The 72,089-nt window shown below is 32.6% G+C and overlaps 4 protein-coding genes across 5 annotated transcripts; 3 read left to right on the top strand and 1 right to left on the bottom strand.

Annotated features, from left to right (window-relative positions):
- Positions 1–32,528: 32,528 nt before the first annotated feature.
- Positions 32,529–32,975, bottom strand: LOC121214508 (uncharacterized). Its single transcript, XM_041088274.1, has one exon. The coding sequence runs from the start codon at positions 32,973–32,975 to the stop codon at positions 32,529–32,531; it is 447 nt and encodes a 148-aa protein (XP_040944208.1).
- A 50-nt stretch (positions 32,976–33,025) lies between these two features.
- On the top strand, positions 33,026–37,903 carry LOC107908503 (uncharacterized). Of its 2 annotated transcripts, none has more exons than XM_041088212.1 (4): positions 33,026–33,198; positions 33,319–33,642; positions 33,746–33,858; positions 37,672–37,903. In XM_041088212.1, the coding sequence occupies exons 2-4, from the start codon at positions 33,555–33,557 to the stop codon at positions 37,852–37,854; spliced, it is 384 nt and encodes a 127-aa protein (XP_040944146.1). In that variant the 5' UTR covers positions 33,026–33,198; positions 33,319–33,554; the 3' UTR covers positions 37,855–37,903. The 2 variants fall into 2 exon arrangements, with proteins under 2 accessions (XP_040944146.1, XP_016691168.2); XM_016835679.2 differs by having other exon boundaries at positions 33,281–33,642.
- A 10,647-nt stretch (positions 37,904–48,550) lies between these two features.
- LOC121214488 (acetate/butyrate--CoA ligase AAE7, peroxisomal) lies at positions 48,551–51,500 on the top strand. The gene is made up of 3 exons (XM_041088211.1): positions 48,551–48,931; positions 49,635–50,225; positions 50,491–51,500. Exons 1-3 carry the CDS (start codon positions 48,719–48,721, stop codon positions 51,385–51,387), a joined length of 1,701 nt encoding a protein of 566 aa, XP_040944145.1. The 5' UTR covers positions 48,551–48,718; the 3' UTR covers positions 51,388–51,500.
- A 5,987-nt stretch (positions 51,501–57,487) lies between these two features.
- Positions 57,488–59,537, top strand: LOC107908127 (acetate/butyrate--CoA ligase AAE7, peroxisomal). The gene is made up of 3 exons (XM_016835386.2): positions 57,488–57,719; positions 57,880–58,470; positions 58,547–59,537. The coding sequence occupies exons 1-3, from the start codon at positions 57,507–57,509 to the stop codon at positions 59,441–59,443; spliced, it is 1,701 nt and encodes a 566-aa protein (XP_016690875.2). The 5' UTR covers positions 57,488–57,506; the 3' UTR covers positions 59,444–59,537.
- The last annotated feature ends 12,552 nt before the right edge of the window (positions 59,538–72,089 follow it).

Below are 72,089 nucleotides of genomic sequence, written 5' to 3'. Positions count from 1 at the left end.
AATTAAAAATATAAAAAATCATATATAATCTATAAAAAAATTTAATTTTTTTATAAATTTTACAATGTCAAAATAATATATAAAAATTAAAATTTGTTATAAAAATTAAAAATATATTTAAATTTCAAGTAATTGAAAAAAAAACCTTTAAATTTAAATACCTTTTTAGAATTTTATAAAAAATAATTTACATTTTTTGTCATGATATTATTAATTTCAACTAATTTCTTTTCAATAATCTTTTTTTAAATATTTATTTTTATTTTTTCTAGATTTCATCTATATTTGAATTTTTTATATATTTATTTCCATTTTCATATTTTTTATTGTGCATATGTATTTAATAAAAGAAAATATTATTTTTTTATGTAAAATCATCATGTGACACTTTGTAATTGACTAACAGAATTTTTTTAACGTGTGTGAAAAATATAACAGATGCATTGATAAATTTTAAAATAAACATTTATCCAAAACATTATTTAAATTTATTAACATTATGAATTGATAAATTTTAAAATATTCAAAATTTTAATTTTTTTTATCTAATCATATTCTAAAATTTCAATTTTATGTTTATTATTATTATTTAAATATTGTCGTTATCTAACATAACATAAAAAAACATGCACACGTCAAAATATGAAAACACAAAAACGGTATCGTGTGCTGCCTCCGAAGTGGTTACAACTTCCTATTCATCGAATGATAACATAATATTGAAAACGACAGGTACAAAATGAAAATATAAATATATCAAAATTATATATTACAAATGGTTTAATTCTATCAAAGACCCTGTATACTTTTGAATTTTAAAATTTAATCCATGTACTGTAATTTGAGACATTGAGTCTTTATATTTTTTGAATTAAAGTATATGATTTTAAATTAAAAGAGTACAAGGACTCAATGTCTCAAAATTAAAGTATATGGATTAATTTAAATTTCAAAGGAGTATAAGAACCTTTGACATGTTTAATCCATATAAAATTGTCTATTAAAAAAGCCTTAGTCGTAGATAGGATGATCGATTGAACTTTAGCTCAGGTTGCATCATTGTTGCTATAACATGCAAGAGGACATGCGTTTTAGTGCCCTTAAGTGTATGTTATTTTCCAATTTAAGAGTTCGAGGGTTATGAGTAGTAATAGAAATTGTATAAAAATAATAATAAACAAGATGCTAAAAGTATTATACCAGTTCATGTACTATAATTTAGATAGCATTTTGGTCCCTTTATGAAAAATTGGCAAATTTATCCTTCCATGTTAGATGGATGAGCAAAATGACCCATTCGTTAAAATTGACTACCAATTTTTTATTATTTACATGACATTATTTTGTCTTATATTACATGACAACAAAAATTAAAAAAATTTTAAAAATTTTAAAAATGTAAAGAATTTAAAATTTTAATTTTTTTTCTTCATATTTTGAATTGCTTAAATTCTCATGCATATTATTATTGTAATTTTAGCTATTTTGCTTAACTTAAAGTTGCACCTTTTTGAGAGGGAAATAGACAATTTAGTGGCAACTTTGAGATTTAGTTTATGTATTCAATTAAATACTATCATTTTTTCTATTTAAAAAATTCAATTTAATCATTAACATTGTTAATATTTTCTGTAAAAGTTTATCAACTTCACATGTAGATTAGGCCGTCTTTACATAATGTGATATATGATTAATGAAAAATAAGCATGTTAACTTAACAAATTTTGATGAAAGCTACCGACGACAACGACAATGATTAGATTAAAATTTGTAAATAAAAAAAGTAAGAGGACTTAATTTTTAACTTTTTATGTATAAAGACTAACATCATATGTTAACCTAATACAAATTCTAATTTTTATCGTAAAAACATGTTCGATCCTTAGACCACTTGCAGCGTTATTGTTGAACTTTATATAATATATATAGGAGGGATTCACATACACCGATGTAAAATTAAGACAAATTTACCCGCTTTCATAATTTTTTATATGATTAATATTTTAACAATTTTACCATCATATTTCATATTTTATTCACGTAGATCATACATATCAAAATCAGAGTAAATTATTGTGATGTTATTTCTAATCGAATATAAAATTAAATACTAAATAAAATGGTTTTTTGATAATTGAATTTTAAAAATTATATGAATTCTCGTGATTGTCCAAGCTAAGAAATGTTCATTTGTAGAATTTATTCGAGTTTGAGTCTTTTGGGGAATAAGTGATAGGCCTTTATTTTAGGTACATGTGTATTACAATGGTTAGAATAAAATAAAATATAGTTAGTGGATATTTAAACTTGAAATCAGAAAGATGAGTAACACTCTTGAAAAAAATAAAATTTCTTCAAAATAAGCGGAAAAAAATTCTTCTCTTTACTGAAAATAAGTAATAAAGTAATTAAATATTACAAATTAAATTATTTTATTACTAATTTATATAATAAAATATGTGTAAAAAATAATAATCTTATGGAACATAGTATCGATGTATGCATGTATTGCATTTATATGTGATGGTATAAGTACTAATAAAATAATAATTAAAACTTTTGAAGGTTATGAAAATGGCGTGGGATACAGTAGATTCTGACGAGTGATCTATTAAAGCTGGACAAGTTTCAGTTAAATATTCCTTGTGGTCCCAACCCCACCAACCATTGCTATTTTTTTTTTCGAAAATTACTCAAAAGGAATGATTATTTATAAAAAGCGATTCAAATGAAAAATCATGCATAATAATGGGCCGAAATTTATAATGTTAGCCGGTGTGGCCGAATTCATCCGTCCCATCATGGCTTAATCATTGTTTTAAAAAATAATAATTATTCTTGATGTAGCAACCGCAGCGCGACGGACAACACTAGTATGTATTTTTTAAAATATTCACAAAAATACAAGTATTCAGGAAGGGAAAAAGAAAAACAAATTAATAGGGGTCGCCTTTCTCTTAGGCGATATCGAAGAAATAAAAAAAAATTGACAGGAATCTTTTTGGTGTCGCGAGGTTATTTGGGGACATCGAAGTCAAATAGTTAAAAAATATTTTTTTAGGTGCCGCCCGACTGTCTGGCGGCATCAAAAGCTTGTATATACCTCAACCCCGGTGATAATTTTGTATATGTTGATGTTATTGATTATTTTTTAGAATTTTTGTTGTTGCTGAAGACAAGAAACATAGGGAGAAGTTATTGTGATTAAAAATAAGAGGAAAAAGGGGGAACAATTCAGAGTTCAAAACAAGGGCAATTTTTTTTGAATTTTTCAGTTTTACTAAGATAAGTGATAAATTTAAGATATGTTTGATTTAATAGTGATCTAATGGCGCTTGGACATCGACAAATTTCATTTGCATTTTGGGAAGTGCGCAATCACCTTAGAAGATGTTGCATTACAACTCGAGTTCCCAGTAAACAATTATGCAGTAACGGGTTCAAGTATAAATAGAGCTTCCAATTGGCCGTGGTTATGTGGTAGCGAGTTCAAATTGGTTATGCTATCAAAGGAACCCAATTTCATGCCACAAGAAGAGGATGCTTTGTAAACCTCATACCCATTTTAATTGTCCAAAACATGCATTAGTGGTTGGTGTAGGAGCACTCTTTAGGGGAGGTGCCGGTTACGATGGACAAAATTTGAAACTCTGTCGGTGCCGATTACGGAAGATCGATAGACTCTTGTCTCACTAAAAGCACCTTTATCTCATAGGATTCTTGATGGACCCAAATCAAGTAAAGTTGAACATCACAAGATTCTTGATTCAAATAGAAGATGATAGACCTGATTCAAGCAAAGTTGAATATCACAAGATTCTTGATTCAAGCAGAAGATGATAGACCTGATTTAAACAAAGTTGAATATCACGGGATTACTACATTAGCAATTGTGTAATGTGATTGTAGTGAGTATTATTATCATACAATATAAAATGATAATCAGGATTAATAAGAGGTCGTTCCATTATTCATATAACTAGAAGTACGATAAATAAAACGAAAAGTTGTTGAGTTGACTTCAAAAAGAATGGATGTTGTGAAACTCCCAAAAATTATCTGTATACACACCAATATGAAATAATAGTGCCGACAATGTTTTCTTTTAAAAAGTTGTCGTAAGAAAATAAATTCTAAATATCTTTGACATGTACTAAGTGATCAATCTTACTATAATAACTGCATATGTCACTTCGAGCATGAATGTGGGAAAAAAAATTGAAAACGGGAAGGAAAAAATGGAACAGGGATAAAAAATGGAAAAAGAAAGAAGAAAAAGATTGGTGAGCTTGTAAAAATATCGAGAAAAAAATGGGTACTTGGTGGGGACAGTCCTATAAGGAAAAATGAATCCTTAAAAGAGGAGAGAAAAAAGAAACGGGGAAGAAATATAGAATCGAGATCAGTAAAACAAATCGAAAAAAGAAAGAAATAGAAAGCAAAAGGTTAAAACAAACGGGGGAAAAAAGGAAATAAAAAGCCACCATTGCCTCACCATTCCCTCGCTCTATATTTATTGGCCAAAATTCTCTATATATTTTCAAATCTCATTTTTCACAAATATTTTTGTTCAACCATTTATAAATAATACGAATCCCATATTTGGTTGGCTTCTCCTCATGCCTAAAAAGGGTAGAACAAGTTAATGTTTTGATATGTCGGCGAGAAGCTTGAGCTTGGTTTTATTGCTAGGAGTGAAAAGTATTGCCCATGGATAAAGTTAGAAATCTTTTTAAGGAGAAGGGATCGAAATAAAAGTTTAAAATTTTGAGGGGATTAAAGCTAAATGTTTTATTCTTAAAAAGGTTTAAATAGTATATTTTTTTATTTATTTGAATGATTAAAGGATTTAAAATGAATAATGAATATTTGAGAAGGATTAATAATGATCAAGTTTCATTGGTTTTGATTTCATTTATCATGACTTTTTTTTTTAAAAAATGATATCATACATTATTAATATATATAGACAACAAGTAATCTAAGAAATTTTAATTTTTTGATAGAATTTTATCTCAACCTAATTTGAACATTTAATAGTCGATATACATCCTAACATTATAATACCAATCTCATCCATACAGTTTATTGAATTGCTTTTGAGTCCTTTATCCTTGCAAAAGCTTGAATGCACTTGAATTGCCTATGCTCTCTTTTTGTTTATTATTTACATTATTATGTTATTTGTTTTAGGCGAAATGCGTTAATCTTGGTAGTTCTTTATGAAACTATACTACTTAGGAGAATGTCATATGTAGGTTGATGCAACATATGCACTTTGCTTGTATATTGCATTTGGTAGTTGTTTAGGATCTTGCACGGGCTTGTGTTTTAATTAGTTTGACGATTGTGAGTACCTTCACTATCTGTGGGATGAGTGAAGATGTTACAGTAGTAAGGTTAATGATGTTGAAGGTTTAAGGAAAAGTGTTGTCTGGAACTACATGGGAACCAGAGTTGCACAACGGAAGCATGGTGGTCAATTTGAGAAAAAGGATAATGGATTTTTTTTTTTGGCTAAGTGATTAGAGTGTGAGAAGGGAAATTTCGGGGATGAAATTTCTTTTTAGGATGGGAGAATTGTCACATCCCAAAAATGGGGTAAGTAAAATCAGGGTTTGTGAAACCAAGAGTGATCACACCCTGATTTATAAAGGTTATCTTTTTGTGTTTCAAAATAAATGAGTTATTGGGCAAATGGTTAAGTGTTAGTGAATTTGTCCTGGAAATCCAAGATTGAATCCCTTCCCTCTCATCAATTTTATTTAGTGCAATTTTACTCTAAACCCCTAGCCAATGTCATGCCTCATTTTATGAATAAATGTTGTAAGAGTTTAAATAAAATTGAGTATTTGGCTTAGTGGTTAAGTAATGTAGCTATACTTAGAGATCTTAAGTTCAAGCTCCCTTCCTCTTATTTTATTATTTCTGGCAACCTAGGGTAAAGTTACACCCAAAATATATATATACGGTTAAGAGTCTAGATTAAACAATAAAAGAATATTAGGCTTGATGGTTTCTAGTTGTCACATCCCAAAATATATATACGGTTAGGTGTTTAAATTAAGCAAGAAATGAGCTAAACGGTCAATGGTTAAACGTTAGTACTCATTCCTAAAAGTCCTAGGATTGAGCCCTTCCTTTTCCTTTTAATTTTGTGATTTCAACAAATACGCCCCAAAATATATACGATTAAGTGTCTAAAATAAACAATAAATGAATAATAGGCTTAACAACTAAGCACTAGTACCCCTCCCTCAAGGTCCAAGGTTCAAATCTTTCCCTCTCATTATTTTTAATTTTTTTGGCAAAACCCCTAAGTGCCGCCCCTTGCTCCTAATTTGGATAAATTGCATGTGTTGTCCCTAGGGTTTACAAATCTTAGAAATTTAATCAATTCTTTCCTAATTAGAAAATTAAAATATAATTTTAAAAGGATCAAAGCATAATTTTATCAAAATTTATGTAATAATATAATGTATATATAAAAAAACATGAAAGAATAGAAGGGATGGACAATAATAAATACAATAAATAATGAAACTATGACTTTAAACTAAATAATCATAATAAATGAAATATGTACATATTAAAATAAGAAGATTATATTAAATTGTAAGTAAAATAAAATTTAAACACATAAATACATCAAATTAACAATATTAAATGCACTATAATTGTTTATCTTGGTGCTGTCATTAATTCTAAGTTCGTGTAAAGTTGAATTGTGACACCAACTCAATTAATAACATACTAATTAATATATAAAATTAAAATGTATAGATGAATTAAAATAAAGTTTTGGTTGAGTGATAAATTTAAAATTTTTCTAATATAGTTGGCATGGGTTTAAATCCCACTACATGCATATTGTTATTATTTTTTGAACAATCTCATTATAAGTTCTGATTATATATTCTTTTTTTTGACATAATGCCTAAAATTACTCATAACCTCTCCCCAACCCTTAAATGTGTTTTAGCGCACTCAAACTCACGTCCTCTTATACTAGCAATAATATCTATGCCAGTCGAGCTAAGACTCAGTCGACTAGTGTTATTTTTTTAAAATAAAAAGACTAAAGTACCCTCAAATAATATAACTTCTTTTAAATATGGAACGTCATATTTGTAATTTCTTAATCGAGTTGGTGCTCGATTGACTTATGACACCAACTCAGGGATTTTGTTAATAGTATAGATATACAATTAAAATGTGCATACTAAAAATTAAAATGTATAAATAAATTAAAATAAAGTATTGGTTGAGTGATAAATTTAAAAATTTTTCAATGTAATTAGCATGGGTTCAAATCCCATCATAAGTATATTATTATTAAATTAAAATGTGTAACGCCCCAAAACTCGACCTAGGAGTTTAAACCAAATTTCGGAAGTCACATTGTCCAAAAATGCTAAAAAATAAGAGTAGAGGAGAGATGACCGTGTGGAGAGCTCACACGCCCGTGTGGGGACACATGCCCATGTGACCAGGCCGTGTGGTACCAAAATTGGCCCTAAAGCCCTAATTTCCAATTCTATACGGCCGTGTGAACCACCCACATTGGGGCACACACCCATGTGGCCACTCGTGTGGTCAAGAAACCATACTAGAACTAGTGCAAAACGTGCTTTTGCTCTCGAAACTCTACCTAACCACTATTAACCTAATAACACACCAAAAACCCACAGTATTTCAAGCAAAACCGCAACAATTGACACTTCAAAGGATAATTTTTCAAAGATACACCAAATATGTCGAATTTCGCTGAACTAAATCAAAATTCTGACAATGAAAAGAAAGAGTTACAGAACCCACACCTGAATTTGCGATTCCAAACACCAACGAAAATTGAAACACCTCCCAAACACAATTTCCCCTCGCTCGAATCCTTGAATCACCCGAACACCCAAAAGAAATGAAGAGGAAAAAGTCGAAGGGAAGACGAAGTGTGCAGAGGGAAGGGAAGCACAACTGACGTCAATTTTTTTTGAAAGAGAGAGAAAACAATTTCTTTTAAAAAAATCAAATAAAAACAATTAATATCGCCCCAAATCAATGCATGATTTCCTACTAACCTGATCTCAACTACCCACTCTCTCATCCACTTACACAGGCTTCCAAACCCATTTGAACTCTCTTCTAGACAGCCGTGACAAAAATAAGCATCTACGCCCACACGAGGATTCAAACACCAAACCCCAAGGTAAACTAACACACAACCAACCATCAGACTAGCAGGCACATTCTGACACTAGAACGCGAAACTAAATACAATTGTTCAATCTAGCCATTGACCTTACCTACAAATCACAGAACTTCTAACCCCAAAATCTGGGGTGTTATAACTCACCCCTCCTACAAGAAATTTCGTCTCCGAAATTTCCAACTAACAAATAGCTGACTAAACACAAAACTCACCACTAAGCTCCCACTGTGCACTCTAATCTCGAACACTAACATACTATACTTCCACACCTCATACACCTAACCCAAACATCTATCCCATAAACTAGATCGACATACTTACCTACACGGACACTCGAACCCAAAACTCAAACACACATCCAGAACACTTGGCCATTGAAGTAGATACATATTTATCCTATTACACCCAAAAATGTTATCCAACATATAACCATCAATGTCATACAAATAAATAACACATAGAATCACAACAATCTACAACCATACTTGTCTCAATGTCGTCGCGGACACTCTCTAATTCGATGTCTCATGGACCCGCATCTAAGACACGCTCCCAACTTTTTTCCAACAGTCCCCCGAATAGCGCTTTTTTATAGTGCCCACAAATCGATACGCTCGCCCCATTACCAGAACCATCTGCATAACCTTCACTAATACCCGACTACGTTCTTATACGCTTTGTAGACCAATGCTCCAACCTCAAATGACTACAATCTCTTTTCTTCCCACAGTCCACACACCTACCTTGAACTAACTCTCTATTCCTCTCTAAACTAGCCTCGAAGACTTTCTCTAACACCTCTCTCACCACCCGACTCAAAGCTTCGGTACCAACCTCCGGGTTATCGCTACCCAAAGCTGGCAGAACCGCATCGACTTCTGACTCCTGAACAAACTCACGTTCCGGAGAAGTAAACGACTCTTCGAGAGTCTCACCAGCTTGACCTTTACGATCATGCTTACCACCAGAATCCATATCGGTATTGTGACTAACTTAGAGTATCTACATTTTCAAAAAAAGAACAAAATATAAATACGAAAATCTACATTTCTAATCTTACAGTTTCGAATTTCAACCCTAGACCAACATCGGAGTCTCAGACATTTTATCTCTTCAAAATTAATGAAACATACATAATTTCAAAATACTGTGGTACGATTCATCAAAATATTTTTTTAAAACAAAAAAAACACGCGTGCACACGGATATGTAAAAACACAAGCCGAGTTTTTTGTAAACTTGGCTCTAATACCACTAGATATAACGCCTCAAAACCTGGCCTAGGAGTTTAGACCGAATTTCGAAAGTCACATTGATCACCGAAGTGATCTGAAGCAATTTTACAAAACAAGTTGTTAAAATCTTATTCGAACATAGTTATTAAAATCGAACTAAACCATTTAGCCCTTTTAGGATTCAAAACAGAGAATTCGAGTCACGTTGAAAGCATTTTGAAATAAAGTTCCAAAGTTTATAGAATTCAAAACATAACTATTCGTGAAAATCCCAAATTAGATTGTACCACAATCTTTATAGATGTTTACAATTTAAAACAGTTCACAAATTTATAAATCTGAAAAGTCGTTTTATTAGTCTGGCTTAAAACATATCACCCCGAGACCTTCGATATGCCAAGTCCAGCTACAGAAAACGAGGGTACTTGCAAAGGGATAAACTAATGGGGGTAAGCTACACGAGCTCAGTATGAGTTCGAAAATAATAGATAAATGAACACTAGATTGTCACAATAAAATAAAATAAATAGCAATCCAATATATGAATAGTCTTCACAAACAAATCAAACGTATCAGTACTGAAACACCTCGATCTATAAACAATTAGTCTCGCAATTAGACAGACAAACAAAATGCAGAATGAATGCAACAAGTAATAAAACCCCACCCAACCAACCAAACACCTCTCTATCCCCCAATCACACCAAAAAAATATCTAATTAAGCTCATCCAACCATGCACACCACAAAGGACCTCGAAAGACCCATCCAACCCCACACACCAAGTTTGTGGACTAAGCCACTCAGATAATAATACGCAGCAAGGCTGGCGTATATGCAGTATAGTGCAATACGGTAAACCGCTGTACAGACATATTGTAGTTGAAACTACCAAAACAGATCATATGCCCTTCTCTTCGCGACCAAACCCAAAAAGATTAATGTAAATGCAAAATGCACACCATTTGAAGACAAACTTATAGAAGTAAAGTACGGAATCAGATATACACACATTCAAATGCCCAGAATCAAAATCAGAAATAACATAACATCAATTAACACTCAATTGAATTGCTTAATTAGAGTTATAATTGCGAATAACGTACAAGTCTAGGCCAAAAAAATGTTCCGACCACCCTTACAAAGACCTAGTCGAGGGTCGAAACACACAAAATGATAATCAGATCAAAAACAGACACAGTACAAAATTTGGTGACATAAGGCCACATGGCCATGTAGCCCGACCGTGTGGAAGTACCCAGGCCGTTTAGGGGTCTACACGCCCATGTGAAGGCCACACACGCCTATATGAGTAGCCCGTGTAACTCACTATGCAAAAGTGCTAAAAATTAAGAGCAAATGAGACACGGCCGTGTGGAGAGCTCACACGCTCGTGTGGGGACACATGCCCATGTGGTCAAGTCGTGTGGCACAAAAATTGGCCCTAAAACCCTAATTCCCAATTCTACACAGCCGTAGGAACCACTCACGTTAGGGCACACGCCTGTGTGGCCACCTATGTGGTCACGAAACCACACAAGAACTAGCTGCAGAATGTGCCTTTGCTCTCAAAATGCTACGCAACCATTGTTACCCCAATAACACACCAAAACCCATAGTATTTCAAGCAAAACCGCAACAATTAACACTTCGAATGATATATTTTCAGTGAGACACCAAATATGTCGAATTTCACTAAACTAAATCAAAATTTCGACAATGAAAAGAAAGAGTTACCAAAACCACACTTGAATTTGCAATTCCAAATACCAACGAAAATCGAAACACCTCCCCAACACAATTTCCCCTCGCTTGAATCCTTGAATCACCCGAACATCCAAAAAAATAAAGAGGAAAAAGTCGAAGGGAAGACGAAAACTGTAGAGGGAAGGGAAACACAACATATGTCAATTTTTTTTTGAAATAGAGAAAACAATTTCTTTTAAAAGAAAAAAATCAAATAAAAACAAATAGTATCCCCCCAAATCAAGGCATTATTTCCTACTAACCCGATCTCAACTACCCACTCTCTCATCCACTTATACAAACTTCCAAACCCATTCGAACTCTCTTTCAGACAGCCGTGACAAAAACAAGCATCCACGCCCGCACGAGGATTCGAACACCAAATCCTAAGCTAAACTAACACACAACCAACCACCAGACCAAAAGGCCCATTCTAACACTAGAACGCGGAACTAAATACAATTGTTCATTCTAGCCACTGACCTTACCTACAAATCACAGAACTTCTAACCCTAAAACTCGGGATGTTACAAAAAGACTGAAGTGTCCTCGAATAATATAATTTATTATAAATATGGAAGGTCATTTTTGTAATTTCCTAATTGAGTTGGTGCTCAATTGACTCGTGACACCAACTCAGTCATGGATTTTATTAATAATATAGATATACAATTTATGGAGATAATAGAGTCTACATTAGAATATACAAGTGTATAAAAATATCAAAATAAAGTTTTAGTTAAATAGTAAACTAAAGGTTTCACTAATGTAACCAACGTGGGTGTGAATCCTACTATTTGCATTTGTTGTTGGTTCTTTTAAAGTGAAAAAACTAAAATATCCTTAAATAATATTAATTATTTTAATTATGAATGACATTCTCATAATTTCTTAACTGAATTAGTGCCTGATTAACTCGTGACACCAACACAGTAAAAAATTTAAATAACATTATAGATAATTAGTTCTTTACTTTATTTAATTTTAATTATGAAATATTTATAAAAATAATTTTTCAATCACGCTTTTAAAATTTCACGAGTACAATTACAAACAATACATACCAAAATTAATTATAATCAACATAAAGTGTCACAAAAGTACAATCAAATTAGTAATCATAATATATTCAAAATCAAATAGAATAATTCTAAAATTGTCCCACTTATGTGTAAAATATAAATTAGAAAATATCTAAAACAATTCACTCATAATTTATGAATGAAGTTAAATATGAGACATCAAAATTTAAATTAAATTATAATAACATTTTAATATATTTAAAAATAATAATTATTTAGAATATTCAGAATGAAAAGTTTTAACTCCATAAACTGGGTTGGGCCGTCTTATTTTGACTTAACACATTTTACATACACAGGCATGTCTTGGCTAGACCTATTCATTTAGCTGTCGGCCCAAATATTTTTATTTTATTTGCCTAAAGATTCTTTTTTACTCCATTTGCCTGTCAGTTTGAATTTAATTAATAGAAATTCTACCATACCCTTAAAAACGAAAAAAAGAGAGAGCATCATATGTTAAAAATTTTGGTATTGATGTAGCATTAGAAATTTATGTACATAATGACTAGTTTTCACAATACCTTTTAGTGCCGTTTAATATATTGATGGCATCATTCCCCAATGATAATTCAGTCATTGACTTTTTTTAAAATAAAAATTTTTTGGTTGTCGTGTCTGTGTCAGACAACACAAATATGCATTTTTCAGAATATCCGTGAAAAACACAGATATTTATAGTGGAGAAAAAAAAAGAAAATTTTAATGGGTACCGTCGGTCTTTCAGGTGGCATCGAGAAATTAAAAGAAAAATTTAAATGCCGCCGATATGTCAAGTGACACCGTTAAAGATTTTTAAAAAATTGTCATCCATTCTCTAAAACGAAAACCTAGATCCGATGCAACAACAAAGTTGATTCAGATAAGAAAGCATTAAGGAAGATGATCTTGGAAATCAAAGGGTGGAAAGCAACTTATTAGCTTATATCCTTAAAGATTTCAATTCTCAAAGACATTGTATCAAGCTTATAAGTAGCATTATTGACTAAAATTTCCAAGAACGTTAACAAACAAATAAACGAAAATCTCCAGAGCTACATTTACTTGCTAAATCACTCGAAGAAGGAAAAAAAATGGTAGCTTTGTCGTCAAGTGAAGAAGCATGAGGACAAGAAAAAGAAACATTATCACAATTACTAAAATCCGATAATAAAAATAAAGCTCCTCCCTTTTTCTTTTTTATCTTCCCCAGCAATACCCTTTCTTCCATTTCTCAAAACTCACCAAAAGAAAGAATAGGCTTTTACTAGGGTGACCATGAAATGCACAAGAAACTATAAAGGATCAATTTAATTTAAAAGAAAAAGTGATTATTATAATAATAATAAAAGCTAATAGAAAGCATAAAAAGAGGTGTCAAAAAAATAAATAAAAATATCAGTTGAATTGATTGATGTACAAGGTCTAGAAAATTAAATAAATTTAAAATTTTTTTAGTTGTAATTAAGGCATTACCAGAATTAAACCTGCTTGTCGAAACCACTTTTTTGAAAAATAAAAAATTTTGTTGTTGACTTAAAAAAACAAAAACTTGAGTCGCCATCAATTCTTTATTGAGGTGTGATCAGCTCACCTTAAAACGTGTCTTGGTCTACGAAATTTGAGAAAACGGGTTCGGGAGTCAGTTACACACGAGGAAGGGTTAGCTCCCTCGTAACGCCCAAAACCGGTACCAAATTGATTATTTAATGTCTTAGTGTCGAGGGCTAAATTTTAAAAAAAAAACAACTCAAATGATGAAATCTGAAAAGGATAATCAATTGTTCAAGTCATGTAAAGAAATCGAGTCCCAATACGTTAGGTTACAATTTCTCAAAATCCCCAAACTTTGAATATCACTTTTATTTTATGTGAAAATCTTCATTTCGAGCAAGAAATATGTCACACCCAATGCATTAAGACACAACAAGTTAAGTTCCCGAAAATGATTTTTATTCTCATGCATTTTGAATAAAGAATCTTCTCGGTTATTTAGGATTAGCAAAGAAAATCGGAACCCAATACGTTAGGGCTCAATTTCCTCGAAAATCTCAAACTTTGAATATTGCTTTTATTCAAAAAAAACTTTGAATCAAGAGAAAATGATTTTGATATACTGATGCAACCAAAATATAAATTAAAAGGTATGTTAAAAATGTTGATGTAATATGAAACAAATATTTTAATCTAAAATATATATGTATATGTGTTTACAAAATATAAATACAAGTACAATATACAAGTAAATTTAAAAAGATGTGTATGCATATATTTAACACATATATATAAGTACACATATGTAAAAAAAGAAACATGTAAAGCAAAAACTTATAATAATCTCTAAAAATATGTATGTATATAAATATATAAAAAAATAGAATATATACAATACTGAAAATGTATATGCATTATAAAAAATAAAAATGTATTAGTATAATATATTAGTAAATTAGGAAAATATGGATATATATATATAATGTGAAAAATATATTTATAATAGTTTTGAATAATGTATGTATATGTATATATCTATAAAATATAAAATATATAAAAGCTAAAAAGATAAATATATATATATATATATATATAAAACGTATGTAAAATATATGCATGCGTTTAAAAAGTTTAAGAATATATATGTATTATATAAAGAAAATATGTATATGTATACTATATAAAAAGATGCGTGTATAAATATAGAAGTGATAACAATAATTACAACAATAATAATAGTATTAATAAAAATAAAAATAAATAAAAAATATTGGAAGAACACAATTACGACAATAGCATTAAAAAATAAAATAAATAAAATAGTTTAAAAACGGACTAAATTGAACTTAAAAACAAAAAATGGGGAAATTCGAAATAAATAAAAAGGAGGACCAACTTGAATGCGCAAGCAATAATGGAGGACCAAAAGGGAAATTATTTCCGCCTTCCAAAACGCTGCGCAGCGATGGGCCAAATTGAAACAAAAATAAAATATGCTTGCAAAATTTAAAAGAAATAAAAATTTAATTTAAAAAAATGTAAAACAGGAGGACCAATTGCGCAAATGGCCCAATTTAACAAAACTTGCGGATCCCACGGGTCGGATCGGGTCAACGCGCGGATCCTTTCCCCCCAAAATGACGACGTTTTACTAATGCTATTTAAATGAAAATTCTTTGAAAAAACAACAACCCACATTTAAAAAAACAAAAAAAAAAGAAAAGAGCAAATGCTCTGCTAGGGTTTCTTCTTAACCCCTTTTGCGCCGCCTTTCGCCTGTGTCAACGCTCCGATCGCGACGGAGATGACCACAATCCGGCGTCTTCGACGAAAGAGGTAAGATCCCCCTTTCCCTTTTGTATTATTTATTTAAAGAACAAAATAAAAAAATAAAATATATAAAAAAACGATTCACCTTAAAAAAAACTGATATTTACTCTCTGTTTTTCGATCTTTTTGCCTCCCCCTTTTTTACAAAATAAAATGGCTTTATATAGCCCCAAAAACTGATTTCATTTTTTGTTTTACACTATATTTTCTCTGTTGGACTCTTTGAGTCCGTGTTTGCAGGTGTACGTGAGGGAACGACGCACGTGGAGGAGGCCGGCTCCGAGTCTTGCGGTGGCTGGAGTCTGCTGGAGGCTGTATGCTGCTAGGGCTGCTGTTGGATTTAGTTAGTGGACTGTTGGGTTTGGGCTTAGGGTTTGTTCTGTTTTATGGTATTGGGTTGTTGTAATTGGGTTTTAAAAAATGTAGATGGTTTATTTATTTTGGGTTTTAGATTGGGCCTGGAGCAAAATTGGTTACTACACTGCTAATGGACCAGGCCACTCGGCCCGACTCAAAGGCCTACCCGAAAAGTAGGAGGGTTTTGGTAAAAATATAGGCCCGAAAAATGAGTTTGGACAAAAAAAATACCCGTTTAGAAAATGGGTCAGGCCTCGAGTAAGACTTTTTCGGCCTAGCCTGGCCCGACCCAAACCTGAATATGTAAAAAAAACTGCATTTTTTTAACTATTTTCTTGTTTTTTTAAAACTATTTTGCTACCATTTCACTATTATATTGCTGCTATTTTATTGTTATTATATAACTCTTGTTTTGTTGTTAATATTATTACTATTTTAGAGGCATTTACTTGTTAAATTGCACATATTTTAGTGTTATTTAAGTATACATATTTTTTAAAAATAGGTATACATAATTTTTTAAAATTTATTATCAATTTTTTGGGAAACATTTATTTTAATGTTTTTAGTATTTTTTATGTATTATATTTTTAAAAAAATTATATATAAAAAAATTAATACGGGTCGGGTCAGGTTTTAACATTTTTATCTGGACTAGGCTTAGGCAAAATTTTAGGCCCATTATTTGGGTCGGGCCCGAGCTTAGCAAAGGGACCTAAAATTTTGGTTGAGCTCGACCCAGCCCATGAGAACCTCTACTTGGAATAAAGTTGTAATAACCACTCTAAAAACGGAGGTATTTAAAATTAAAGTGGTGTCGTCATCCTGTTAGGCGACACCCATAAAAAAGTATTTTTAGGTATTTTTTATGTACATTCGAAAATAGGAAAAAAGAAATTAAAAAAAATCGGTGTCGCCTAACAAACCGAAACCACCCATTAAAAAATATTTTTTTCTTTCTTTTTTCTCCACTGTGAATACCCATATTTTTCACGGGTATTTTGAAAATACATACTAGTGTCGCCTTACATAGTGGCGACATCCAAAACATTATTTTTTAAAAAGTTAATGATTGGGGGACGGTGCCACCAATATGTTAGGCCTCACTGGCGAGCATTGTGGAGAATGAGTCATTTATGTACATAAGTTTTGACTTGGGTCATTTTTGTAAATAATTAATTATTTTGGATAAATGAGTAAAAAAGCCCCCAAAAGTCTTATTTTTACAAAGGTTCAAATTTTATTTTGAAGATAATTTTATTATTTAATATAAAATCTAAAAAAATGTTACTATTGATGAGATTCGAACCGAAAATATTATGATTATTACCACTTCAAGTTAACTATTCTACCCAAATCAATATTTTATTATTATTCCAATTTTTATAAATTTGTTACATATATTATTTCACTCATATCGTGAGTGTTAAGAAATAAAAAGTGTTACAACAGACTGGTGGTTAAAGTTGTCATAGTCTATTAGCAGTTAAGGTTTCTGTTACAATGTCAGTTGATAGTTACAATAAGTGTATAAATATCATATCTTTGTCTTCAGTATAATATAAAGAAATGAGATTCTTTTCTACTATCATGTTATACTTGGTTTGATTGTTTTGCTATTTGTTGATATCTCATCATGGTATCTGAGCCAATGTCTTTTTTGGTTTAGTGAGTGTGTTTGTGTTTCTTTCATGGCGCCCGAAGTTATCTCCTGCAACGATGAAAATCATCATCAGTCATTCAATACGGTTGCACTGGTGGATGGTTATTCTCTTGATCCTGGATGTGTTTTTTTTGCCGTTAATAGAAAGATCCAACAATTTCCAAAACATGACACTTTGAAATTAGGTGAGCAAAATTTTCTTCTATGGAAACATTAGGTTCTGCTAATTCTTGAAGGTTATGGGCTGCATTAATTTGTTCTAGGGATGGTTAGTGTTCCTTCTCAATATATAGTTGATAAGGATGAGAAGCTTGTTGATAATCCTGATTTCTTGCTACATAAGCAATAAGATAAGTTGTTAGCTTCTTGGTTTTTTATTTACCATATGTGATGAGATCTTGGTATATATCACAAAGGCCCACTCTAGTTTTGATGTTTGGACAAGTGTTGCAAGGCGTTTTGCTACTAAGTCGGGTATGTCAATCTTTAGTCTGAGACATTCGTCGTACTTTTAGAAAAAAAGGGTAGTTGATTATTGAGGAGTATTTAGCAAAAATTAAAGGTATGTGTGACACCCTAATAGTTACAGGCAATGTTATTTCTGAGCAAGAACAAGTTAGTACCATTCTTGTTAGTCTATCAATGGAATATGAACTAATTATAATAGTAGCTTCAACAACATGTGTCTCTCTTGATATTCTTGCTGAGATGCTTGCTGACTGTGAAGCAAGGCAACATGAGCTTGTTTCTAGTGTACCATTACAGGCTAATGTTGCTCAGCAACGTGGTAATGGAAACAGACAATCTAGGCAAGTAGGTATGACTGGTTCCAGTTGAGGGACTAAGCCACCATACAGAGGTGATGGCTCTTGGTCGTTTCGAGGCAGAGGCTATCGAAGAAGGGTTTTTCATAACCTTCGTGCCAACTATGTGGTAGATTTGGTCATACAGTTCATAAATGTTACTATAGATTTAATGAGACCTTTGAAGGTTTCACTAACCAGGTAATGCATGTAATTTGCCATCAGTTTAAGGATCAGACTTCTTCAACTTGTGGTGGTTTTCGTTGTTGTTCTCAATGGAGTAGTGTGCAAAGTTTATCTCCAGCTACTTAAGTTTGGTAGTCTCAGAGTAATGTTTTACAAACTAATTTTGCTTCAACAAGAGGGCAGTTTCTATCAAGCTCCATGAATGCTAAGGTATGGTATCCGAACTCAGGAGCCTCCAACTATATCACTAACGACATGTCAACACTACATGATGCAACTAAGTATACAGGTAAAAACAAGCTTTTCATGGGCAACAGTGAGTCTATACCAGTGGCTCATATTGGTTCCTCTTTATTTTCAACCGGTAGTAGGATTTTTCATTTGAAATTGTTCTTCATGTTCTATGAATTTGTAAGAATTTGATGTCTGTTGCATAGTTTGCTAAAGATAACCAGGTTTATTTTGAGTTTCATTCATTGTATTTTTTTGTGAAGGATATCAAGACAGTGAACATTTTGTTAGTGGATCTCATTCATGAATAACTGTATTGGTTTGACCTCTCGGCAACTTCGTCACTACTAGCTTCTCCTACTGCTAATACTACTCAGTTGTGTTCTACTTCTTCTTCTTGTGATTCTATTTTTTATTTGTGGCACAAGTGTCTTGACCACCCTTGTAATAAAATGTTACTTCAGTTATTAAAAAGTGATGTTTCCAATAATCTCAAGTTGAGTTCGATTTGTTCAACATGTCAACTTGGGAAGTTCCATAAACTTCCCTTTCCTACTTCCATTACTATTTATTCATTTCCATTTGAACTTGTTATTTTTTATCTGTGGGGGCCTACTTCTGTGTCCTCAGAGGGAAATTTGTATTATGTTTCATTTTTCTATGCATATACTCGGTATACATGAACTACCATTAAAGTGCAAGTCAGAAGCTCTTGATAAGTTTCTTCACTTCCAAAAGCATGTTGTAGTTCAATTTGGCTATCATATTAAAGTTCTTCTGAGTGACTGGGTTGGTGAGTTTCGATCATTTCCCAAGGTTCTTTCTTAGTTGGGTATTCATCATCGATTTTCTTGCCATCATACTTCAGAGCAAAATGGCTTATTTGAAAGAAAAGATAGGTATGTCGCTGATACTAGATTGACATTATTGGTACAAGTTGCTTTGCGTATGCATCTCTAGGCTCATGCATTTGTTAGTGCAATCTATATCATTAATAGGCTTCCTACTCCTATGCTCAATGGCAAGTTTCCCCATGAAATGTTGTACAAGGCTTCACTAGATTACATGCAATTGAAGGTGTTTGGGTGTAGGTGTTATTCGCATCTCAAGCCATTCAATGATCATAAGCTTTAATATCGGTCTAAACCTTGTGGTTTTTGCTACAATCTAGTCTATAAAGGATACAACTACTTCGATGAAACTGGGCAAGATTTTTATCTCCAGACATGTGGTCTTTGATGATGGTTTATTTCCTTTTGTTTCAGTTGAGGTTTTTGTATCAGCAGTCTAGTATTCCTATTGTGGTTCCTTCTTATGGTCGGTCTATTGGTCATGTTGCTCCTATTGATTCTTTTTCTCACTTGGGATTACTTACTGTGCCAAGTTAAACTACTAGAGTTTGTGTTGCTTATTCTTCTATTTCTACTTATGTGTGTTTGGGTCAGGCTGCAAATGTTTCACCTAATGGTGTTGCTAATATTTCTCTCTCCTTGTTTTGCAGCTTCATATGATGAGATTGCTAGCTCATCTAGATGTCCAATTTTGTTCTCAGAAGTTGTTTCATCTATTGGGATTTCTCAAGATCATCCAACATTTTTACCTGTCTATGACAATTCTTATTCCATGCAAACTAGGTCCAAAAGTGGTATATTTAAACCAAATGTGTTTTCAGCTGAGCTCGGTGGAAAAGAACCTGTTACGATTGAAAAAGCTTTTACTAGCAAGAAGCGGACAATGACAGCTTAATAGGAATATGATGATCTTCTCAAGAATAAGACATGGGACTTGGTTATTTTACCTGCAAATATAAAGGCTGTAGGTTGCAAATGAGTGTTCAAACTCAAGCTTCATGCATATGGCTTAGTAGCTCATTACAAGGTTCGACTGGTGGTCAAATGGTATCTTTAGGAGGTAGGTGTGGACTTCCAAGAGAGTTTCAGTCCAATTGTTAAACCTTCCAGAAAACTTTCAGTCCAATTGTTAAGCCAATAATAATTCAGGTTGTTTTGGCTTTGGATATGAAGTTTGGCTAGTAACTGTGACAAGCAGACATCAACAATGTATTTCTTAATGGTGATTTGTCTGAAGATATTTATATGACTCAACTTTCTAGTTCTGAATAGCAACATGGGCATCAACCGTTAGTGTGCAGGCTAAAGAATGTATTATATGGCCTCAAGTAGGCTCCCTGAGCCTGGTTTTCTAAGCTAAAGGAATTTTTGCTTGCTTCTAATTTTGTTCTGTCCAAATCCAATGCTTCTCTCTTTGTTAAGAAGGTAGGAGGTATGTGTTAGAAATCAAACCCACTCCAAGCATAATCTAGAAGCATGAGACGTGGAGCAATTTTGTGCCATGCAAAGTGCTGAAATTTTAGCCATACAAAGTGCTCCATTATTGAGATGTTTTGTGGCTGGAAATTAAGTGAATTAATAGCCACATTTGTTGTCACTTTATCAGCCTATAAATAGAGGCTTGAACTTGTGTTGTAATGAAGAAAAATGAGAAGAAAAAAGAAATAAGAGAAGCAACGTGAGTGAGAGTGAGAAGGTTAGCAAACCTTGAGTGAGTTAAAATCTAGCAGCAGCTAGACTATCTAGTCATTGAGAAAATATTTGTAATCTTCGTATTGTAATATATTGAGTGTGTAATAAAAAAGTAAATTTTCGGCCCATCACGTTTCCAACAAGTGGCATCAGAGCTACGGTTCGGAGCTTGGTTCGGAGTTCGGTTCTTGTCCGGTTCGTGTCCAGTTCGGAGTACCTTTGGTGTTCATCTAACAAGTCGATATGGGCGACGTAATTCAGCTACAAGTTCCACAATTGACGAAGACAAATTATGGAAATTGGAGCATTCGAATGAAGGCTTTGCTCGGTTCGCAAGATTGTTGGGAGATCGTTGAAAAAGGATACATCGAGCCCGGAGATGCCGCTACAGAAGCAGCTTTATCAAATGACGCTAAGAAGGTGTTACGAGAAGCACGAAAGAAGGATCAAAAGGCCTTGAATAGTATCTTTCAAGGTATGGATGAATCAACCTTCGAGAAAATATCAGATGTGAAGAACGCGAAGAATGCATGGGAGATTTTGCAAAAATCATTTCAAGGTGTAGAAAAAGCTAAAAAGGTACGCCTTCAGTCACTTAGAGCTGAATTTGAAATGTTAAAAATGAAGAGCTCCGAGAATATCGATGACTATGCCAATCGTGTAAAATCGGTGGTAAATGAAATGAAACGAAATGGAGAAACTCTTAACGAGGTAAGAGTGATGGAGAAAATTCTACGGTCACTCACACGCAAATTCGAGTACGTAGTCGTTGCCATCGAAGAATCAAAAGATTTGTCAAAGATGTCGCTCGAAGAACTTGTGGGTTCTCTGCAAGCCCATGAGCAAAAGATGAAGCTAAATGAAGATAGTGAAAATCTTGATCAAGCCTTGCATAGCAAGTTGTCCGTCGACGACGGAGAAACAAGTAATAACTTTAACCAAGGAAGAGGAAACCGCAGAGGATACCGTGGAGGCTACCGTGGTAGAAACAGAGGAGGAAGAGGATCACGAGGACGTGGAAATCAATCATATGGGAGATATCAAGAAAATAAAGATTATCAAACATCCAACCGTGGACGTGGATCTAGAGGTCGTGGCCGAGGCAGATTTCAAGAAAATAAATCTCAGGTACAATGCTACAACTGTAACAAGTATGGACATTTCAGTTACGAGTGCAGATCAACACACAAAGTGGATGAAAGAAACCATGTAGCAGTCGCAGCAGAAGGCAACGAAAAAGTGGAATCAAGTGTCTTTCTCACTTACGGAGAAAATGAAGATCGCAAGAGAAGTGTGTGGTATCTCGACAACGGTGCAAGCAACCACATGTGTGGAAGAAAGGAGCTGTTCACAGAATTAGATGAAACAGTTCATGGACAAATAACTTTTGGAGACAACTCACATGCAGAAATCAAAGGAAAGGGCAAGGTTGTTATAACACAAAGGAATGGAGAGAAGAAGTACATCTCAGACGTTTACTACGTACCAGCTTTGAAGAGCAACCTGATCAGTCTTGGTCAACTCCTAGAAAAAGGATATGAAGTTCATATGAAAGACCGCTCACTCGCCATCAGGAACAAAAGTGGAGAATTAGTTGTTCGAGTTGATATGACGCGAAATCGTCTTTTCACCCTCGACATCGAGTCTGGAGAAGTAAAATGCATGAAGACGGATCTGAAGAATGAATCATGGTTGTGGCACTTAAGGTACGGACATCTCGGATTTTCTGGCTTGAAGCTGTTGTCGAAAACAAATATGGTGAATGGATTACCAAGTATTAATCATCCAGATCAACTGTGTGAAGCCTGTGTCAAAGGAAAGCAGCATAGGCAGAAATTTGAAGTAGGAAAATCTCGAAGAGCTAGAAGACCATTGGAAATTGTACACACCGACATATCTGGTCCGTACGACATTGAATCACTCGGTGGAAACAGGTACTACCTAACTTTTATTGATGATTATAGCAGAAAATGTTGGGTTTATTTTCTCAAAGCAAAATCGGAAGCCCTAGAAAAATTCAAGGAGTTCAAAGCAATGGTGGAAAAACAGAGTGGTCGATATTTGAAGATACTCAGATCCGATAGAGGAGGCGAGTATACTGCAAAGCTTTATGAAAGTTTCTGCAAGGATCATGGAATCATTCATCAGTTAACAGCCAGACGCACTCCACAACAAAACGGAGTTGCAGAAAGGAAGAATCGGACAATTCTGGATATGGCAAGAAGCATGATAAAAGGTAAACACCTTCCGAGAACTTTCTGGGCTGAAGCCGTTGAATGCGCAGTTTATCTGTTGAATCAATGTCCAACAAAAAGTGTAAGACACAAGACACCAGAAGAAGCATGGAGCGGTCACAAGCCAAGAGTTGGACACCTAAAAATTTTTGGATGCATTGCATATGCACACGTTCCTGAGCAACAGAGGAAAAAGCTTGACGATAGAGGAGAGAAGTGTATCTTTATAGGCTATGACAAAAGAAGTAAGGCCTACAGACTTTATAATCCTCTTACTAAGAAATTGATTATCTCAAGAGATGTTGAGTTCGATGAAGCGGATTACTGGAGATGGAGTGAAGAAGAAAAGAAAGTGGAAGGATTATTTTTCAACGAAGACGACAATGATGTCATCAACCAAGAAGAACAAGGCGATGATCAAAGTCCTGGTACAACAGCCCCTTCGTCACCAACCAGCAGTAGCGGAAGCAGCAGCTCAGATGAAGCACCCACAAAAACACGGAGTCTCAACGACATCTACAATTCTACGGAACCTGTAGAGACGCAGTTCGATTATTCACTATTCTGTCTAATGACAGAATGTGATCCAGTGACATACGAAGAAGCAATTGAAAACAATAAATGGAAGAAGGCCATGGACGAGGAGATTGCTGCAATAAGAAGGAATGACACGTGGGAGCTAACAAGTCTGCCAGAAGGACATAGCCCGATTGGTGTCAAGTGGGTGTACAAGACGAAGACCAACAAAGAAGGAAAAGTAGAGAAATACAAGGCAAGACTAGTCGCCAAAGGCTACAAGCAAAGACAATGAGTGGACTATGATGAAATATTTGCTCCAGTCGCAAGAATAGACACAATTAGGCTTCTCATAGCAGTCGCAGCACAATACAAATGGAAAATCTATCAGATGGACGTCAAGTCTGCATTCCTGAATGGCTACTTGGAGGAGGAAGTCTACATAGAACAACCACCTGGATATAGCATACAAGGAAAGGAGGACAAAGTCTACCGATTGAAGAAAGCTTTGTATGGATTGAAGCAAGCCCCAAGAGCATGGAACACAAGGATCGACGAGTACTTCCGAAGAAATGGATTCATCAAAAGCCCGCACGAGCACACCCTGTACACAAAGAAGAATGGATATGGAGATATCATGATCGTATGCCTATATGTGGATGACATGATCTTCACCGGAAATAATTCAGGTATGTCTGATGATTTCAAGAAAGCTATGACTAAAGAATTTGAAATGACAGATATCGGTGAGATGTCATACTTTCTTGGAGTCGAGGTGAAACAAATGCAAGATGGAATTTTTGTCTCTCAAAAGAAGTATGCGGAGCAGATTTTGAACAAGTTCAAAATGAAGGATTGCAAGCCAGTAGTCACGCCAGCTGATCCAGGGATGAAGCTAAGTGTTGATTCGACAAGGGAGTCGATAAATCCGACGTTGTTTAAAAGTCTCGTTGGAAGTTTAAGGTATTTGACAATCACACGACCAGATATTACATATGCAGTAGGATTGGTGAGCAGATTCATGGAGAAGCCGAAGCAAGACCACTTAATTGCCGCAAAAAGAATTTTGAGATATATCAAAGGTACGATGAACCATGGTTTATTCTATACCCACTCACAAGATTCAAAATTAGTTGGCTACTCAGATAGCGATTATGGGGGAGACTTGGATGATCGGAAAAGCACTTCCGGATATGCATTCCACATCAGTTCCGCAGTTTTTTTCATGGTCGTCAAAGAAGCAACAAACAATTGCTCTCTCAACATGTGAAGCAGAGTATATGGCCGCAGCAACTTGTACATGCCAAGCAATGTGGTTGAAGAATATTTTGGGAGAAATAGGTGTTTCAAATGAAGGTCCAATTACCATCTACGTTGACAACAAATCCGCTATATCACTTGCCAAGAATCCGGTGTCGCACAGCCGAAGCAAGCACATCGATACGAAGTATCATTTTATCCGAGAGCAAGTGAAAAACAAAAACGTGGAGTTGGTCCATTGCAGGACAGAAGATCAACTGGCAGATATTTTCACAAAGCCGTTGAAAGTGGAGACATTCAACAAATTCAAAGAGAAGCTCGGTATGAAGTTGGGTTTGAGGGGGAGTGTTAGAAATCAAACCCACTCCAAGCATAATCTAGAAGCATGAGACGTGGAGCAATTTTGTGCCATGCAAAGTGCTGAAATTTTAGCCATACAAAGTGCTCCATTATTGAGATGTTTTGTGGCTGGAAATTAAGTGAATTAATAGCCACATTTGTTGTCACTTTATCAGCCTATAAATAGAGGCTTGAACTTGTGTTGTAATGAAGAAAAATGAGAAGAAAAAGAAATAAGAGAAGCAACGTGAGTGAGAGTGAGAAGGTTAGCAAACCTTGAGTGAGTTAAAATCTAGCAGCAGCTAGACTATCTAGTCATTGAGAAAATATTTGTAATCTTCGTATTGTAATATATTGAGTGTGTAATAAAAAAGTAAATTTTCGGCCCATCACGTTTCCAACAGTATGATCCTTTATGTTTTGGTATATGTGGACGATATTATTGTCACTGGGAACCATCAAGGTAGTGTAGATACGTTTGTTAAAACTTTGGATACTCAGTTCTCGTTGAAAGACTTGGGACAACTAAGTTGTTTTTTAGGTATTGAAGTTTCTTCTACTACTGACGAACTATTTTTAAGTCAGCGTAAGTATATTCTTGATCTACTCAAGAAAGCTTGTATGGATTAAGCTAAAGGCTCTTTTACACATATGGCCACATCAACAAATTTGTCTCAACATGTTGGAAGTGCTATAGAGAATGACTCTAAGTATAGGAGTATTGTGGGAGATTTACAGTATGTTGTCATCACCAAGCCTAACATTACGTTTGCTGTCAACAAAATTTGTCAGTTCATGCATAAGCCTCTTGATAAACACTTCAAGGCTATCAAGCGCATCTTGTGATGTCTCTAAAACATTGTGGACTATGGTCTTCACTTCACAACTGCATCCAATTTAGATTTGGTTGGTTATTTTGAAGCTAATTGGGGAACTGATTTGGACGATAGGAGATCTACAATGGGGTTTTGTGTCTTACTTGGTGGTAATCTCGTGTCTTAGGGCTGCAAGAAACAACATGTTGTGTCCAGGTCCACAGCAAAAGCGGAGTACAGGGGGTTGGCTCATACTACTACGAAGATTGTCTGGCTGGAGTCATTGCTGTCCAAGTTGCATGTCTCTTTTTTGAGGAAGGCAATAGTGTGGTGTGATAACTCAGGGCCTGTTGTTGTGTCTGCCAATCTAGTTTTGCATTCAAAGTTCGAACATATTGAGCTAGATTTATTTTTTGTTAAAGAAAAGGTGGTTGCTGAAAATCTAGTTGTGGGACGTGTTTACAAAACCCTTATTTGCTCATTTGTTTACAAAGTTTTGATCCTGCCTTAAGGTTGGTACAAAGTTGGATCAGTCAACAATTGTTAGAAGCAATTCCAAGATGGGGGAATGTTAAGAAATAAAAAGTGTTGCAGCAGACTAGTGGTTAAAGTTATTATAGTCTGTTAGCAGTCAAGGTTTCTATTTCAATGTCAGTTGATAATTACATTAATGTGTATAAATATCATATCTTGGTATTCGGTATAATATAAAGAAGTAAGATTCTTTTCTACTATCTTGTTATACTTTCTTTGATTGATTTGTTATCTGCTGATATCTCATTAGTGAGTGTGACATAATCTAGTAAGACTTTAATAGTATTGATAAAATCGTAAAGAGGCTCCGAAGTTTTGATATTCTAATTTTGACTTTCATTACATGTAAGTTTAAATATGAACTTGTATGAAATATGAACTTGTATGGAACCTCTTCAGAGCTATTCTAATTTGGTTCCAAATATATTCTTATTGTACTATATAATAATTGATTATATTTATTTTTTTGTCGAAATATTTGATTTAGATCTATATTATTTGTAACTTTAATTGTACTTGTAAATTTTTTTAAAAAAATATTAAAAATATTTATTAATACTTCATAATTAAAATTAGATAAGTTTTAAAAAGACATTTACAAATAATAATGCGAATAGATATTATAACATTTACCATTAAAATAGTTCTTATTAACATTTTTATTATTAAAATTAAATAAAATAATGTTTTAATTATAAACAATGATATGAATAGAGAATAAAATTATTAAAAATATACTTGTCATTAACATTTTATAATAATGTTAATTATAAATAATAATTATTTTTATCCCATGCGTTTAATTGTATATATAAATTAAAATATATTATATTTATTTGTTAAAATGATTACAAAACCTGTTAAATTTTTAAAAAATATTATGATTCCAAATGTATAAATAAGATAATATATATTTTAGAATTTTGGTATTTTGTATTATGATAAATTTGTATTTATTTTAATTTAATTTAGAAGTGTCTTGTCAACCCTATTAATACAAAAAATATTCTAAATTAAAATCAAGTGTTTCGAAAGTTTTTTCTTTTAAAGTTTTTATTTCATAAGTAGAATTGAGATTTTATCACATGACTTATTTATTTTTTTAATTTTTTAAATACAACTTAAGGACACGGGACAAAATCCTAACTTCACTTGTGAAATTAAAACTTTCCATCGCTAATGTACCAAATAATTATCATTCTTTTAAAAATATATTGACGTGGCAGCTCATGTGGTATTTTACGTATACTTCACTACTAATATGAATGAATTTTCTAAAAGATTTTATGATTTTTTTTAATTTGTTGATTTTAATTTTTCTTTTTTGAAATTTTATGAATTATACGTAAACTGTCATGTGAGTGGTCATATAAATATCATTAGAATTTTAACAATTCAATTAGTTTTCTATCTAAAAGCAAGCAATTTGATTAATTTTAAAGGTTGAGGACCAAAATGACAAAATTAGTAAACATTAAGGGCTAAATATATCATTATGCCCCAAATTTATTTATGTTAATTAGTTATTATTTTGAATAATGATATTTTGCATTAATTACATAAAGTAAAATTATATTATATGTTAAATATGTTAAAAATTCTTTAATTATTATTTAAAACTTTTGAACCGACTAGAATACCTTTATGTTTTAGATCATACATTTAAATAGTTAGGTATATACAACCAAGTAACATCTAAGAAAGATCATTAATTTGGTGTAAATATCTTTTGTATTGTTTTTTATATAATTCTAAATTTGTATATTATTTTATTAATTTTATATATTAATTCTTTTTTTTTACTTTTTTTTCATTTTTAAAGCGTTATTTTATTCTCTCAATTATCTTTTCAAAACTAATTGAGTTTTAGTATAAATTAAACTTATCCTCGTACAAATATTTTAAATTATAAAAATATATATAAAATTATGTGTAATGCACGTGACATTAGATGTTAGTTAATAAGTAAGTATGCATAATAAGTCAACAAAATTAATAAGTTAAAAATAGTGTAAAATAATAACGTAGATTAATTTTAAAAATATTATTTTGTATGAAATTTAGTAAAAAACAATTATTATTAAAAGTTTTAATATTAAGGGAGGGATCCACTTACACTAATGTAAAATTAAAATAATTTTATACCATTTCATATCTCTCTGTACCATTATAATTTTAAAATTCAACTGCCATATTTTATATTTAATTCATATTGTTTTCAAATTTAAAGTTATTTATTGTGTACCTACTATTAAATTGATTTAAATTATTTATATATTTTTTATTTTGCAACTATCAATAAATTATTTTAAATAAATATATAATTTTTAAGTAAGATTATATTCATTGTAATACCAACTGTATTTAAAAAAAACCCCAAATGCACCCAAAAAAAATCAACATTAATCTCATTATAGTTTTTTATTTTATCCATTTTTTTGATACAATGTCTAGAACTACTCATAGTTCCTCCTCAACGCTTAAATAGAAGGATAATGTGCTTCAACAAACTCGAACCTACATCTTACTACACTGACAACAATGTTGATACCAATTAAACTAAGACTCAATCAAAAAATATATATCCAATGGTGTTCCTTGTTAAAGGTGAGAAAATCGTTTATCAAAGTATTAATGATGCAAACAGCCGCTAAAAGAATTAAATTTTAATTTATTGATAAACTTTGATTAAATAAGAAAAAAGCCATTTGTTTCTTTGATCCGGGCTCTGGCTGCGTCAACATGATATTTGAAGAGGTGGCTCAAAGAATTAAAAATGATATTTAATTAGCTAAAAAAATTTAAATCAAAATTCTATATAAATTTATAATTAATTCATATAATTTAAATACTAATTATTACAGATTTATTCGTCAGATTTATGATCCCAAAACTACTGAAAAATGGGTTGTTACACTCTCCTCAACGATCATTGTGCATCTAATTGAACTCTTAAGTAGCAAAACTCCCCTTGTACTTCCAATCTAATTACTCCCCCAAATATGGAGTGCTCAATTGCATGCATAAGGTCTTTCTTGTCACACTCTGGCGGACACTGGCCTATCTTAAGCCAAAACGGAGAAAGAACAAGTCGAACCTTACCCCTTTCAATAGGATTTGTCAACCGATCGAAAATAATTAGTTGCCTTTGGAATATCCATGGACGTCCTTCCATAATCATCTCCAAATCCTCTTCATCCTCAAACGAGATCAAGAATAAGTTTTGTCTTGCCACTTGAATCTCAAACTTCTTTTTGGTTTTTCATATGCTTTTAAGTTGTGCATGAAAACTATCAGGATTATAGGATTTCCTACTCTAGACAGAACATATTAGCGACGGATTATCACTTAGAACTACCGGCGAGCTTTTTACCAATAGTTGAACAAGTTCTCCAAGAAGGGAAATCTCATCCCTCCCCATTCTCCAAGAAGGGAAACTTCTTCGTCTCCTCATTCTTCTTCTTCGTTAGGGCTATGAGGATGTTTAAATGACAACTATCCCACTGTTAAATGCCATGTCACTTTTCCGTTACGTCTGTAATGGAAAATGGTTAAAAGGACTATTTTGTTATTTTTTGAAAGTTGAGTAACTGAACTGAAATCAAAGTGATTGTTTTGTCAATTGCATCAAAGTTGGATGACTGTTGGTGTAATTTACCCAAGTTTTTATTCTACAAGCAGGATTGAGATCTTGTCACATGTCTTATTTATTTTTTAATTTTTTAAATACAACTTAAGGAGACGTGGCAAAATCCTAACCCCACTTGTGGTGTTAAAACTTTCCACAGTCAATGTACCAAATAGTTATCTTTCTTTTAAAAATATATTGATGTGGCAGTTCATGTGGCATTTTACGTATACTTCACTGTTAATATGAATGAATTTTCTAAAACATTTTATGAACTTTTTTTTAAAAATTTGTTGATTTCTAAATAATTTTTTTTGAAATTTTATGAATTATACGTGAATTGTCATGTGAGTGGTCACATCAACGTCATTAGATTTTTAACAATTCAATTAATTTTCCATCCAAAAGCAAGTAATTTGATTAAAATTTAAAGGTTGAGGCCCAAAATGATAAAATTAGTAAAAATTAAGGGCTAAATATATCATTATGCCCTAAAGTTATTTATGTTAATTAGTTATTATTTTGAATAATGCTATTTTGCATTAATTACATAAAGTAAAACTATATTGTATGTTAAATATGTTAAAAATGCTTTAATTATTATTTGAAACTTTTGAACCGACTAAAATACCTTTATCTTTTACATTATATCGTTAAATTTACATTTAAAAATAATTATTATTTATCTTTTGACATTAATATAAAAATGTCTTTTTTTATTTTCTAAAAAAATTTAATTGATTTTACTTATGTAAAAATAGAGTTATTAATTAAATAAAACTTTAATTATCTTAATTATCACTTAATTAGTATTAAGATTATATATCAATTAAAATTTAAATTTAACTTTATAAATAGCATTAAATAGTTAGGTATATGCAACCAAGTAACATCTAAGAAAAATTAGCGATAAAAAAATAGAAATATTGTTAGCAATAAAAAATTAAAATTATATAAAAAATAGTAAAACATTAAAGCAATAGTTATTTGAAAAGACGATATTGAATCATATTCAAATACAATAACATCTTAAAGAGATATAATATTATTTTAATTAAAGGTGAAGTAATATGGTTTTATGATTTTATTTTTTGAATTTTTTTTGTAAGTTTTTTAATGCTATGCGAAGCAGGAATCTTAAATTTGTTACTTTAATAGTTCCAAATTTCAAATATTATTTCTAATCATCATTAATTTAGTGTAAATATCTTTTGTATTATTATTTTTATATAATTCTAAATTTTTATATTATTTTAATATTTTTATATATTAATTCAATTTTTATTTTTTTATTTTTAAAACATTATTTTATTCTCAATTACGTTTTCAAAACTAATTCACCTTTAGTATAAATTAAACTTATCATCATTTAATAAGTACAAATATTTTAAAATATAAAATTATACTATTTAATGAATTGAAAAGTGAAATTAGTATTAATATATATTATATGATAAACTAAAAAATATATAAAATCATTAAAAGTTTTTTTTTTGAATAATTGACTGGGGTATTATTATATAAAAAACACAAGAAAACAGCCCATAACATTGCTGGACTGGCCTATAAACAAAAACATAGGCTGCAAATTAAACAACCCATAAAACCAACCGCCTAAAATGTTCAGACTTTAAAAACCTAATTGAATAACAAAATAAAATGAAAGAAACATAAAAAAATCAACCGTCATTTCCCCAATCACATCAAACAGCCTGTAACCATTACTCTTCTTGACTTTTCATTTCAAAAGAACGCCAGGTCTGTTTCAAAAAGATAGCAACAACTTCCAAGATATCTCCTTCTTTGCTTTCTTTTACCGTTTCATTTTGTTTTCCTCGTCTCTCTTCAGTCTGGATTTTGTACCCGTATTGCTCTTGGAACAATCAGGTACATCTCTTCCCCCTTTTTTAGTGCATCGTTTGCAAGATTTTGAGCTTGGACATTTTCTGTTCTTTGAATAAATCTGAAAACAATTTTCTGAAGGCGAGAGCTATTACTCCGAATATCTTGAATAATCGTTCCGATAATTGATTTGTCCCTTGTTGTTGATTGACATTTGTTAATAACTATTTTCGAATCCCCCATAATCGTGACTAATTCTATCCCCATGCTGATACCTAACTTGGTTGCCTCTAAACATGCATATGCTTCGGCAATAAACGGAGACGAAATGTTGGAGTGCAAAGTCGACTTTGAGGCTCTAATCACACCATCTTGATCCCGAACCATCATTCCTGACGACGAACTGAAATTCCTAATATCAAAGGCTGCATCAAACTGTATTATCTCCATTGATGTCTTTTTGTCTTGTCATTCAGCTTCAGTGAGCGCGTGAGTAATCTTACTTCCCCTAATTCCTTCAACTTCCATTAGATAACTCTGTATTTTCTGTGAGAGATCTAATCCTGATGTGGCTTTCTTCTCATGTATCATCTGATTCCGCGAGCCCCATATAACCCATAGAGCACAGCAAAACAACCGAGTCTGCTCCTTTGTACCCCTACCAAAGACCCAGGTGAGCCAACTCCAAACATTCTGATCTGCATATTCTATTACCCACGTCATATTGAGTCTAATCCATACTTCAATGCTTATAGACATTTCTGAAACACGTGATGGCTATCTTCCTCCTCAGATTCGCAACGAGGGCATCTGGCATTTGCAGTCACTCTTTTATATTTCAGATTAACTAGGGATGGAATATAGTTCCCAAGAAATCCTCCATATAAGGATTAAAATTTTTTGTGGTAGTTGTAAATTCCATAAGTTCTTGTAAAATTCTTTAGTTTCGGTCTGTACTAAGTAACTACTAGGATCCAGGCTAGCTTTTTGTAATAGTTTTTAGGCGCTCCGAACTGAGAACTCACCAGAATGTTCATCTTTCCACACCTGCATGTCCTTACAGTCTGTTCTTGCAAGAGGGATCTGCAGAATTCTTTGAGCGACATCCCATTGGAAGGTAGTTGTAATTGTTTCTATTTTCCACGTCTTGGTTGTGCTGTCAATTAGGTCTGATACTAAGTTTAACCCCTCATTTCTTTCTCTGTTATGCCATATCTCAGGTTCAATCCCTGGTATCCATCGATCATTCCAAATAGATATTGCGGTTCCTTTCCCCACTCTCTATCTTAGCCCCTTAAGAAGGGTTCCTTTCGCTGCCCAAATACTCCTCCAGGTAAGAGATGGTAAGTTTTCTAACTGTGCATTTAGATAACACGTCCGTGGATAATATTTAGCTTTAAGCACTCTTGCTAAAAGGGAATTTGGATAATTTATTAAACGCCATCCCTGCTTGGCTAATAAGGCGATATTAAACTGGCTAAGCTTTCGAAAACCCATTCCTCCGTTTTCCTTTAAAAAACAAAGGTTTTTCTACGAGCACCAATGTATACCCCTTTTTTCACAACCTTTCTGCCACCAATATTTTGCAACAATACTTTCCAGATCTTCGCATAGTGATTTTGGTAATAAAAAGCATGCCATTGAATATGTCGGTATGGCTTGAAGAATAGCTTTTATGAAAACCTCTTTTCCCCCTTGCGACAAAAACCGATTACTCCAATTCTCAATAAGCTTCTTCAATCTATCTTTCAAGATCCTAAAAGATTGTTTCTTTTTTCGTCCAACCATATTCGGCAAGCCCAAATAACGTTCAGGTTCATCTGAACTCTGAACACCCAGCAAATGAACAACTGAACTCCTTTATTCCTGTGACGTGTTTTTACTAAAGAAAACGGTAGATTTAGCGAAATTCACGCACTGACCTGAACATCGCTTATACACCCTTCAGAATCTCCCTAATTGTTGTTGCTCCTTTTCTTGATGCTTCCCCTAATAAAATGCAGTCGTCTGCAAATAATAAGTGTGTTACTTGTGGGCCACTTCTGCTTGCCTTGACTCCTTTTATTACTCCTTTATTTGAAGCAATTCTCATGAGACTAGATAATCCCTCTCCACAAATTAGAAACAGAAATGGACTCAGTGGATCCCCTTGTCTCAGTCCCCTTTTCGGATTAAAAGTTTTTCCAATACTACCATTGGCCACAACTTGATAAGAAACAGTAGACATGTAATTCATGAGAGAATCTATCCATTTTTTGGTAAAGCCCATCCTCAACATTATTTCCCGAATAAAACCCCATTCAACCCTATTGTACGCTTTACTCATGTCAAGTTTAATTGCCATAAAACTCTTCTTCCCCATTCTTTTTTGTCTCGGTGTATGCAGTAATTCATAGGCCAGCAATACATTGTCTGAAATTAATCTCCTGGCACAAAAGCACTTTGAGCACTGTCGATGCATTTATCAATAATCCCTCTAAATCTGTTTGCAATAGCCTTAGCCATGATTTTATAAATAACATTACATAAATTGATTGACCTAAAATGCGTCATATTAGAAGGATTACTAATTTTTGGGATAAGAACAATATGCGTTAAATTAATTGAACTAACCTCCATTTCGCCATTTAAATGAAGTAAACAGAATGCCATAACCTCCTCTCCAATGAAGTGCCAACATTTTTGATAGAATAGAGCTGGAAAGCCATCTTCACCGGGTGCCTTCGTGGGATGAATTTTAAATAGTACCTCTCTAACCTGTTCTTTTGTATATGGTTTTGTAAGTTTTCGATTATCTTCTTCAGAAACACATTACCATAAGTAAAATATCAAAATTCACCTGACTCGATGTATTAAATAAATTTTGAAAATAGGATCGTGTTATACTTTCCATTTCTTGAAGATCGTTTGTTACCACTCCGCAATCGCTTTGTAATTTGTTTATCATATTTTTTCTTTTCCTATGCGTTGCTTGATTGTGAAAGAAGGTTGTATTTCTGTCACCTAGTCTTAGTCAGTTTTGTCTTGCCCGTTGTTCCCAGTATCTTTCATCTTTTTCAATTTCAAAATTTAGTTAAATTTTTGTATCAATCATCGCGGCCAAATTGGTATCTTCTTTTTCCGCTTCCATCAGTTTTAATAGCTTTGTTGATAAAAGTTCTTTTTTCCCTTTTTTTTCTTTTCCGTACTTGTTTCGCCCAATTTTCCATTCCTCCTTTTAAAATTTCCAATTTTTGTAAAAAATTCCCAGAAGCTGTTTCCCAAATATTTTTGGCTTCGTCAACGAAAGATTCTTCCAAGATCCACCAGGCTTCAAATTTGAAATGACTCTTTGATCTTCGTTTATCTTCCTTAGCTATGTTAATTAATAAAAGACAATGATTAGAAAAAGAGTGAACCAGATGCTGAGCCTTCACCATAGAAAACATATAAATCCAGTTTTCATTCGCAACACCCTTATGCAGTCGTTCTTGTATGCATGTTTTCGGTAAATTACCTCTTTCCCATGTAAACCATCTACCAGAATATCCCACATTAGTCAACTGGAAAAATTCTAAAGCTTTACGGAACATCTCTGTTCTTTTTTCATCTCTAAGCAAACCTCTTTTTTTTTTCAAAATCGTACATAATCTCATTAAAATCTCCGTACACAATCCAAGGGATTTCTTCATTTTTATGGAGACCTTTCAGCATTGCCCATGAGTCTTCTCTATCGCGCGCATATGGTGATCCATAAAAGCCAGTAAGCCGCAATGAAGAATCTCTTCCATCATCAACCACCATCACATCAATGTCTTTTAGAGAAATTCTGGAGCGTAAAATTAATATCATTTCGCCACGCCAAACACAACCCTCCTCTAGTACCCTTTGAATCCACCTCAATACCATTCTTAAAACCACATCTACAACGAATTCTTTCCATTTGATTTCTACAAAGCTTGGTCTTCATGAAGAAGACAATTTGGGGATTATAACTCTTCAGCGAATGTTGAAGTCCTCAAACTGTCCGTGGATTCCCCAATCTACGGACATTTCAACTTAGTATTTTCATTCCGCCCGATCGGCTTGCCATTTGGCAGCCGTCGATGTTAAATGATTGAATTCCTCCACTCTCCTACTTCTTACCATCATATTGCCCTTCTCCTCCTGTACAATCTTCAATTTCCCCTCTAGATCTCTTTTTTCCCTCATCCCCTATAAGAGCAACTTCCTCCAAATTATGTTCCATCGTAATACTCGCACAATTTTTCTTTCCTAAGCCTCTTTCCATATTGAGACCAATAATTGGATCAACGGGCTTCCCAAATCTTAATTTTCCCCTGTCTTCTGTTGCCCTATTTGGACCTTTTTATTTTCTTCACCAAGTCCTCCCCTATCACCATCTATTTCATCCCGTAACCAGAAACTTTTAATTGATAGTGACTTTCGGGATTGTGCTCTGATAGATAAATCCCATCCCAAATCTGCCATATCTGCTCCGATATTCATTTTTGTTTCACAGAACAAATCACTATGACCCAGTCTTCCACATAAAAAACAAAAAAGTGATAATCTTTCATACTTAAACATGGCGTATGAACGTCTCTCCCCAAATAAAATTTGTTTCCTCCTTCTCAAAGGGTGCCTTTCATCAATTTGGACCCTGATCCGCATAAAGTTCCTATTTTCTTTCCCTAAGTATGAGACGTCATATTCCAGAAAATTCCCCAAAAATTTCCCTAGGTACGTAGCTAAAATTTCAGAATATAGGCCAATTTGCACATCATGGATCTTAACCCAAAAAGGTGTGAAAACTAAAGGGACGTGGAACGGATTCTCTCCAACATTCAATTTGTAAAGTATCAACAGATGGTTGTTAAAGGTCCGAGGTGAACCCTTTAACACCCTGTCCATATCCATAACATGAAAAAATTGAAACAAAAACCTTTTTCCCCCAGATCTCGAATTCGAACACCCCGAAATTGATGCCACAAGTTTGCCATTGTACTTTTCATAGCAGAAAATTGAATCATACTAGTTGCGAGAAAACATCCTACAAGTTGAAAAAACTCTCTTTTTCCAAATTTGGATCTACTGGTATGAGAATAGCATCTTCTTCTTCCTCATTGATTGACAAGTGGGCTAATTCATTCTCCATCTCTTCCAGGTCACTATTATCGATCCACTTCCTAATGCGATAGATAAGACAAGTGGGATACACAGAAATCAAAGAACAAAAGTTTCACAAGAACAAGAAAAACAAAGACTTCTACCTGTGGCGACAGATAAAAAATGTGCTAGGGTAGCAGACTCATGCATTAAATTTACTTTACGTGACATTAAATGTTAGTTAATAAGTAATTGTGTATAATAAATCAACAAAATTAATAAGTTAAAAATAGTGTAAAATAATAAGGTAGGCTTATTGTAACACCCTTAACCCATATTTGTCGTCAAATTAGGGTTACAGAGCATTACCGTACAATCAAAAAATAATTAACATCATAACATTTAAATAAATTAAACATAGTATAAATCATTCAAAGGCATGCATTTTGTCCCTAAATCGAGCCCTCGAGGCCCTAAAAATAGTTTAGAAGTAATTCAGGACTAATTTGAAACAAAACAAGAAGTTTAAGAAAAAGTTGAAAAAATTAGAAAATAGGGGTCACAAGGTTATGTGGCCAAGCTATGTGACATAGCCCCAAGCCATGTAACATTCGAACAAGGGACACACGACCGAGTCTTAGCTCGTGTCCTCACCCGTGTAACTCATTGAGGTGCCACACATCCGTGTGTCAAGCCGTGTGCTAGGCCGTGTAACTCTCTGAGTTGCCACACACACCTGTGTGCCAAGTTGTCACTGACTTGAAATACTAAGAAATTTCAAATGACACACGACCGTGTTGCTATGCCGTGTGACAGCTCGTGTGAACCTAAAATTTTCTTATAAATCAAGTCATTTCACAACCAATTCATGCATAACTAACCAATCCATTTGTGCACACTTTCAAGGGAGTTAAACATCATTCAAATACACATAATCATGCCATTTCAAACAATTTAATTCACCTAATCAATATGCCATTCAAAGGCACCACAATTGTCTTAAAACATTATTTACCAAATCAAGTTAACTTTGCCATATTCCAAGCATAAAACCTAGTTCAAATATCTACCAAAACATGTCATACAAGACCATTTTTCAGGCCATCACAAACATACTAAAAGACTATGCACTTCAATTACCTAAAGGCGATCAAGAGGGTCTAACTTAACAAGCATTACAAGTCCATCAACCATACATAAACTTCAAACCACAAACATACCAAATTACCATTTACACATTCACTAAATACCATTCAAAATGACCTATACATGCCATTATTAACCTTGGCCAAAATGCACAAAAACTACCGAAATTCTTGTTAGATAGTGTGATAGGTCTCCGACGAGCTTCCAACCGATCAAACTTTTGATAATCTATAAAACAAATGGAAGAAACTACGTAAGCAACGAGTGCTTAGTAAGGTCGTGTAAACTAAAACATAACTTACCATGTCATTTATACAATTCAAAGATTAAACTTAAATCATCATCAATGCCATAAGCTTAGGAAAAGCATATACAACATCACCAACTCACAAGTTAGTATACTTGTCCATGATACAAATGATATCAACCATAAGATATGCAAACTTCTATATGTAATAATATCATTTAGTTCATAAATTCTTTCATAGGGTCATGATTCAATCCATTTGCGTACTTACCATTTCATTTTCTTTTCTTACCCGTTGAACCATCTAGAATCACATCGGATACTCGAGAAAGCTTACATATAGTGTATCACCCCAATATTGTCCCAGAAGTTTTAACCGAATTTCGAAGGTCACATTGATCACCGAAGTGATCGTAGAAAAATTTTAGTTTAACAAACCGAAAAAAACATTACAGTATTTAAATTACGAAAAATTCTCAGTTATAAAATCTTGATATTTCAAAAGAAAATACAGTTCCGATGACCCTTACGTGCGTAAAACACAATTTTGTGCCACGGTTTTCAAAACAATACTTACAATTCAAGGTGTTTAATTATAAATTCAAATATTATTAAAATACAATTAAAGCTTGTTTTTAACCATGACTGTCTGAGACCTCCGCATACCGAGTCCAACATCAGAATTCAAAAATGTACCTGCAAGGGGAAACACTAAAGGGTGAGCTACACGAGCTCAGTGTGAGTTCAAAATATAACTAACAATGAAATTACAGATCAGAAACTAAACAGCAAAACGATAATGAAAAGTACTTACAAAGATACATAGAAACAGAAAGCAAACTCGGAACCAACATTCCAAAAATACGCAACAGTCAAAGCACACCAAATTAGACACATAGTACTCAACAGATAAACCTGTCAATGGGTTGATACAATAACACTTATCATTACAATCCAAAATGTAGTGCTAACACCTCAATGCGCGCAAAATCAGTCCTAAATGTTATGACGAAAAAACAGATTACAGACAAGTAGCTCACATCCAGATGAATATGAATACAGTCAAGTATTAAGAACCCACCTATCCAACCAAAACACCTCTCCGTCCCCCGATCACACCCTAAAAGAACTGTTTAAGCTCATCCAACCAAACACACCACATAGGACCTCGAAAGGCCTATCTGACCCTACACACTATATATGTGGACTAAGCCACTCAGATAACAATATACAGCAAGGTTGGCATATATGTAGTACAGTGCATTGCAGTAAACTGCTATATAAACATGTTGCAGTTAAATTGCCAGATCAAATCAAAATCAATCTTCCTTCTCTCACAACCAACCTAAAAATTTCTTTATGCAAGTGCATGTATGCTTACAACCTCATAGAAACAATGAACACATCAACAGACAGTCAGAAAAAAATAGACATGCACACCCAGCTAACCAGGTTTAGAATCAGATATCTCGCACAACAGTCACAAATAACACATAAATCGAAGCTCAGATCAGAGTCTTAACTACCCTCACTAAAGCTTAGCCAAGGGTCGGAACACACAGAAACATTTTCAGATCAAAAACATACACAGAACTAAAATTGGTAGCTTAGGGCCACACGCCCGTGTGAGCCAAGGATATGGTCGTGTGAACAGGGCGTGTAACTCTGTCCAATTGTGCTAAAATAGAGTACAGGGTAGACATGACCGTATAAAGGTCTCACACGACCGTGTGCCCACCAGACACGGTCGTGTGTCCAAAACACACGTTCATGTGGGTTCCTTAAATCCCCAAATTAGCTACAAGACTGTGTGACCAGGCTGTGTGGCATCAAATCACATAACTCTAATTCTTAATCGCACACGCCCGTGTGCCCACGAGACAAGGTCATGTGGATATCGACAAAAATCCCAACTTGGCCACATGGCCGGGTGGCCAGGCCATGTGGAATCAAAATTATCCTGAAAGCCTTAAACCCTAATTCAGTACGGCCATGTGAAACGCCCGTGTGGCCACCCGTGGTTATAAAACCACCTTAAAACAACCCAAAAAATCGTGCTTTTGCTCTCGAAACACTTCTCAACCCTCTATAGCTCGAAATCATACCAAATTAAATAAGTTCTAAGCATGAAAATAGCAGCACAACATTATAAGTAACCAATTTGCGAACATACACATAAAATGTCGACTTTCACAAAGGCAAAATAAGAATTTGCAAATAAATTAGATAAGATACGGAACCCACACCTTAGACGGAAACGAGTACCCAGAATCGTTCGACTCGCTTCACCAATCCAAACCTTAGATCTGACCTGGAAGAACCTCTATCCATGAGATACCAAAGTAAAGAAAAAACAGTTCTATTTTACAGAGAGAAAAAGAAGAAGAAGAAAAAAGAATGTGTTACTCTCTTGGGATTTTCTATCGCCAAAATAAATAATAAATAAAATAAATATTTTACACTCAAACAAATTGGAAGTGCAAAAATAATTTCTCAAAGTATACATGAGGACTCGAACCCAAAACCCCAAGCTAAACTAACACACAGCCATCCACCAGACTAGTAGGCCCATTCTGACACTAAAATGCATAAACACACACGTAAATGGTCGAGCTATGCACTAACCCTAAATACAAACCCCAATTTCTGGGGTGTTACACATAATGTGCCTTTATATATAACCATAAAATTTCCTTTAAGTCAATGCTCACACGAACTGTGAATGGGTCTGCTCACACGAGTTGTGGAGAATTTGCAACAAATGCAGGACCTTAGTCATCGGTAGAACATGCAAGACCAACACTCGAAACATGAAATCCCTAATGACATGTCATTTGTATCCTAATAATTTTTAAGGTTCAACCGAGACTCGATATCCGTCAATTCATCATAGCATGAATACATTCATATTTTGATTCATTTATATTTAAAAAAACTTAGTAAACATTGAATTTAGATAACATTAATACGATCACAATTCATATGAACTTACCTCAATAATTAGGGGCGTAGTAGTATAATCGAACTAGTCCGAAGCTTTAGCTTTTCCTCGATTTAAGTCCAAACGTGGTTTATCTTGATCTAAATGGATAATTTTAATCGATTAAGTACTTCTAGAATTTAATTTAATCCATAATTCATATTTATGTAAAATTATAAAATTACCCCTAATATTTTGACTTTTCACAATTTAGTCTTTAAACTCATAACTTGAATATAGCTGATTTTAGCCTAAATCCAATTTAACCAATGTTATTAGGGACTTTGAATCAACCCATTATTACCAAAATTTCACAATAAAACCCATGAATTTATACTTTTAACAATTTAATCCCTAAATGTAATTTCACAAAAAATCACTTAACAAAACGTGTTTATTTTTCAAAAAAGATTCATAATCTATCAAATAACATCAAAAGTCATTCAAAAAAATCCATGGAAATTCCCTCAACCTTTAACAATTTTGAAAATTAACCCATGGACTAGTTAGATTAAGCTAAAACGAACTCAAAAACATAAAAATTATTAAAAACGGGGCTTGAATTCACTTACATGCATAAATTAAACCCTATACGAAAACTTCAAGCTCTCCTCCCATGGATTTTTGGTTGAAACAAAATGAAAGAAAGAAGATGATGACTTTGTGTCATCTTTCTTTACTTAATTTTTCTTTTAATTATTCAATTTCCATTTTAACCTTTAAAAACTATTAAAATTTCAATAAAACCTTATCCATAACTTTTCACTAACTCATTAAATGGTCTATTTACCATTAAAATCCATTAACTTAAAATTCCATAACCATTTGACCCCTTTAACTAATAGAACTCAACTTTTACACCTTTTACGATTTAATCCTTTTTACTTAATTAACCAATTAAACCTCAAAATTTCTTAACGAAATTTTAATAAGACCTTAATACAATCCCGTAGACATTAAATAAACACTAAAATAATAACTTACTCATCGATATTGTGGTCTCGAAACTACTATTTCTGACACTACTGAAAACGGTTGTTACATTTATTTTAAAAATATAATTTGATTAAAATTATTTCAAAAATATTATTTTTTACAAAATTTAGTAAAAAAACCAATTATTTAGTTAAAATTAATATTATTAAAAGCCTATTAAAATTTTAAATATTAAAGGGAGGGATCAACTTACACCAATGTAAAACTAAAATAATTTTATACCATTTCATATCTCTTTGAACATTTAAGATTTTAACATTCAACTGTCGTATTTTATATTTAATTTATATGGATAATGCATGTCAATTTTGATATAAATTAATAACTTTTAACTATTTATTTTACGTAAAAAACTTTCAATCATTCAATAAATATTAATATATATATATATGGTATTTTAGATCGATATGATAGAGATATTAGATTGATTCAAAAATTTACATGCAAGGCAATTACAATTATATCGATAGATTCAACGCTTGAATCATTAAAATATTTAACCGTACAAAGAAAACTACTTTAGTTTTACTCCTGTGTAAGTGGATTCCTCCCCAAATGTTGATGTTTTTAAATTTTCTAGAAACAAATATTTAGAAATATTAAAATATTCTTTAAAAATATAAAAACAATAATCAAAAGCTTTTTACACTAATATTTAAAAAAATTAATACTATATAAATCTAAAAAAAATTATCGTTTACAAATTTAAAGTTATTTATTTGTGTACCTACTATTAAATTGATTTAAATTATTTATATATATTCTTTATTTTGCAACTATCAATAAATTATTTTAAATAAATATATAATTTTTAAATAATATTATATTCATTCTAATACCAATCGTATTTAAGAAAAAAACCCAAATACACCCACAAAAAAATTGCATTGATTTTGTATTGCTCTATAATATAGTGCAAATAGATTTATTTGGTTATATTTTGATTTTTTATAATATTTTTATAAGCATGTGAACTATGATTATAATTTAGTTTGTATTTATAATTTTATCGAACTTTTAAAAATAAATTAAAATTTTCATTATAGTTTCTTATTATATTTATTTTCTTTTAATATAATATCTAAAATTACTCAGCTCTTTCCCAACTTTTAAATAAGAAGATAATGGACTTTAATGTATTCGAACCTACATCCTCCTACACTAAGAATAATACCGATACTAATCGAATTAAGGCTCAATAAAAAAAAGTTTGTCCAATGGTCTTCCCTTGTTAAAGGAGATAAAATCATTTATCAAAGTATTGATGATGCAAACACCAAAGGAATGAAATTAAATTTTAATTTATTGATAAACTTTGATTAAATAGAAAAAAGGCCATTTGTTTCTTTGATCCAGTCTCTGGCTGCGTCAACATGAGGTGGCCCAAAGATTTAAAAATGAAAAAGAAAAGATTTGCCAAATAAAGATTATCATTCTATTCATTATGAATGGAATTAAAAGCTTTTTACAAGCAAATATAAAATGACATTGCGTGTCTTTTCTTTTGGTAGAAAAAGATAAAAAGATATAACTTTCATCCGGGCTGGTTCGGATTGAATTTGGGTCGAGTCGATATAAAATTTTAAGCTTGTTTTTTAAGTTTGAGTTTGACTTGATCTAAAAAATGGATCTAAATTTTTGTTAAACTCCAGCCCGATCGTAATAATTTTACAGATTATTTTTTATATAAAAATAAATTTAAGAATATAATACGTCAATACACTAAAAATATTAAAATAAATATTTTCAACAAATTGAAAATACAAAAAAAAAAGAGTATAGGCATGTGATTCAGGCCGAGCCCAAGCCAAAAAAATTCTGCCCGAGACTCGACCCATTTAGAAAACGAGTTTTGTTTTTTATCCAAGCCTATTTTTCAAGCTTATACTTTTTGTCCAAATCCTCCCACTTTTAAGATAGACCTTCGAGTCTAAACGGGTGAGTTGACCCATCATCATGTCTAACCAAAACTTAAACAAAAACTACTCTGATTACTGTATATCCTTCAATATCATCATGTATAATTCCAAGGACTTTGTACAAGCCCAAATTGCCCGGCCCACTTAAAACAGGCCCAATTAACAGCTCAATACCCACTTAAGCCTAATTACCCAAACAATTAGCCCAAAACCCCCAAAATAGAAACCCTAGCAGCAGCAAGTAGCGCCGCAGCCTCCCTGCCTCCAGCAGATGCCCAGTCACCGCACGTCTCGAGGCCGACCCCTCCACGCAGGCTATTTCTCCACGATTACCTGTAAAAACGGACTCAAAGAGCCCAAGGAGAAAAAATAGCAAGAAATAGCAGATTTATTTATTTTCTTTTTCTATTTTCGGGCTATATATAAAGGCCATATTTCTGTAAACAAGGGGGGATAACAGAGAAATAGACAAAGAAATCGAAAGAAAAACAGAGAATACAAAGTTTTTTTTTTCTTAAGTTGAATCGGGTTCCTATAGTTTTATTTTTATTATTTTTCTTTTGCGTTTTATGGTTTTTTTAAAGAAATAACAAAGAAAAGAGGAAGGGAAACTTACCTCTTTGGCCGGAAGCATCGATCGATGCCACCTCCGTCGCGATCGGTGCTGTGGAGCACGGTTGAACGGCGGCGCGGCGGCTTGGGTATGAAACCCTAGCAGAGAACAAAAAGGGGGTGCAACATTTCTTTTTTTGTTTTAAAACGAGTTATGAAATTTTTAAAAGAAAAATTGGGTTTTATTGAAACCTCAAAACGGCGCTGTTTTGTCCAAGCCTTGACCCACGCGGTGACCCGACGTGAAGGGGAGGATCCGCGCGTTTGGCTTTAAAGGTCTGATTGCGCATTTAGGCCTTCCCTTTTGCAAATGCATTCCAACTAAGTCCATTCTACTTATTTTAAAAATTGGGCCGCATATTTTATGTTTGTTTCAATTTAGTCATATGTTGCGCAGCGTTTTGGAAGGAGGGGATAATTTCGCTTTTGGTCCTCCACTGTTACGCGCGCGTTCAAGTCTATTTTTTAATTTTATTTTAAATTAGCCCTCCCATTTTTGTTTAAAATTCAATTCAGTCCTTCTTTTCATTTTTATTTTTTTATATCATTTTTTTACTATTATTATACCATTATTACTATTATTATGTTACATTATATCATTATTATTGCATTGTTTTCTATTATTATTAGTACTGTATTTGCTATACATATACACGCATATTTTTATATATAATATATGTGCATATTTTAATATATACCTTTAAGGGTTTTAAATTTACATATATTTTACGCATACATAGTTTCTTTCTTTTTTATTTATTTTACTTTCTTTTTTTTATACTTTATACTATATATATACATGCACGCTTTATAACATGGGCATTTTTTTAATATACTCATGTTCCAATTTAAAAAAATCATTATAAAATTTTTATTATTTCACATATTCTATTATCTTTTGTAAATTATACATAAATACTTTCAGGTTTCACCAATACACATATACTTTTTTATTTCTGTAAATATATACATATGCATACTTTTATACTTTTTTTTACATGTATTTCTATTTGATGTATTTCATTCCTTCTTTTTTTTTTTTGCAAATTTACTTGTATATTATACTTATATATATATTCGTAAATGTTTATTCATATATGCCTGAAGTTAGAATATTGGTTTCATGTTATACATTACCCTTTTTTTTAGCATATCTTTTTTTTAAAACTGTATATTGTGGTTTTGTCAAAGTATTAAAATCATCATATTTTATAAATTTTCAAAATATTTGGTACTTATGATTCTCGAGAAAGATCGTATCTTAACTTACTGGATTGCGATTATTTTTTGATGAATTTAGAAAACCAAGTATTCATTTTGCATTAAATTCGCGAATTTTAAATAAAACTCTTTCTTGGGAGTTCAAAAATGTTGGGTCTTAACTTACTGGTCCTGATATTTTGACTTTTCGAAATAAAAATTTTCAAAAGCAAAAGGCAATAGTCGGGTATTTTGAAGATTTAAAAATATTGTGCCCTAACTCACTGGGTGTGATGTTTTATTTCTTTGAAATAAGAATGTCTTATTATTTTGACTCATTCATGAAATAAAAAGTTTCCTTTTAAAATCTTTTCAAATTTTCGACACCAATGCATTAAAGAATCAATTTGGTACCGATTTTGGGCGTTGCGAGGGTGCTAATCCTTCCTCGTGCGTAACTGACTCCCGGACTTATTTTCTCAAATTTCGTAGACCAAAATCATTTTAAGGTGAGCCGATCACACCTTAATAAAGGATCGGTGGCGACTCTAGTTTTATTTTTAAAGTCGACAACTAAAATTTTGTTTTCAAATAGTGGTTTCGACAGACTTCATTTGGTGGTTGACTAGAAGTATGGGTACCAATGCCATGACGGGCATCTTCACAGCCGTACTCCAGCTTCCCGAAGATTGCTCGGTGATCAAACTCACGGCTTCTAAATTGTCTGTCTCCAAAACGATCCTTCTTACCCCCATTTGCCAAGCGTGCATCAACCTAACGTACACTCCCCATAACTCAGCCTCGACAAGGGAACAAACCCCTATAACCTGCGAAAACCCAATTCTCCAAATAGAATAATCATCTTTAAATAATTGATATCCGATTAATCATCTTTAGGATAAACATTTGATGTTTTTTTTTTAATTTCATTAATAATGAATGGAAAAATCATCTTTAAATAGTTTATATCTATTAATAGGAAAAAAAATATGATAATAAATTTAACTTTTAATCTTTATATTTTTATCAATTTAGTTCTTACATTTTTTAAGTTAAATTTAGTCACTAATCTTTTGAAAAGCATCAAATTATTTTTTCCTAACAGAAATGCTGGCTAAACATTAATCTTGTAACTATATTGGTATGATAACTTGCATGATTGATCATATTCGTGGACGTTCCTACAAAGAAATACTTATAATACTAAAACTTATGCCTTATTAGGCATGTTATCCCATTTTGAAATTGGTTTATTCTGTAGTAGTAAATGCTCGTCACAATAGGGTTTCAATGAAGCGAGTTTAGTCATTAGTCAAGTCGCAATAAATGAGAAAACTATTCTGAAAAGACTAAAATCTCGGGTTTAAGAACGGAGTTATCTGATAAAAAGACCCACTTATCATATACGTATTACATTGAAAGATCTTGAATTTGAACCATTTAACCACTTCAAAATGACATGACACTATTTGTCTTACATGTCATATCAATAAATAGTTTAATAATTATGAAAAATAAAAATAAAATTCAAAAAAATTGTAAAAAGTTTTAAAAAGTAGCATGAAATATATTTAGATTGCCATACATGTTGTCATATTTTAAAATTAATATTTTAGATAGTATTTTTGTTAAGAAAAACAATTTAACTTAAAGGTCAAATTTGACTTTTTCAAAAGAAAAAAAAATCAAATTTAACTATTAAAAAAATCAAATTGATAAAAATGTAAACATAAAAAAATAAATTTAATATTTTTTATTTGAATTCAAAATCAAACCAGTAAAAGTAAAACTTTCTAAATATTATTTTTTTAAGTAATAAAAAAGGAATAATGGTATTGTCTTCAACAGTTCACGTGGCGCCTTCGACGCTATTCCCCATACAATAAATATTACAGCCTTTATAAATCTGCTTCAGAAGTCCAACAAATAAGATCGATCCAAAGAAAAAAAAAAGAATCCAACAAATAAGGAAGATCCTAAGAAAGTTTAGTGAAAATCGACGGCGATGGCGATTAGAGATATCGACGATCTTCCGAAGAACGCCGCCAACTACACGGCGTTGACGCCGTTGTGGTTCTTGGAACGAGCCGCTACGGTTCATCCGTCCAGAAAAGCGGTGGTCCATGGATCTCGGACTTACACGTGGCTCCAAACTTACCAACGTTGCCGTCGCTTGGCCTCAGCTCTCGCTAAACGCTCCGTGGGAGCCGGTAGCACGGTAATCAAAATAATCACCCGTTGCTAATGCGTTTCTTAGTTCCGCTTTTTTGCTTTCTGAGTTAAAAAAATAGAGAGAATGAAATATATGCTTAAATATTTATTTTCGTGTCCTTTTAAGTTTTTTTAGTTGCTAATATAGAAAGAACAAAGTTTAGTTTATTAAAATTCAAATTTATGTTTATAAATATTAAGGCATATTTGTATTGGTCGATGTTTATATTATTTTCATCATTTTCTTTTTGTTTTGTTAAGCTTTAAATGAGTGTTTGTTATTCTTTTATCCCTCAAAAGAAAATCAAATGCATCTGTAAGGAAATTTATTTAACAATCTATTCATTGTTCCTCTTCATTTCATAAATAGAAATATAATGCGTTTTAATATTCTTAAACTCAAATTCTTGCTGTATTAGTAACAATATTTAGGTTAATCAAATTAAGACTCAATTAACATATTATTTGCATTATTAATATCATAATATACTGAATTTACTTAGTCAATCTTTTTATGTTTGGAATAAGTCAATTATAAAAATATAAAACTAAGTTGGATAACCTTTTTCTTATAATAGAATACTGAGATTTGATATTTAGGAATCGTTGAAAAAGATAAAACCCAATATTAATTCATCAAAATTAAAAGTCTCAGTGAAAATAAATTATTTTATATATTATCTGGTTCAGCAATTTTCTACCATTGGCAGGTGGCTGTGATTGCACCAAATATCCCTGCAACCTATGAAGCTCATTTTGGAATTCCCATGTGTGGTGCAGTAATAAACCCTGTCAATATTCGCCTAAATGCATCCACCATTGCTTTCCTCTTGGGCCATTCCCAGTCTGCCACTGTCATTGTGGACCAAGAGTTCTTCACTTTGGCAGAGGATTCATTGAAAATCATGAAGGAGAAAAGCCAAGGCCATTTCAACCCTCCACTTCTTGTTGTCGTTGCCGATGAAGCCTGCGATCCCGAAGCACTTCGATATGCTTTGGGACAAGGAGCCATTGAGTACGAAAAGTTCTTAGAAAGTGGTGACCCTGACTTTGCTTGGAAACCTCCCCAGGATGAGTGGAAAAGTATAGCTTTGGGTTATACTTCGGGCACAACAGCCAGCCCTAAAGGAGTAGTTTTACATCACCGAGGGGCGTATTTAATGTCCTTGTGTAATCCTCTTGTATGGGGGATGAATGAAGGAGCTATATACTTGTGGACTCTTCCCATGTTCCATTGCAATGGTTGGTGTTTCACTTGGGCACTTGCGGCTCTTTGTGGAACAAACATATGTCTTCGACAGGTAATTTTTCATGCAAATTAGCTTATTTGTTCCATATTCATTTATTTCTGGTGTGGCTCCAGGCATAAATTCATTGAAACTATCAAGTTATATATATTGCGGTCTTCCATTACTCGAACTTAAATGTGTTTGGCGGGTCATATTTCTACATCTCTATTTGAATTTTTGTTGAATATCAGTCTTAGATGAGGATACTTTAAAAAATGAAGAGTCAAAGCAACATAGGTACAATTATAGCTTGTTACTTACTGATTTGCATTTGCAGGTAACAGCAAAGGGAGTCTACTCGGCCATCGAAAAGCATGGGGTGACTCACTTCTGTGCTGCACCTGTGGTGCTCAATACCATAGTTAATGCCGCACCAGAGGACACAATTCTGGCCCTCCCCCATGTTGTTCACGTAATGACAGCCGGTGCTGCTCCGCCTCCCGCTGTTCTCTTTGCAATGTCTCGAAAAGGCTTCCGAGTCACCCACACTTATGGTCTCTCAGAAACTTATGGTCCTTCTACAATTTGTGCCTGGAAGCCTGAATGGGACTCACTACCACCCGATACCCAAGCTCGTCTAAATGCACGTCAAGGTGTTCGATACACTACTCTAGAATGCCTAGATGTGATCAGTACCAAAACCGGTGAACCTGTCCCTGCCGATGGAAAAAGCATGGGAGAAATAGTGATGCGTGGCAATGTCGTGATGAAGGGCTACTTAAAGAACCCGAAAGCAAACGAGGAGACATTTGCAAACGGCTGGTTCCACTCTGGGGATCTTGGTGTGAAGCATCAAGATGGATACATTGAAATAAAAGATAGATCAAAGGACATCATCATATCTGGAGGCGAAAACATCAGTAGCGTTGAGGTTGAAAATAGTCTATACTTACACCCTGCAGTGTTGGAGGCATCAGTGGTAGCTAGGGCCGATGAACAGTGGGGAGAATCGCCCTGCGCTTTCGTGACATTGAAGCCGGAGGTCAACAAATCGGATGAACAGTGGTTAGCAGAGGACATAATGAAGTTTTGCAAGTCCAAGATGCCTGCTTACTGGGTTCCTAAATCAGTGGTGTTTGGTCCACTGCCAAAGACAGCTACAGGGAAGATTCAGAAGCATGTGCTAAGAGGCAAGGCACAACAGCTGGGACCTGTCAAGGTGTGTAAGTTATAACTCTGAAAACTATATTCATATAAATTTTGATAAAGTTGACGATTCATGTAAGATAATAAACAGATTCTAACATAAAGGTGTATCATGTCCTGTTTAAATTATTTTTTCTATCATATCGTGTATGGTGTAATGTGTTGAAAGTTGCGGTATTATTTTTGTTCCAATTGTGATTCATATTGACTTGAAAAGAGAAATTAAGTTGATTCACGTGTGAAATCGAGCAATAATTTGAAGAATGAATTTTAAGAATCTTCATGATACAAACATCCCATGGGTTTTTCGTAATTTTCATCATTTCAACCTTCAAAATGATTATTTTTTAAATTTTTTAGAAAAATCAAATTTATTAAGGTTCTTTTTACTTGCCTAGTGATTTTTTTTTAACTATAATGATTTTTAACTTTATATAAAAAAAATTATTCTAGTTCTCCATTTAATTTTGTCTATTTTATTCATGAAATTTATATTTTTTTGTCAAATTACCTCAAAATTAATGGAAAAGTTAATGTTTGTTAACTTTGCTGATGTGGCATACAAGTGGTTGACATATCAACATTTAATTAATTTTTTAAAAATTAAAAAATATTAAAATATAATTTTTTTAATTTTATACTTTTTTAATAATTTTTATTTTTTTAAAATATTTTTTTACAATTTTTTTAATTTTTAAAATTTTAAAAAATTAATTAAAAGTTTATGTGTCATCCACGTGACAATTCATATGTATGCCACGTTGACAAAGTTAAAAAAAATTAACTTTTTCCATGCATTTTAGGGTGATTTGATAATAAAAAAAGTAAGCTTAATGGCTAAAAGAGGCGAAAAATTAAATAGAATGCTAAAATGATTTTTTTTTGTAAAGTTAGAGGACCAAATAAGATATTATCCCATTTTTTATAGAAATATTATAATTGTCGATTAAGTCTTAGCTGAGTTGGCGTCGATATTATTATCAATGTAGGAGGATGTGGGTTCGAATGCGTCGAAGCATTTTCTCCTTCTATTAAAGGGTTGAAGAGAGGCTATGCCTAGTTATAAAAATTATATAAAAAAGGGTAAGTTACATTCATAGTCACTTTTGTTTACCTCAGGTTATATTTTAGTTACTTCTGTTTGAAATATTACGTTTTAATCACTTACATTATCGTGTTGTAACATTTTAGTCACTGAGTCGTTAATTGCCGTTAACGGTAAGCTGGCGTGGCACGTTAAATCATCATTTCAAACAAAAAATTTAGGTTAAATTATACAATTGGTCCTCATATTTTTTCGTTTTGAGAAATTTAATTTTTTTATATTCTTTAACTTTCTTTTTTTCTTCTTCTTTTTTTTATTCTCTTCTACTTCTCCCTCTGTTTTTCTACCTTCTTCATTTCTTTCAATGTATATCATGAAGTAGGGGTGAGCGTTCGATCGAATCGAATGAAAAAATTTCAAGTTAATCGAGTTGACGAATCATATTTTATCATCCTAATTTGATTTGAAATTTTCTCGAATCGAGTCGAGTGAGATAGAATTCGAATCGAATCAAATTGAACATATTTGTTCGAGTTAAATTTTAAAAAATAATTTTAGGTCATTGTAATCACTGTCACCCATCATAATAAAATTTGTCCACCTTAATCAAATTTTTTTATTAACTTTCATCACCTCATAATTTATTTATTAGTATTTTATATACTGGTTAGCTTCTTTGCTTGCTTAGTTGTTTCAATTATCTTTAGATTCTTATCACTATGTATTTTGGAATTAAAAAATATATTAAATGTAAAAATGTGATTTTTTAATAAAAGTTATTTTAAAGATAAAATGTGAAATTGATACCAATATAAAATTTTAACACGAATATTTTATGGCATAATTAATAATTCAATTTTAATATAAATATTCAATATGACTAAACAATTCAATAATATGAATAATATAAAATGTGAAATTTAATTTAATAATGTAAATAGTAGATATAAATAAAATTATTACTATTTATGTTTAGTGATTTTTTTGGATAATTTTAATTTTTTATTTGAGAGTAAAGGGTGAGAAGTAAAAGTTTAGGGGGAAAATAAAAAGTTTTGGGGAATAAAAGTTTGAGGGAAAGTAAATAGGAGGGGGTAAAATTTTGGAGGGAAAATATTAAAAAAAAAATTGGAGGGTGGATGGGTTTGGGGTAGATGGGAGGTGGGAGGTGGGATGGGATGGGATGGGAAGGGAGTAAAAGTTTTAGGGAAAAAGTGGGAGGGAGTAAAAATTTTGGGGGAAAATAAAAAGTTTTAAGGGTTTTTGGGAGTAAAATTTTGAGAAAAAATAAATGGGAAAGTAAAATTTTGGTGCGAAACGAATTTTGGATAGATTGGGGGTTGGGAGGGGAGGAGAGTAAAAGTTTTGGGGTGAAAGTGGGAAGGAGTAAAAGTTTTGAGGGAAAAGTAAAAAGATTTGGGAGTTTGGGGTAAAAATGTAAAATATTATAGTTTGATATTCGAATTATTCGAATTTGAAAACTCAACTCGATTCGAACTCAAAATTCGAAAAAAAATTCGAGTTGATTCGAATAACTCGATTAACTCGAATAACTCGATTCGTTTAACTCGAAATTCGAAAATTTTTCAATTTTTTCGAGTCGAATCGAGTCTTGCTCACCCCTATCATGAAGTTGAATTGACAATGAAGAAAGAAGTAAGAAGTCAAAAGCCATCATTGCCTATAACCAAAACCCATAAGCTCATACTATCTGCTAACTATCAAAACCCTCCACCACCACCCTTCATCTCCATTTCATCCACTAACACCTTCATCACTACTATGACCTCATTCATGACAAATCCAACAATATCATCCCCCCACCAAATAAACTCACGTTCAAATCAATCAAGAATCTAGGTAAATAACAATTAATAATCCCCAAAAAATCACAGAGAGCTAAAGATTAGACAATGACTAATGACGGAGGAGCATATATTAGAAAATCGAGCTGCTAATGGCTGGTGGCAGAGATTTGATCTTGGGTAGTCCAAAAGCTTGGGATTTTTTGAGATGTTTTCGAAATGAGGTCATGATAGTGGTGAAGGTGTTAGTGGATGAAATGAAGATGATGAGTGGTGGTAGAGGGTTTTGATAGTTAACAAATGGTATGGGTTTATGGGTTTTGATTATAGGCAATGATGGCTTTCGACTTCCTGCTTTTTCCTTCATTGTCAATTCGACTTCCTGATATGTTAAAAGAAATGAGGAAAGTAGGAAAATAGAGGGAGAAGCAGAAGAGAATGAAAAATAAAGAAAAATAAAAGAAAAAAATTTAAATTGTTCAAAACGAAATAAAAATGAGGACAAGTTATATAATTTAACCTATAGTTTTTGTTTGAAATGATGATTTAATATGCCACGTCGCTTCCCGTTACACCCTTAACGATAATTAACATCTTAATGACTAAAATGTTACAATACGATAACGTGACTAAAATGTAACATTTCAAATATAAGTGACTAAAATGTAACCTGAGGTAAACAAAAGTGACCATGAGTGTAGTTTACCTTATAAAAAATTATAATTAAATGAAAAATTATTTTATTAAAAGATTATAATTTGAGAAAAATCTTTTATCCTAAGGTCATGGATAAAAGTAACACAAAATTCTCATGTGCTATATTTTGGATTGGATTGTAGTTTCTTTATTGGAAAAATAGATTAATTAATTTTTGTACATTAAATGAATGAGCTAAACAACCCCTTTGTTAAAAATTGCACCGTTAAATATTTGTTTTGGTGTTTATATGTAAGATTTAGGATAATTTTTAGAAATATGTTGGAAAAAAAACACTTATTTGAGAGAGTAGGCTTTTTTTTTTAATTTATTGATCTACGCTGTTTTTGGAGAGAGGAAAATGTGCCTTACAGGGCGTGCTTCCACTGTCGTTTCAGTGAAAATGCATCCTACAAGACGCATTTTCACTGTCATGTCAGTGAAAACGCATCCTGCAAGGCACATTTTTACTGTCTTGTCAGTGACAACACGTCCTACAATGTATGTTTTCAGCCACATCAGTTGACAATGCGTCCTACAAAACGCATTTTCACTAAAAAATAACAACTCAACTCTTTTGATCAAGTGGTTAAATGTTAGTGTTTTTATCCTTGAATCTATTGTTCAATTATTCTTCTACTCACATTTGTATTTTTTATTTCATGTTGTTTTAAGCTTTTTATGTTTTTAATCAATATTTTTAATACATTAGCTCTTTGGTTAAATGGTTAGATATTTGTGATTTTATTATTTAGTCTTAAGTTTGATTTCTCTTATAAGCATTTTAATATGTATTTTTTATTTAATATTATTTCAAGCTTTTTTTGTATTTTTAATTAATTTTTATAATTAATAAATACATTATTTTCAAGTTTTTTTATTTTTAATTAATCTTTTTAATTAAATCTCTTTTATTTATAAAATCAAATATTATTACAAATATCATTATCTTTAGTAAATATAATTTTTATACATGTAATATTTATTTCTCAATTCATATAATGAGTGTAGTAAGTTGACATATTATATATTTTTGTCTACATATTTGAAATAATTATTTGAAATATTTTACATATTTGAAATAATAATGATATTTGAAATAATTATTTGATTCTATAATATTAGAAATCACCATACCCCACAATATAGGTGGAAAAAATAAATATTTGACATATAAATATTATATATAAAGAAAAATATGTCTAAAAAATTAGTTGATGTTTTTAAAAAATAATTACATATTTATTATTTGATTTTATAAATAAAAGAGTTGTTAATTAAAAATAAAAAAACTTGAAAATAACATATTTATTAATTATAAATATTAATTAAAAAAGCTTAAACAACATGAAATAAAAAATACAAATATGAGTATGAGAAGAATTGAAATTAAAACTGAAGGATAAAACACTATCATTTAATCATTTGGCCAAAAAACTAAGTTGTCAATTTTTAATAGGCCGCGTTTTTAGCTGATGTAGCTAAAAGCGCAACCTATAAAATGCGTTTTCTTTTCTCTCTCCAAAAATAACGTAAATTAATAATTAAAAAAAACTTAGGTCTTAAATAAAATTTTTCAGCATATTTCTAAAAATTAATGATAAGATATATTAACAAATTTAAATTTATTTTAAAACATATAAAAGATGACATTTTGCTAAACTAAAAGAATTTTTATATTGGTTGGAGGGCTAAAATCATTTAAAAATATAAAAATTAAATGTATTAAAAAATAATTAAAAATTTCTCTTTTATCTGAGCTTTCTCGTCCCCTTCAAATATCCAAAATTTTCACTTCTTTCTCACTCAAAATTTGCACATTCTCTTCTATTACACTTAATTTTATTTCTCCAAGCTGTGTTCTTTTATTCGAATAAATGGGAAGGAAGCGCCGGCTCATGGTGAGAAGAAGATATCAAAGGGACTTTGGACTGGAAAAGAGACAACATGCCCCAGTTTTAAAGAGATTAACGTAGCAATTTGGTTGGCTGGGTTCTAAGAATATGAGAATGGGTTGGGCTGCTGATTAGAATGGTGTCAAAATCCGACCGAAAACGACGCTGGAGTGAGGCTAACATCAACAGACAGGAAAGGAAGATGACCGAAGCAATGCTTCGATTTGGTACCCTTTGTTTTTTTTTTGAAGTTCCTGGGGTTTAGAGGGTATTTTAGATGTTTTATTCAACATGACTCGCTTCAAATTTGGCTTCGATGCTTATAAGATATTTTTATTTCCTTTCACGCCGTCCAATAAAATCATATATAAAACAACTCAAATTTATAGTAACATCTGTGGAAGTTGAGTGTGGTAGTCTGGAAGCAGTTCAGATGATTACAAGAGATCCTCTGGAAGATATGTAAGAGACAATGGAGGGTGAAGTTTTCGTATGTACCACGGGAACCAAATGGTTTAGCACTTCTTATGCCTAATATTCTGCTCAATGAACTACCTGGTTTGGTCATTCAATGGAGGCACTCATTCGAGACAAATTAGGAACTTAGTTATGTTTTGTCTTTCGATTTTGTTTTACCTTATTTCTTCTCTTTATTCACCCCTTACCCCCCCCCCCCAAAAAAAAAGATTCTGAGAAATAAACGGTGATGGATATTAGAGAAATCGACGATCTTCCAAAGAATGCCGCCAACTACGCGCCGCTGACGCCGTTGTGGTTCTTGGAACGAGCCGCTACGGTTCATCCCACCAGAATAGCAATGGTCCATGGATCTCGTTCTTACACGTGGCTCCAAACTTACCACCGCTGTCGGCGTTTGGCGTCCGCACTCTGTAAACACTCCATGGGAGCCGGTAGCATTGTAATCAAATAACCACCCCTCGCTAATGCATGCGTTTTAAGTTTTTTATAGTTGCTAATGTAAATAAACTAAAGTTTAGCTTATTCCTTTAAAATTTTATGTTTATGGAAGCTTTTGTTATTCAATATGATCTGATTCAGTAATTTTCTACCATTGGCAGGTAGCTGTAATTGCACCAAATATCCCTGCAACCTATGAAGCTCATTTTGGGATTCCCATGACCGGTGCTGTAATAAACCCTGTCAATATTCGCCTAAATGCATCCACCATTGCTTTCCTCTTGGGTCATTCACAATCTTCTATTGTCATTGTGGACCAAGAGTTCTTCACATTGGCACAGAATTCATTGAAAATCATGAAGGAGAAAAGCCAAGGCCATTTCAACCCTCCACTTCTGCTTGTCGTCGCCGACGAAAACTGTGATCCTGAAGCACTCAGGTATGCTTTGGGACAAGGAGCCATTGAGTACGAAAGGTTCTTAGAAAGTGGTGACCCTGACTTTGCTTGGAAGGCTCCCCAGGATGAGTGGCAAAGCATATCTTTGGGTTATACTTCGGGCACAACAGCCAGCCCTAAAGGGGTGGTTTTACATCACCGAGGGGCTTATTTGATGTCTTTGAGTAATCCTCTTGTATGGGGGATGAATGAAGGAGTTGTGTACTTGTGGACTCTTCCTATGTTCCATTGCAATGGTGGCTGTTTTACTTGGGCACTTGCAGCTCTTTGTGGAACCAATATATGTCTTCGACAGGTGAGGATTTCCTTGCAAAATAATTGCTTATATCTATGCTAGATTTTGCTTGTTACTTACTGATTTGCATCTGCAGGTAACAGCTAAGGGAGTCTACTCAGCCATCGTAAAGCATGGAGTGACTCACTTCTGTGCTGCACCTGTGGTGCTCAATACCATAGTTAATGCCCCATCAGAGGATACAATTCTTCCTCTCCCCCATGTTGTTCATGTAATGACAGCCGGTGCTGCCCCGCCGCCTGCTCTTCTATTAGAGTTGTCTCGAAAAGGCTTCAGAGTCCTTCACACTTATGGTCTCTCAGAAACCTATGGTCCTTCAACAATTTGTACCCGGAAGCCTGAATGGGACTCGCTGCTACCCGAAACCCAGGCTCGTCTAAATGCACGTCAAGGTGTTCGTAGCATTACCTTAGAACGCCTAGATGTGATCAATACCAAAACAGGTGAACCTGTCCCTGCTGATGGAAAAACTGTAGGAGAGATAGTGATGCGCGGCAATGTCGTGATGAAGGGCTACTTAAAGAATGCGAAAGCGAACGAGGAAGCGTTTGCAGACGGCTGGTTTCACTCTGAGGATCTTGGTGTGAAGCATCAAGATGGGTACATTGAAATAAAAGATAGATCAAAAGACATCATCATATCTGGAGGTGAAAACGTCAGTAGTGTTGAGGTAGAAAATAGTTTATACTTCCACCCTGCGGTGTTGGAGGCATCCGTGGTGGCCAGAGCCGATGAACGGTGGGGAGAGTCCCCTTGCGCTTTCGTGACGTTGAAGCCAGAAATCGACAAATCAGATGAACAACGGTTAGCGGAGGACATAATAAAGTTTTGCAAGTCCAGGAGGCCTGCATACTGGGTTCCTAAGTCAGTCGTGTTTGGTCCCTTGCCAAAAACAGCTACAGGGAAAATTCAAAAGCATGTGCTAAGAACCAAGGCAAAACAGCTTGGACCCGTCAAGTTGAGTAAGCTGTAACTCTAATTGTATATTTGTATATTTATATAAATTTTGATACGTTAATGATTCTTATAAGATAAATTCTAATATAATGGTAAAAGGTGTATCGTTATGATCTGTCTCATGTTTGTATTGTGTAATGTGTTAATATCGCCTAATTATGGTTCATGTGGGGTTTAAGAACAGAAATTATGTTAACTCACAAAGGCATTATGTGAAATGATGCTTAATTATATAAATAAATTTTCTTGTCTGTGCAAATCAAGTTACTGGTTCATTAATAGTACGTTTCTTAGTTGTATGTGTTATAATAGTTCAATTTTACATTTTGTGGTTATTTGGACATATAATTATATTTTGTACTTTGATTAATGCACTAGTAAATTTTCAAAAAATATATTGCAATTATTTAATTTTACATTTTATGATTATTTAAACATTCAATTATATTTGTATTTTGATTACACTAATAAACTTTCAAAAAATTTATACTTTTGAATATCACTTTTGATCAAAATTAATCACTTAATATAATTTGACCTGAATTTACATTTTTTTTCAAACATAAAACTTGTATTAAAGAATTAGACAACTATCATTTAAAAATAATTGATTCCCTAAATATTTAGTCTTTATAAGGGGAGTTAACCGCCGTAGAGGTGAGCATAAGCGTCTTTGTCAGTGCCGTTAATCACTTTTTGCTTATAGTTTTTTTCGTTTTTGTTTCGTCCATGAAAGAAACGTTTCTCCATTCAAGTTTTTTACAACAGTTTTGCCTGCTTTTATGGCACGGTTTTGTCTACTTCTATAGCACAGTAGTTTGAGTTTCTATTTAGTTTTTTTAGGTTTCCAAACGTCTAGGAGAAAGAGGGAAAAGTCGTGGTTCAGTAATTTGTTGAGTGGTTATGGTGGCGGTTTTGGCGGTGTTGTCCATAGAGGGTGAGGAAGTTGATGAGTGGCATATCAATTCCGATGAGGGGTAGGCAGGCGAGAGGCAGCACTAGACGACAGGGGAATGTGTTACAAGAGAAGCCTTATCGTTAAGTGTCGTGGTGGGTCGAGTGGACTTCAAATCGTCGAGGATGTTGCCACTGGATTGAGGAGTGGACACAGACTGGATGTTATTGTCTTGGAATGGAACAAGGGCAGATTGAGGGTGAACAAATGGTGGTGGATATTGCCGAATTTGAGTCTCTTATCATTCATTTGTCATGGGGTGGTATCAAGAGAGCTTTGTACGTATCAATGTGAAAAGGTCGGTTTGCACGAGAGGCGGCTCAAACAACGGCTAGATCTTCCCTTTGACAGGATGCTAGTCAGCGAAGGGGACCTTGGTCGTTATCTTCTTGTAGAAGATGAACGACAAAAAGTGTCCACAGAGGCGATATGGTGGACAGGTTAGGCCTAAAGGCGATGGTGGCGGGAGACGAAGGATTGGAATGGATCTCACAGGGTGCTTACCATCGACTTGTTTACTGCCAGTTGCTTCTACCACTGTCTGTAACTAGCAATAGATGTGGATAAAGGTGAATTTGAGAGCTTTCCAGTTTCTTGGTATTTTGGTTTTTAAAGGAGGAAAGCTCAAGTGCAGCTAGAATATATGCTTTTCTTTTAATGTTTTCTTTTTCAATCCTAGGGTTTGTATTTTATTTGGTTGTTTTTATGTTTTATTTTTGTTTGTAAAATGTTGTGTATGGCTTCAATAAAGATTTCCAGTCATTGTTTCAAACAAACAAACAAAAAAAAGAATTAGACAACTAAAAATTTTAGCCCTATAAAAAATATGCTTAAGGGTGTCAAAAAACCCTCAAACTTAAAAAAAAACAATTAAGTCCTATTTTTTCACTCAATTGAGTACTTGAACTTTTAAAATGCATCAAAAAGACCCTCAAAATTTTTCAAAAAAAGCAATTAAGCCCCTACTTCTTTTTTGCACTTAATTTGGTACTTGAACTACCAAAATGCATAAAAAAGATCCTCAAACTTAAAAAAAAAACAATTAAGCCTCTTTTTTTTGCACTAATTGAGTACTTGAATGCATCAAAAAGGCCAGGGGTGGATCTATGGGGACTAGTAGGGGCCCCGACCCTCTTAAAATGAAAATTTTTACATTTAGGCCCTTTATAATTTATAAAATTTTAAATTAATAATGATAAAATTGCACTTTAGCCCCCCCAAATAATAAAAATTTGAAATTACTAGCATTTGTTATGTAAGGTTGAATTTAAAAATTGATATGGCATGTTTATATGATAAATGATGAATGTATATGTGGTAGATGTATGTTTGATCTTGAATCATGAAATAGTATGAGAATGGTAATGCTTGGATGGAATGTTGTGGCATATATGCTAAATGATAGTTGTAATGTTTAGACTTATTAGGCCAAGTTGGTTTTGTGATATGCTAAGTTTTGGCATGTTTAAATGTAGGAATTTGGTAAGTTCTATTTTGGTAATATAAGTATTTGAATTATAAATCATTAGGTATGTTTGAAACTTAGGGCTGTGATATTTTGATATCAAATGAATTGGGATGTATATTAATGTTCTATAATTGGGTTGTGATGGTTCCAAAATGACATATTGGTTAGGCACTACTAGGATGCTTTTGTAATATGTTTTGGTTGTGAAATTGAGGTGTTTGATCAAGGTTTCAAATTGATAAAATGTGCATTTGTGGTTGACATTAATGGTATGTTTTGATCTAAGTATACAAAGGCATGTTTTGGGTCACACGGTTGACCACACAGCCATGTGTCATACACGGGTTAATGGCACGACCGTATGCCATGGATATTTAAGAGGCATTAAGTTGACACGATTTCAGTTTGTCACACGAGCTAGCTACATGCCCGTGTGAATACTATAGTTTTAGCATGCCAGTTTGTTACACGACCCATTCACACGACCGTGTGACTTTTATGTTATTTTTGCACTTTGATCCACACGGTTTTAGTGAGTTACACAACCGTGTGACTCAATGCTACACGGTTTCAGCCTATCACATGGCATGGCTACACGATCGTGTGACCCCTGTTTTGCACTTTGACCTCTCTTTTGTGTAATATTTAAATTCAGTCATTGATCGATTTTAGGTCAATTTTTGAGCTTTCGTAAATTTGATTTAAGCTTAATTTTGTATGCAAAGCATGGTTTGTACGAATGTATGAGAATTAAAGATTGTTTTAATCTATTTTTGTTTTAAAATTTCATTTTCATACATTCAATTGAACACTCACCCTTAGCTCAAATAACTCCACATACATGAATGTGATATGTGTTATATATAATGAAAACATGATATAAATACTTACATATGGAAATTTTAAAATATGAATATGCCTTTAATAAATTATGGTGAGTTATTAAGTATTTCATCCTCACATGAATGTAATTTCCCTAATAAGTTTAGTAGGAATAGTTAGGATGCATATGATATGCCACAGTGATTAGCGTGTGTGCGGCTTGAACGAAGATATATCACTGAATGGAAATATGGTCTGTTGCCTTACGACATATCACTTCAGTGCACTTCGAGCTGTTGGTGTTTAGGATGGACGCACAATTAGTGCATATATATGGTTGTGATCCACTAGAATCTTGAGTATCCGAGTTCTATTCCACTAGAGTTTACCAGAGGCTATATGCTAATAAGATGAAAAGAAATTGAATAAGTGAGAAATCTGATAATGAACATGTAGGGACATCATGCTTTGATCATTGTGGCATAAATGAAAGATATATGTATGATATTTAAGCTGAAGGATTAATGTCAACAATAAAGAAAACTATGAAGCAGGTTATTCATATTGGCCGTAATTTAAAGATAGAAGATTAAAACATTTGCTTTTTGAATGCCCAAAGGAAATGGAATTGAAATGTTTGACTTAGAAATGTAACAAATGATTTTGATTGTAAAGGGACTTATGTTTGATTAAACACTTAATAAAAGTCTTATATTTTAGTTAAAAAAATGTGATTACGTAACAAATCAACAAAGTAAAATTTAATAATAAGGCTTGAATTGACTAGTGACATTAGTGAACACTCTAAGAAACGTATATAAGGGACTCAACAATAATAAGGAATATGATAAGTAGGTAATTCTTGTGTATTTATTGAGCTCATCGAGCTCACACGTTAACTATTTAAACGTGTAGATTGGACTTGTCAAGAAGATTGTAATTTCAGCTTAGGAGAATTGCATCGCCATTTGAGTTTAAGACTCCGTTTGTTTGCCAGTAAAATGTTTTCTGGAAAATGATTTCTTTTTTTGGAAATGATTTACTTTTTTGGTGTTTGGATGAATCTGTGTAAAATATTTTTTGTTGTTTGGCAAATTTCCTAAAAATATTTTTCGGAAATCTGTTTTTACATATATTAATAAATTTATATTTTAAATTGTGTTTACATATATTGCAATGATTTATTTATAAATAAATCAAATTAAATATATAATAATGCTCAATTATTAAGCTAGAATATTAACCGTCATAAATTGAAAACAACCAAAGTCAAATAAATTATTTGTAATTGTGTTATAAAAAAAATAAAAAACAAGGATTGAATAATTATAAATTAGCTTTCAAACCACAATTAATACTAGACATTAATAATATTATCCAAATGCATAATTAGTAGTACATCACAAAATAACAACATTGTCCAAGTGCATAACTAATATTGCACCACATTAAAAGTATCAATATCTTCAACCTTGAGAAAATTTTTGAAGCCAAATTTTTTTATGCTTCTTACTTTTAACTAAAAAAGCTTTGGCTTCGGATTCATGACTCACTAGATAATCAAACACAGAACACAGGAAGTCATCATCAAATCCTTCTTCTTCCTCCATCGATCACTTCTTCGTAAAGATGTGGTGTCTTATCCACAGTAAATTGTTCCAAAGCATTAGCAATTTTTCCAAGTTGTTCACCCACAAATTTAATTTGTTCATCAATGACACTTTCTTGAACATTTTTTCTTTTACGTTTGGATGTGCCAGATGAAGATGCTTTTGTTCTTACCTCTCCAGTCTCTTCATTTTCGCAGTCTATAGGCACTGAATCTTGGTTACCATCATCCAAATCTATGTCAGCAAATGTTCTGGCAAAACTCCCTGTTACCATATCTTTGCCAACAACCAAAGCCATTTCATCATAATGATCAATGCTTTTATTCAAAAATGGTTCATACTTCTTGTGTGCCTATTGGATATTATACACAATTAGAATAACAAGTAAAAAACAATTGAAATATGCTTAACATATATACATATATTACCATCACTGCTGCATCATATGTCGCTCTATCACATGTGATCATTTTCATGTTATCATCCCATCCAAAACCACTTTCACCTTGAATTGTGCCTATAATCTACCACGGTTTTTTATAGTCCTCAAATGATTTTCCACACGCTTCGCATCGCATTGGACTTGAAATCTTTTAGAAATAGCTTTGACAACTCGATTAATAGAAACTGCTTTGAAAGTATTAGAAGGCTTATTTCCTCTCTGGGCCTCCTCTCCTCTGCTAGAATTTCAAGAAAAAGATGTTCCATCAGTTTTGTCCACCTGAATTGCTTGGAGGTCTCTTCTTTGTTGCCCTTACCCATTCTACATTTATAATTGTCATTGTCAATCATTTCAATATCCAACAAGCTTAAAACATAATAAATTCAATATCCAACAAGCTTAAAACATAATAAATTCAATATCTAACAAGCTTAAAACATAATCAATATCTAACAAATTCAAGAAACAAATCCAACCAACATTAACAAAAAAAAATTTAATACTAAAACATACATAACATAGAAACAATAACCCTAAGCCCCAAACCTACCTAATATTTCCAACTATATAATTAGTCCACATAGTTTGTGAAATTTCGTCTCTCTTAGCAGACCATTCTCTTACTTCTTCTCTTTCTTCTCGCTCCGTAAGAGTTGGTATTATCAAATCAGACTCAAGCTCATCGTATAATCATTGATTAAGTAAATCACTAGGATCAACTCCCATTATATGATTATGAATGATACAACAAGCCAAAACTATATCTACTTGAGTTTGAAAATTCCAAAATGGTTCAGCATCTAATACACGAAACCGTTTCTTCAAAATCCCAATAACACGTTCAACAGTGATTCGTAATGATGAATGACAAAGATTAAAGAGTTCCTTTGCATTTTCAGGCTCCTGAGCTCTAAACTCTTTAAATGATATTGGACACCACGATATGGGGTAATATATCCATTTCGGATGCCATATCCAACATCAGCAAGATAATATTTACCTACAATTTTACAAAACATAATTAATACTAATAAATTATGAGCTTACTAGAACTATTTGGTATTTAATGATAATTATTACCTTACGGAATTCTTAATCCTCTTGGGCGTGAAAGTGCATCACTTAAAATACGAGAATCATGTGCACTACCTTCCCAACCAGCTAGAACATAGGAAAATTTCAAATCAAATGTAATGACAACTAATACATTTTGTGTTGTCCCCCCTTTACGACTACGAAATCTTCCTTGAATGCTAAGTGGAACGGATGCACGAACATGAGTTCCATCTAATGCTCTAAGACAATATTTAAAATAAGGATAAAACCTTGGATTATTTCTGATTTCACTAGGAGTTGACTCATCAGGTAATCTAACAACTAGTTTATACAATTTCAAAATAGCTCTCAATACAACCCTAAAATAACGGTGAATTGTCTTAGTTGATATATAATATCTAGATCCAATCATTCGAAACCTAACATTATGACCAATTATATGTAAAAATATAACTACTTGCTCCCTAATATTCACAGATTTAGTTGATTGTAACAAATTATTCCTACTAAGACTATCACACAAATTAAAAAAAGACAATCGGTCTCATCCTTATCACATCAATACAATGCTGGTCACCACTATATAAAATCCTATTAATATAATTTTCTCTTTCATAATCTCGATTCACACGAGGGTGAGAAGCAATTTCCTTCCTAGTTTTTAAATTTTTTAATCCAAAAAGCCCCAAAATCTAAAACTGAAGCCACAACTTCGACAATTGCATTTTGATCTTGATTACGATCCATCTACACAAAATAATGCCACGCAAATATTTGATCATTACAAAAAGATGCAAGATTTTCATAAGATCACATATATGACTAAAGTTACCATGACTAAAGTGCATACATACATATTAAGCTAATTATAATTGCATTAATAATTTTTTGAGAAATTAAGCTACTTTCTTTGTACCAATTTAGTGACACAACTAAAATTAGATATGATTCAATTTGAGAATAAACCAATGATCGGTCATAATATAGTGTACATAATATAGTTGAAAAAGTAACATAGCAAAGGCACCTCAAATAAATGCAATAAATGAAAGCAGTGAATACAAGTAGACAACAACAACAAAAAGGAAACCTTCAAAAAACAAAAGTGACAACAAATCTAGTACAAATGGCTGCCACAAATTTTTTTCAAAACATTGAATAGTCAAGTTTTTGGTTGTTGAACCTCTAACTTCCAATAGGTATGTTCATTTTTTCTTCCAGGTAACTTTTCAATCTTCAGCTAACTGGCATTTCAAATATATGTATAAACCAGCACAGAACTTAGGCTAGCACCTTTTCGCTCCTTAGCTACAGAATTACTGTGTAACACCCCTAGCCCGTATCCGTCGCCAGATTAGGGTTACAAGGTATTACCGACCAAAACACAACTTATGACAGCCTTCCATTTTTTATCATGTACAAAGTTATAATAACTCATTTACAATAAAATTCAAATTCAAATAAAAATCATTAAATTAATCATATAAATCACATTTAGTCATATTAAACATATAATTAACAAAATAAAAAAATCATAATTATTTAGTTTTGTTTCACATGTACAGGCCCATTTTGACCTAACCCAAACTGGGCCCAATTAACCTAAACCTACCTAACAGACCCAATACACCAAAATTAAAGCCCAAATCAGCAACCCAATTAAGCCTAACAACAACAGCCCACAAACTAAAAAAGTCACAGCAAACCCTAGCCTTCCTAAGCCTCCTAGCGCCGTACGCCCCTACCATGCCTGGCTACCACCGCCGTTTTCCCCATACGTCACATCGGCCACTTGCTCTGCCACCGCCGCGCCTCACGTCCCCTCACCCACTTGCGCCTGCCACCTGCAATAAGGAACCAAACACGCAAAGCATTAAAAAAATAGCGCAAACAGTGGAAAATACAAGAAATTTTTGTAACATTAGCTATAAAAAGTCGAATCTAATACTTGTAAGGGGTCTTCTTTTCACGATTTAAAAAAACAGAAATAATAAAAAAGGTTGAGCATTTTTTGCTCAGTTTTCTCTTTTCTTTTGCTTACTGTTTTTATTGTTTTTTTTAAGTTTATTTTTTTCTTTTTTTTAACTCGAAAACATAAAATAAAAATAAAAAGGAGAAGTCTTTTTACCTTTTTTTTACCTGCGCCGCGCTGGAGGAGGAGGAGGCGAAAGGTTTCGCCTAGTTTTCGGGCCTTTGGCTTTGCCTTTCGAGGGATTCGTCATTGGATCCGTGTCTTAGAGGCGACCGGCTTCAAAAGGGACCAAAAAGGGTCCGATCTTGTGCCTCCGACCACCGTGTGCGGTGGCCGACAGACGGCGACCGACGACCGGTTCCTTGGCCGGACGTTGGTCGGTTACTGGACCGAGAGAGTGAGTTTCTCTCTGTTTTAAAAAAAATGATGTTGATCCTGTTTTTTTAGTTTATTTTTTAGTATTTATATTAAGTTTAAAACGGCGCCGTTTTAACTGCTTCGACCCACGCGGTGACCCGACCCAGGGGGAGGATCCGCGTGTTTCTTTGAAGGGTATAATTGCGCGCGCAGTCCTTCGACTCTGCAGCACGCTTAGACCTGTCCATGGGCCGGGCGGCCCGGCCCGGCCCGATGGCCTGCCCGAAATATGGGAGGGTTTGGGTAAAAATATAGGCCCGAAATATGGGCTTGGGTAAAATTTTAGGCCCGTTTAAAAAATGGGCCGGGCCTCGGGCAAGATTTTTTTGGCCCGGGCCCGGCCCGAAAAAATATTAAATATATATATTTTTAAAAAATATAATAGTTTTTTTTTATTTTAAGTTTATTTACTTTCATTTCCTTGACTAGTGTTACAAAATAATAATAATAAAAACATCAAGTTTGTTTTACTAATCAAATGTTAGATTTTGTTACAACAATTAATACAATTAATACAATTAATAATTTGATAAATTTACTAATCAAATGTTAGATTTTATTACAACAATTAATACAATTAATAATTTGATAAATTTACTAATCAAGTGTTAGATTTTATTACAACAATTAATACAATTAACAATTAATAATTTGATAATTTTAATAACAATTAGTTTTAATTTTATTAAAAAAAATTAATTTTAATTTTAATTAAAAACGGGTCGGGCTGGGCCGGGCCCCATATTTTTTCTTCGGGCCGGGCCTGGGAAAAAACTTAGGCCCATATTTTTGGGCCGGGCCGGGCCCGGGCCTAGTAAACGGGCTGAAAATTTTTTGTGGGCCTGGTCTGAACTCGGCCCGGCTCGGCCCATGGACAGGTCTAAGCACGCTTCAATCAAGCCCCTTTTCGCTATTTTCTTTTATTTTTAATCTAGCCCCATAATTTTATTTTGTATTAATTTAATCCACCGCAGTGTTGCGTTTTGGGAGTCTTAGTTTATTTACTCTTTTGGTCCCTCTTCTTTTGGCGCTTGTTGCAATCTAATCCTTTTTATTTTAAATTTGCCTAATATGTTCATTATTAGTTCGATTTAGTCCGCATTTTAATACTTTCATTACTTTAGTTAATTATTTCAATGTTATTATTTTTAATATTAATTATTGTTAGCTTTATTTTCCTTTTTATGTATTTGCTATTATTATATTAATATATTAATTAGTTTTATTTTATTTCCAGTTTTATTTTTAATATATGTATATTTTTATATATATATTTTTAATATACTTACATACTTACCTTTTTGTGATACCTATTTTTATAATTTATTTTGCATGTATACATATACTTTTAATATATACATATATATGTCAATATACATTCTTTTAATTTTTATAAATATACATATATATACCTACCTTTATATTTTTATATATTTTAACTTTATACGCATATATTGGTACATATACAAACTCCTATTTTTATATATTTTATAATTTGTATACGTATACTTATATCTACATACATATTTTCTAAATTTTTATAAGTATATATTTATATGTACATATGTTTTTATATTTTATATAAATATATAAAATACACATACATATACATACTTTTATATATACATATTTTATATATTTCTATAATTTTATGTATATACACACATATATATCTTTTTATTTTTATAGTTTTATACATGTATACATGTCTTTTATTGTTTTTTATAATTTTGTTAGTCTTGTTCGTTTATTTATGTACATGTTTGTTATTGTTTTTCTTGCTTTAGTTTTTATCTGTTTATCATTTTGTTCGTTTATTTATGTACATGTTTGTTATTGTTTTTCTTGCTTTAGTTTTTGCCTGTTTATCATTTGTCATGATGCCTGCCCGATTGTTTTTATATTAGTCTTATTACTTATTTATATTTTGTTTTTCATGATTATTTTACTTACATTATCATCATCATTTCATTACACCCAATTTTTTAGATTTCAAGAAAGAAATTTTAAAAATATAATTAATATTCGGTATTTTAAATCTTCGAAAGAATCGAGCCCTAACGTATTGAGTTTCGATTTTCTTCGTTGAATCTAAATAATCGAGATTACTCTTTTAAAAATAATAAAAAGCTCATTATCGGGAATTCAATATGTTATGTCCTAACGCATTGGACATGACACGCTGTTTTCCTGATATGAGAATTTTTTCTAAAAAATTTCAAAATAAGGCAATGTTTTGCGTTTGGAAATTCAAGAAAACATGCCCTAAGGTGCTGGGTGTCAATTTTTCTCGTTCAACCAAATAGCTAAATATCCTTTCAAAAATTTCAAAATAAGGCAATGTTTTGCGTTTGGAAATTCGAGAAAACATGCCTTAAGGTGCTGGGTGTTAGATTTTTCTCGTTCAACCAAATAGCTAAATATCCTTTCAAAAATTTCAAAATAAGGCAATGTTTTGCGTTTGGAAATTCGAGGAACGTGCCCTAAGGTGCTGGGTTTCGATTTCTCGTTTAACCAAATTGCCAAATATCTTCTTGAATTTTAATCTATGCTATTCGAGTTTTTTTTAGGATCGTATTTTAAATTTCTTTAAAGTTTTCAGTTTTTCGACACTAAAATATTAAGTAATCAACTAGGTACCAATTTTGGGCGTATCGAGGGTGCTAATCCTTCCTCGTGCGTAACCGACTCCCGAACCCATTTTTCTGAATTTCGTGGACCAAAATCGTTGTTTTAATAAAATTAAATCGTTTATTAAAAACAACCACTTTTCAAGGTGATCCGATCACACCTTATCAAAAAAGGATTGGTGGCGACTCCCGTTTTTGTTTTCATTTTTCAAAACCTAAGTCGACCCCATTTTTCATCAAAAAAATGGTGTCAACATCACATATACAAATTATGTTCCAAAAAAATTTCAATCACATATTCGAATCAACTAGCTTGCCACAAGTCCTGTTACACATGCTTATTAATTCCACTATTGAACTATACATATGTCTCACTCATGGCATTCAACTTATCAAATTATATGAAAGCTTATTACACTACAATTCCATGCACATACTAATATTACAGCATAACCGAACATACTTTGATGCTATCCTATTATGCACACTTCACCTTAAAAACAAAAGACATACAATATATGCCTTATAAATATATAACATGAATCATGTGCTCAACTCTCTAATAGTACTCATATACCTAATAAGATTAAACATTTTACTTCATAATTCTATACATGCTCATATTAAACCAAATAAATTATTAACTTGCCATATGGTAAATTATGCTTTTAATACCATCTATATATATATACACACATAGTCTCCATATCCATATGAAGCATTAAGAAATCGAACCTAAACAACTAACCATTCAAGCATAAATATGTGCATATTTTATCATTCATTTTATCATCAAATCGGCTAGTAAGATAATTTATAAATTTATAAACCCGTCTCATTACAGTAATATTTATCTATTAAACACCATTAACAAATCAAGCATACTTATCTCGCTTATAAATTATCAAGTTTAGACCTCATATGCCAACCATTCAAACATCACCTATTCGGTCATTAGCATAACATCTCAATAATTCATACTATTTCCATTTCTCAAACTTAAGCTTAATACACTATCTTATAATCTTATGTCAAAACAAAATGTCACTTATAACTAATTAAATGACCATTATAATTCATACCTAAAAATCAAATTTACCAGTAATCATATATATACATAATTAGTTCATATAAACTTATCATGATCAAAATCACAACCATCACCACCTTAACATCACAAAATCCGAATCATAAACAAATACATCCCACATAAATATATCATGAAGCATATTTCTAAAAAAGAAGCTTATACCATAACTAAATATTCACAACTAATAGCAACCTAATCAA

The sequence above is a fragment of the Gossypium hirsutum genome, chromosome D02 (genome assembly GCF_007990345.1).
Source record: "Gossypium hirsutum isolate 1008001.06 chromosome D02, Gossypium_hirsutum_v2.1, whole genome shotgun sequence".
Taxonomy (NCBI): Eukaryota; Viridiplantae; Streptophyta; class Magnoliopsida; order Malvales; family Malvaceae; genus Gossypium; species Gossypium hirsutum.
This window is presented reverse-complemented; position numbering and strand designations above follow the sequence as displayed.

Excerpts from the sequence above, each read along its gene's own strand:
- LOC121214508 (XM_041088274.1), bottom strand. The coding sequence starts at position 32,975 with ATGGAGATAATACAGTTTGATGCAGCCTTTGATATTAGGAATTTCAGT.
- LOC107908503 (XM_041088212.1), top strand. The coding sequence starts at position 33,555 with ATGTTCATCTTTCCACACCTGCATGTCCTTACAGTCTGTTCTTGCAAG. Across the intron at positions 33,643-33,745 it reads GAGCGACATCCCATTGGAAG|GTTCAATCCCTGGTATCCAT; the intron begins GTAGTTGTAATT and ends GCCATATCTCAG. Across the intron at positions 33,859-37,671 it reads CTGCCCAAATACTCCTCCAG|GTCACTATTATCGATCCACT; the intron begins GTAAGAGATGGT and ends CATCTCTTCCAG.
- LOC121214488 (XM_041088211.1), top strand. The coding sequence starts at position 48,719 with ATGGCGATTAGAGATATCGACGATCTTCCGAAGAACGCCGCCAACTAC. Across the intron at positions 48,932-49,634 it reads CCGTGGGAGCCGGTAGCACG|GTGGCTGTGATTGCACCAAA; the intron begins GTAATCAAAATA and ends TACCATTGGCAG. Across the intron at positions 50,226-50,490 it reads CAAACATATGTCTTCGACAG|GTAACAGCAAAGGGAGTCTA; the intron begins GTAATTTTTCAT and ends TTGCATTTGCAG.
- LOC107908127 (XM_016835386.2), top strand. The coding sequence starts at position 57,507 with ATGGATATTAGAGAAATCGACGATCTTCCAAAGAATGCCGCCAACTAC. Across the intron at positions 57,720-57,879 it reads CCATGGGAGCCGGTAGCATT|GTAGCTGTAATTGCACCAAA; the intron begins GTAATCAAATAA and ends TACCATTGGCAG. Across the intron at positions 58,471-58,546 it reads CCAATATATGTCTTCGACAG|GTAACAGCTAAGGGAGTCTA; the intron begins GTGAGGATTTCC and ends TTGCATCTGCAG.